Raw genomic sequence first — 72,089 nt, 5'->3', positions numbered from 1 at the left:
TGGTTCTGGACTGTGTTCATCTCCATTTGAAATCCATTGAAATCTGAGGATATCGGGATCCTCTTCTTTTATGAATTGGTCGCTGATTCCAAAGTGAATGTAGCCTTTCAGCCCTCCTCATTTGTGTTTGAGGATCAACACAGGTTTCAAGACCAGTGCCCCATGCTTTACACCCATTTCTACATGGACCAGACCCCAGGGTCTCTCCCATTCTTCTCTGCAGATCCTCTGAAGCTCTGTCAGGGGAAGGGAAACATTGCTGCACAGCCATTTCTATAAGTCTCAAGAGCTGTTGAAGTCCAAAGTGACCTTCGGGGATCTTGGCACCTCTCTGACGAGGGCCTTCTCCCCCACTTGCTCAGTTAGGCTGAGCGGACAGTTCTTGCGACAGTATTGGTGGATCCAAACTTCTTTCATTTAAGAATGATGGAGGCCACTGTGTTCCTCAGGACGTTTATTGATTGCAGCTTATTTTTGTTACTCTTCCCCAGATCTGTGCATCCACAAAATCATGTCTCGGGGCTCTATGGACAATTGATTTGATTTCATGGCTTGGTTTTTTTAGAAATCTATATAAATGTTTAACTTAAGATCTCTTAGATAGTCATTCCTTAACTGTAAGGGAAAATATTCAAAAGCAGTTTTACCCAGATCTGAAATGCTAATGTGACATACATCATTTTAACTAACAAATATATGTTTTAAAAGGCAGATTCTAACCTAAGTAAATACCAAGTTATTCATAAGAAGCACCACGTTCTATGAAATAACAATTTAGGGTTAACATTTTTGGGTTATCCAAAGCTTGGTTCTGTGACCTAGACAACAGCATGTAGTGAGATTTATTTGCATTTAGTACCCACCTACGGTTGACAGCACAAGTGATTTTCTACCAGTTGGAAATCAGTCAGGAGATCTGCAACAGCTTGTTCAAGAGAAGGAGCCATATTGTATAGAACTATGTCATCAGCATGAAAATGACAAGTACAATTTCTTATAGAGTTACATATTTCATTAATAAGTTGAAACATAAAAACTGAGCCAAGCTGAAACATCACATTTGAACAAGGCTGAAATACCCAAAGTGAACCAAGCTCAAGCATCAACTTCGAGAAAAGCTTAAGCGGCACATCTGAACCAAGCTTAAACACCACCTCTTAGCCAGCTGAAACATGAAATAGAAACCATGATTGAATAATACATCTGATCCAAGTTGAAACACCACAACTTATCCAAGGACTCACTGTACCTATGAATTCATCATGTTAGTCATGAAAACCAGAAATGAGTATTTATGATACTGAAACTGATGGAATTACATCCAAATTTCTTGTAGTACAGAAAGGAGTTCCCCAGGTTCAATTTTGACTATGATATTGTTCAATCTGTATGTTAAGAGATACTGTATGTTCTATAAGGTTAAACCAGATGTAATGTTTCAGTTTGTATCAGTTTTCCAATGTGGTGGTTCACCTTTGCTTATAGTAGATTTGTCAACTTGGTTCAGATGTGGTCTTAGCGTGTGTTAAAAATTGAGTTTCAGCTTGTTCCAATTCTGTGTTTTACCTTGAATTCATTGCTTTATGTACGCTTGGTTCAGATGTGATGATTCAGCCTGGATGCGATGTGGAGTGGCAGCTTGGTTCAAATGCAATATTTCAATATGGATCAGGTGTTACCTGGTCTATGATCTTGGTTAACGTGGTGTTTCAGCTTGGTATAGATGTGTTGGTTTAGCCGGGATCAGATGTAGTGTTTTAGATTGGTTCAGATGTGATATTTCAGCTTGGATTATACACCAATCAGCCATAACATTATGACCACCTACCTAATATTGTGTAGGTCCCCCTTTTGCCGCCAAAACAGTCCTGACCCTTCGAGGCATGGACTCCCCTAGGCTCCCTGACTGTTCTGCGGCTACGCAGCCCCGTACGAAACAAACTGCGATAAACTGTGTTCTGTCACCTTTCTACCAGTACCAGCATAAAAATGTAGCTTGTCTGTTAGATTGGACCACACAGGCCAGCCTTTGCTCCCCACGTGCATCAATGAGTCTTGGCCTCCCTTGACCCTGTCACCAGTTCACCGCTTTTCCTTCCTTGGTCCACTTTTGATAGGTACTGACCACTGCAGACCGGGAACACACCACAAGGGCTGTAGTTTTAGACATGCTCTGACCCAATTTTCTAGCCGTCACAATTTGGCCCTTGTCAAAGTCACTCAGATCCTTACGCTTGCCCATTTTTCCTGCTTCTAACACAACAACTTTGAGGACAGAATGTTCACTTGCTGCCTAATATATCCCACCCACTGACAGGTGCCATGATAACAAGATTATCAGTTTTATTCACTTCACCTGTCAGTGGTCATAATGTTATGGCTGATTGGTGTATGTGGTGTTTCAGCTTGGATCAGATATGATGTTTCAACCTGGATCATATGTGGTATTTCAGCTTGGATCAGATGTAATATATCAACTTGGATCGGATATGATGTTTTTGCTTGGATTATATGTGGTGTTTCAGCTTGGATCAGATATGATGTTTCAGCCTGGGTCATATGTGGTGTTTTAGCTTGTTTCAAATTGTGTGTTTCAGCTTGGATCAGACATGATGTTTCAGCTTGGATCAGACATGATGTTTCAGCTTGGTTCAGATATAATGTTTCAGCTTGGGTCAGGTATGATGTTTCAGCCTGGGTCATATGTGGTGTTTAACTTGTTTCAGATGTGGTGTTTCAGCTTGGATCAGATATGATGTTTCAACTTGGATCAGATGTGGTGTTTTATCTTGGCTGCAATATGGTCTTTGAGCTTGGATCAGTTATCATGTTTCAGCTTGGTTCAGATGTGGTGTTTCAGCTTGGATCAGTTATCATGTTTCAGCTTGGTTCAGATGTTGTGTTTCCCCTGTCTCCTATTTCCATCCCCCTCCTCTCTTCCTTTTCTCCCCCTATTTCCTCCCCCTTCTCTCACTGAGCTGCAGACAGAGAAGAAAAGAGGATATGCATAAATTCACTTCTATTAGTATTCCAGTCAGGCTCTGAATTCTAAGTCCTAACGCCCTTGTTGCCCCCCTCTCTCCCTCCTCTCCTCCCCCTCTCCCTCTCCCTCCTCTCCTCCCCCTCTCTCTCTCCCTCCTCTCCTGTTTCTCTCTCTCCCTCCTCTCCTCCCCCTCTCTCTCTCCCTCCTCTCCTGTTTCTCTCTCTCCTTCCTCTCCTGTTTCTCTCTCTCCCTCCTCTCCTCCTATGTCTCTCTCTCCCTCCTCTCCTCCTATGTCTCTCTCTCCCTCCTCTTCATCTCTTTCACTACCTCTCCTCATCATCTACCTCCCCAGATCCATGTACTATTTCCATTTACACTCGTTCAATAAAAGGACATTTTAGCATTGGTTCATTGTTCAAACCATTGATGTAAATGTCTTTAAATCTTACCCAAAAAAAAAATATATAAAAATTGGCATACTTTTTTTCAGAGATGATCATCTGGTTTAAAATTAGTGCATGTGTGTGTGAGTGTGTGTGTTGCTGTCAATTCATTGGGCATGGGAGAGAAATCAGCATTCTGACTGAGGAGAACAGAACACGATGGTCAGTGTTAAACGAGTTAGAAACATGGAATAAAATGTTTGTAAAGTTCTAGTTGTTCTTCTACATTTATATTATTATAACCTCAATCTGATGTTTTTTTTACATGAAAAATAACTAATAACTAATAATAATTGATTAAAGCACAATTTTCTGAACTATGTCAATAATATGGAAATTGTGATGTTTAACTTTTGTTTTTAATCGTGAGCAGCATTATGTCTGGTGTCCATAGCAACATCAGTTCTTAACGACTTATAACAAACTATGAAACTGTGTAACTCGCCGTAACAAGAGTTTTATTACATCATATAGTTTGTTCCCAAAACAATACAATAAAAATAAATAATTGCTGAACCTGACATCAAAATCTGGAATAGAACTGCCAAAAATTACAGTAGCGAAAATATTGTTTTGATTTAACTAAGTTCCTGAATAACTAAACTGTAAGGAAATTAAATGAATTACTTCAAACATGTAATGTACAAAATTTTACAAAACTCAAAAAATAATATTTAAGAAATAAACAAATAATAACAGTAACATTTTAGATTATAAAACTTTAGATAAGAAACGTATACAATAAAATAATTATAGACTAGTGTAGCGATCTGCTCCTAGCTGTTTCTGAGTCACACAGTTGTTGTCTGATGATGACGTTTTAAATCAAATAATGCTTTCATAAAAAAAGTAATCCATAGGCAAACATAATCACACCAATCTGTATGTTTTGTAATTATTCTCTATGGTCTGAGCTATAGATTCAATGTGACCCCAACCATAATCTTATAAAAGGAGTCATTAGAGAGAACCTCCCATTGCTTTTGCGTCCATAGTACCACAGAATTCTGGAAAATAGAACCCTGACAAACACACAGACAGGAAGTTGAACTACGGAACCATGACTGAAAACAGATGACAATGGGCCTAAAGGTGAAGCCATAGTTAAGGCTTTATTGACCCAGGCCTTGTTTGTAAAGCATGAGGTATCTACATAAAATGGCAACAATGCTATCTAAAATTAATTGATATCAAAGCTGATTAATAAATAGTTGTGATTATTGATTACAGTTTATCAATATTGTTATAGTTTTTAGTTTGCTTAAAAACATGTGGGAATGGCTCACCTTCAGGGATGAGTTGAAAACGGAATAAAACAAATCTCCAAAATAAAATATAAGCCAAGTGTTATTATGATGAATTATTACTGTAACATCAACCTGCTTCAGTAGGTAATGTCAGGACCAAGGCGCTGCAGGGTTATTTAGGCACATTTTGATTTTATATCCGTGGTAATCTGATGTCATATCAAACATTTGGTACAGAACTGATCCAGTTGGTTATAATCCCTACTGAACAGATAGAAGATGGAGGCTGCTGGGAGGCACTGACAACTTGTCACTTTTTGTTGTTGTTGAAGGCTTTGATTGTAAGCGCTGTGGTCCTCAGTCTCCATAACGACCACAGCAGGGACCACCGTCCGTCCTTTGGCCACTGCTCCGCTGTCCATGAGAGTCTTTATCTCCCAGGCAGAATTCATGGCCCACAGTCAGAGGTTGAAGGTCAGAGGTCTTGGCATGAGGACGACGTGTCTGCGCTCCCGCTGTGGTGATAGTAGAGGCCGTCATGCGCCCCGGGAGGCTCGCCCGGTGGCGTCATCCTCTTCTCCTTCTGCCGCCGGTTGCAGAACCACACGCGCACCACCTCCTTCTCCAGCTGCAGGGAGTCGGCCAGGCTCAGGATCTGGGGTGCGGCCGGCTTGGGACATTTGAGAAAGTGTGTCTCCAGGACACCCTTAACACTGACCTCTATGCTAGTCCTCTTCTTGCGCTTCCGGCCCTGGGACGCTATCCTATCGATGCTGCTGGGAGAGCCTGTGATGGAGTCAGCCTCTTCCAGCCACTTGTTTAACAGTGGCTTCAGCTTACACATGTTCTTAAAGCTCAGCTGCAGCGCCTCAAATCGGCAGATAGTCGTCTGAGAGAACACGTTACCGTATAATGTCCCCAGGGCCAGCCCCACATCGGCCTGAGTGAAGCCCAGTTTGATACGTCGCTGTTTGAACTGTTTGGAGAAGTGTTCCAGCTGGTCCGATGTGGGAGTCTCGTCCTCAGAGGGGTCGTGGCAGGGGTGGCATGCCCGGTCAGCCTGCTCCCGACTGAGGGGGTCTCGGAGGCCATGGTGCAGTTGGTTCGGGGTGTTGGTTGGAGGCCTGCTGTGCTCCAGAATGCCAGTGACACTGAAGCCTGACTGGGAGTACAAGTTGATGTTCTGTCCGCTGGAGAGGGAGGGGGTGTGGGACGCAGGGCTGCACCAGGCGCTGGGTTGGTTGGTGTGGGGAGAGGGATGTCCAACACGCAGACAGCGCTGGTGGATGAGACCCAGCTGAAGGTCCTCTCTGCCTGGCTTGACGTCTTGCTGCTCCAGGGAGGCTGACCAAGGGCTGCCCTCCCCGAGGCTCCACTCCTGCTCCAGTGGGGAGTCCTGCCCCTGTAGATAGTCCAGCTTGTGGTGGGTCCTGAAGGGGCTGGAGGCCTGCATGGCAGGGCTGTCAGAGTGTGTGTGGTGGGGCAGCATGGGGCCCAACAGAGTGTAGGGACCAGAGGATGCGGTGGTGGCCATGCTGCTGTCTCCCTGCTAGCTAGACTACTGAACAGTGCAGACCAGCAGCTCAGATCCCCTCTCGCTGCTGCCTGACTGACAGACCCAACTACCAACCACAGACCAGCTAGGGCACAACAGCTGCCAATTTCCACCAGTACCGAGCCGTCAGGGGGAGGAGTCCCTCCCTGTTCCACTGGAGCAGGCATGTTGGTGTTAAGGGTTAAACTGTGAGTCCTACTGTGGAACTTGCTGTTTGTGCTCGGAACGCAGTTCCTGTTTATTAACCAACATCTCCAACTTATTTACGCTCTGAGGTTTTTATTACCAGCTCTCTGTCACCACTCAGTGTGGGAGGCAAGGACCAGGAACATTAGAGCACTTCTGAGATGTGACACGTGACGGGACTTAACATCAGCTACAGATATAGGTCACACTTTACCATGTCAGCATTTAAAGCATTCCAATAGTTTTAAATATGATCAACATTTCAACTTATTCAAACACTTTATTAAACCAACGTTAGGTCTAATTCTTAATAATATAAATAATGCACAAAATAATGTAAAACTGTCTGGTGAACTTGCTGTTATCCTTCTTGGCCGTTTTAACATTTCCATTTGGTAAAACGATCCCTTTTCTTACCGTCTCTAATCCTGGTTAAACAATGTTCACTTTATGTCTAAGTACAATGGTGTGATCCTGTTATGTTGTTATGCTGTTTAAACTGACCGTCTTTATGAATCTCCACAGGTCCATCAGTGAAAATCTATGTGATCTGTTACCAGGCTGCTGATCAGATTATCCAAAAGACTGACCGGTTACACTTTGTTATGTGGAAATCCATGATAAATATTGCAGTCGCGGCTGAAGGTTAGGCTTGATTTAAATTTGCATACATTTTCATATATTTAGCAGAAATAAAAGAAGGCTCGCACAACCACCAAGCCATTGAAGAGCACACGGGTAACGCGGTCAGGAGGAGAGAAATCACAAGGATTCAGGTGAGCTACTGGGAGGACTCGAAGCCGTTTGGGGTTGCAGGCTTGACTTGGTTACTATGGGGTCCAACAGACAGACGTGTTGCTGATGATATTATCACAATTAAACTAATGACCAGGGTCCTTTTGAAAATAATTTCCATTGCTTGCTTGTTCGTTTATCTGTTTATTTAAGTGCCACACATGGAAAGATTAATACAGGAGTGGTTTATGTCAGTGTTTGAACTGGTACTATTGAATATCTTATTTTGGAGCATAATTATTTTTAGTCAGAAACTGACATTTTGAAATTGTCTTTAAAATGTCTCTGAGACTTTCTGGAATTGATGTCTCCATACATGTATTAATTACATTTTGAATAATACAAAAAAACACAAACTGTTTCATGTAATTTTTTATATTAAATCTATATTTCCAAGATGTTAATTTAGGGTATTAATGAGTGTTTTAAATATTTGCATTTTGAGTTTTAAGAGGAATTGGTGAGAGAATGTAAAGTTTTATTAAACACTTTAAATGGAGAAATATTGTTTAACAAAGGTGATTTCTAGACCACTTGTCAGGAGAACTGAGGAGGAGAGAGGGTGTGTGGTTGACCCATCATCTGCGTTTCCAAATGTAACAGATGCTGCTCTCGAGCTGATTTCTTTATTCACACAAGCATTCTTCGTCCTCTGGTCCCGTTTCCATAGTGAGAAGAATAAAGCCAAATCCCCGGCTCCGCGCGCTGCTCAAAGAACCCATTCAGACCGGCTGGGTAGCGGACCTTGGGGAAAGCAGGCCTCTGCTACGCTACAGTTACAACAATGTTTTGTTTCAGTGGCAGGTTAGATAGTCAAACTGTTACAGTGCTTCAAAGGACAAGCTATGTTATTAGTTTACTACATGGATTTATTGTGTAGATATGGCGTTTCAGCAATCGGAATGCTGAATGTGTCAAACCGTCAGGAATACAGAGGTATCTCTTCAACACACTCATGCTCAGCCAACCTCTGACAATGGGACCATTTTTTTATCATAATAAAACCAAATTATTTTCAATGCTGATTTAGTTCTAATTAAAAAAAGGTTCATAATTAACGTGTAGGGGGAATTTAAATAATTCTCTAGACATAGTGCAGTTCTAATGTAGTTAAAGGCAATATGGACTGTGCATTCCTAGGCACAAAATATTGCCAAATGTTAAAATAATTACATAGTATATTTAATTATTCCTGGCTACTATATTTCCTTATAGAGGGCTAGAAGCTATTAAATTGTGCTCCACAATTGACAATTTTGCAAACTACTTAATAAAATGCTTGCATAGAATATTTTTGGGATTTCAAATAGATATCAGAATGTTGTTTTGCTGGTTTGTGTGTGTTTGAAACAGGCCTGATTTTTAATACAGTTGCCTACAAAGTTGCCTACTTAGTTTTAAAAATAATTTTGTTTTGAAATTTGAATATTTTCAAATATACAGACCATGATTTGATTTTAGTATTGAAATACACAGCAAAACATACTTTTATTCTAGTATTTAAATACACATCAAGCACTTGCATTGAAAAACTCATCCCAAGTACTTTTATCTAAGGCTTGATGTACAGAGCCCAGATGCTTTTCGACTGCCCATAGATTTTTATTTGTACATTTAAATGCTTATTTGTAAACAAAAATTAGTCTAGCATATTTTTAGATACTTTTTAAAAATGTTTTTAAAATTCTATCCAAACGTACTTCCAAATACTACTTGTCTTTACAAATAAAACATTCCAAATACTTACCTTTAGAGTATGTAATTAATTAAATTTGATCTTCATTTTGATGTGTGCGTTTCTCTCTGGGGGCTGGCTTTGGGGTTGGTGTAGTGTCATGACCTTCATAGAACCTCTTTCAGCCACTCCCACCCACAGAGAAGGGTAGATGTCTCCAGTGACCCAGTCATAGAGAAAGATAGAGTGGCAAAAATACAGTTTTAGCATGGGCAGCGCAATGCAAGGCGTTCAGCATTTTCAGATGAAGGCTGATCCATCCTGATTTTCCTGTATTCATGATCAACTGGGTCATCAAGAGAGATGAGCCAATTGACCTTTCGCAAAAGCACCGCCCACCTTAGTTACTGTTGTTATGCCCGTCAAGCTGCATTTCTTTGTAACCAGCATCTACTGTAAACAGCCAAGCATGGAGGGGAATGTGTGATTCTTTTTGGAGTAATACCTCCGTGATTTCCTCCAGATCAAGGCAAAAGTGAGCGCAACATGCAGTGGAAGGATAAGTTCACAATATTCAGATAAATAAGGAAGGGGACACAATAATTGAAGCTCAATCATATAGATCTCAATCAAAGAATGATAAACCCCATAAACTCATCCTAAAAAAAAATGCAACCAGCCCTGATTTGTGGACTAGTCATGCTCTTGCACTGCCGGGTATGTTGTTTTTGTTGCTATTTTTGAAATATTTTATCAGTCAACATTATTCTATCACCTTCAGCACAAAGTTAAAGTTAAGCCTATGAAAGCCCCAACATGACAAGCTAATATTAGAGATCTCTAGCTAACATTAGTAATAGTTAATTAGTCGTATTAATGGTCACATTAGCACAAATGCAGTGCCCTCCACAATTATTAGCACACCTGGTAAAGATTCACCTTTTAGTGAATTAGTTTAATGTCACACTGAAAAAAATGAAAAACATCCAACCCTTTGAAATATTTGAAGGACATTTATTTAGGAGAAAAAGAAATCATCAAGAAATAATTATTTCCAGCAAAACCACGTGTGCCACAATTAACGTCCAGTTATACCCACAACAAGTATGTTTTTGCTTTCTGTGTACTGTATAGCACCACAGACAGTCAGGCTCTTCTGAATGTATTTCTGGTTTTAGGATAGTGCTAGAAAACAGGCATATATGACCTACTGAGAGAGATGCACTGCAGATGAAACCCCACTTGAGGTAGAAGTTGGAGGCAGGAAATATGCTGGGCGGTGTGGTTTAAGCCAGTGGTTCCCAAACATCTCCTGGGACCCCTCCAGCCATCTCACAGTTTAGTTTTTGCCCTGAACTTGCTCACCTGATTCAACTGGTAAGGGCTTGTTAATTAGTTAATAAGTTGAATCAGGTGTGCTAGCTCTGGGATACATCAAATAGATGGAATGGCTGGGGGGGGGGCAGGGGAGGTTTGGGAACCACTGGTTTAAGCCAACAAGTGAGATAAGATAAATAAGATATAGAATTAGATAAGACACACAATAGTTTTTTTGCTCAGGCCTATTAACATGTCCAAAGAGATGTCATAACTGGACTGACATTATACACACATAAAAACAACCAAGTCATATTGGTTTAAGCATTAATATGTGAATGTACAGCACAAGTACATGGTTTAAAATGTTAATTGAGGTAATTCTTAGTAACAGTCAATGTTGCTACTGGTGTCCTGGAGGGAACCCTTACTTTTTAAGAATGTTTGGCTGGACATTTGACAGCATGCTCACCACATACCAGATGTGATTTATGTTCCCTAACCTAGTATTATGAATTCTGTCTGACACAATCTTCAACTTCTTTATTTAAGCAATTGCCCTCTCTAAATGCACCCGGTGCTTTGCAGTGTGATTTGTTGTGAGAACATTTCCAGCTGGCATTGGCCTCTAAGACCTTGCATAGAGTGGCAGGTTTAACTGCAGTCCAATTGCTTTCAAGTCTCTTTATCAGGACTAAAAATCCCATATCAGCCATTATGTCATCACCTGTTTACAAATAACCATTCTCAATCAGTTTCTGGAGTGGTGGGATGATACCACACTGTCTGACTATTTCCTGGTCAGACACAGAACCCGTTAAAAGTGCTGATGAAGAAATCACAGCACCATTGGGGTCACAAGCAACTAGAGATTTGAGGGTGTGGGTGCTTTCATAGTTTGAAAAGATTTGGCTTTGAAACACTAGTGAGCTTGGCCTTTCCATTTTAAGTTCTGTGAAATCTGATATGGCAAATGTGGAAGGTAGTCTGCTTTGTAGGTTTCCGGCATGATTTCTGCAATTACATCTCTGTGAGGCCAAATTAATTTGATGAATACTTCAAACATAGTGAAACCAGGAACTGAAAACATGACTTGCACTTTGCATAGGGTGTGAGGGGTTTCTTTATAAGTGTGCTAATGTATGCAGTCACCCTTTCTACCTGGGTTTCTTTTAAAGCCAGGATATACTTTTCTTCTTCTAATTTCTTCTCTTTTTCTGTGCCCTGCTACTCTTCGGGTTCCCTTTCAGGCTGATCCTGGTGTTCAGGAAGTGGGGGTTGCTCAATACTCTGGAAAGACAAATGCTTACATGTTAATGTTTTACATTTTTGCTGGACCACGTAAGCCAAGAAGAGCGAATGTCTCTTATTGAGTGAGTGAGTTAATGTAAAACATCAAACTTATCGTTACTCATCATAACATCGAATGTCTGTGGAATTTAACATTCCCAAACACTTGGGCCCTATTGTTAAACATCAAAACCACAATAAATTACAAACTACACACCCCCATACCATATTTCATCCCCCGGACATACATACGTCATACCAGAAGTTACAACCCCTAACATGTCACACAGGAAGGATCACCCGAGCATACGTCACACCAGAAGTCCTACCCCTGCATACATCACACAGGAAGTCCCACCTACCAAACCAGAAGTCCTGCCAAAGCACTGGTTGAAAAATCAAACAGTTAATCGCTGTTTAAGGCTTTTGTTACTTTTGATAATTCCACTTTGATTAAGAAATGTACCTTGTGGGGCTTGACTGTGGACACTTGTATCTTACTGATAGAACCCAGGCTGTTGTAACAAAGTTCACAAAGGAATTCCCCAGGGTTCAGTGTTGGATCCTTCATTGTTGACTTTGTATCTGACAGTGTTGTAGTAATCGAGACCGGTGTTTGAAGGTCTCATCTCAGGAAAAAAACAAATTCTTACTTGGTCTTGTCTTGGTCTCAGACAAAGAGGATTCAGGATTTTATTTCAAGACTGGTCATGACCTCACCTGCGGCAATATCACTAAATTGCCTCTGCATTGTTAAATGTATTTGTTAAAATCATTACTGTGATTGGATGTAAAATTTCATGGTTCAAATGCAACCAATAACATTTTCTATTTGTTATACCCATCCCCCCTCCCCACAGGGAGATAGGTGAGGCAGTTGGTGTCTGGGAGATGTAGGCCAAATCAGCTATAATTAGATTTGGTTACCTGAACCACAAAGAGTTTACAATATTGTCTGAATGAAAACAACCGGAAGTGTGCAAATTCTGCAAAGAATTGAGATGGCTGGGACTACATAAAACCTTTACCAGCATTTAGAAAGAAAATATACTGTATAAAAATATAAGCTATGTAGAAGTGACACCAGCATAACTAGCTACCTAACGTTTGCAATCTTCCTCTGTACCAAAAGTCTTCAGAAATCCCCATTTACCCAAAGGGATTTAACGAGAATTACCTTCCTATGTAACGGCATGTTTCAGGGCGCTAGTTTCAGTTGCTTGCCAGCTTTTGTTTGTGATAAACAATGAAAAGTCAGACCACATAAAGCAACGTATGTAATGATGAATATAGAGTTATGTTACATAAACGTTAAATAATGTAAGCTGCAAGTTAAGTTTAACACTGCTGTTCTGCACTCCTACATATTAAATATGCTGCTTTGCATGGCAATAAAACAGGTGAATGCTTTTTGTGAATGCTTCAGGCTCAGTATCAAAACCTCTAAAGGTGGTTTATACTTTTATACAAATCAGTTGTCTGGAACTCTCTGGCTTCTAGATGGGCAAAACAATGGCTGGTCTTTGTAGATTAGGCATGCATTCAAAAATGTTAATTGGCCATTAACAGGTGAAGCAAATAACACTGATCATCTCCTAACAAGAGCACATCTCAAGGTCTGGCTAGATTAGATGGTGAATGAACAACCCCTTTAACCTTAAAGCTGATATCTCCAACAATCCATTTAACCTTATAGCTGATATCTCTAAAAATCTATTTATCCTTACAACTGATATCTTTACAACAATCCATTTAACCTTATAGCTGATATCTTCAACAACCCATTTAACCTTATAGCTGATATCTCCAACAACCCCTTTTACCTTACAACTGATATCTCCAACAACCCCTTTAACCTTACAGCTGATATCTTCAGCAATCCATTTAACCTTACAGCTGATATCTCCAACAATCCATTTAACCTTATAGCTGATATCTCCAAAAATCCCTTTAACCTTACAACTGATATCTTTACAACAATCCATTTAACCTTATAGCTGATATCTTCAACAACCCCTTTAACCTTACAGCTGATATCTCCAACAACCCCTTTTATCTTACAACTGATATCTCCAACAACCCCTTTAACCTTACAGCTGATATCTCCAACAATCCATTTAACCTTAAAGCTGATATCTCCAAAAATCCTTTTAACCTTACAACTGATATCTTTACAACAATCCATTTAACCTTATAGCTGATATCTTCAACAACCCCTTTAACCTTACAGCTGATATCTCCAACAACCCCTTTTATCTTACAACTGATATCTCCAACAACCCCTTTAACCTTACAGCTGATATCTTCAACAATCCATTTAACAGCACAGCTGATATCTCCAATATGATGGCTACATTTACACTAATTTAGAAATGTCCTGGTTTTCCATGAGAACATTCATGAAATTAATTTGAATTGGAAATATAACAACATTTATAAGAAATATAGTAATTGACAAGGTTAGAAATAAGGTTAGATTTTTGAAAATAATTTCAAAAATGGCTTTAGTCAAATAATCCTCCATTTGCAGCAATTACCGCCTTGCAGACCTTTGGCATTCTAGTTATTAATTTGTTGAGGTAATCTGAAAGATTTCACCCCATGCTTCTTGAAGCACCTCCCACAAATTGGATTAGCTTGATGGGCACTTCTTATGTGCCATACAGACAAGCTGCTCCCACAACAGCTCAGTATGGTTGAGATCCAGTATAGTTTGGAGCTGTACTTTGGGTCATTTTCCCGCTGTAGGAGAAAATGACCCAAAGTACACAGGAAATAGCATGGCTTTGCAAAATGAACTGGTAGCAGCTACTAACAGTCCATATTTTTTATAACAGTCTATAGGTTTAATAAAATTCCATATGTTTAATAACAGTCTAAAGGTCTAATAACAGTCCATATGTTTAATAACAGCCTATAGGTTTAATAATAGTTTGTATGTTTAATAATGGTCTATAGGTCTATTAACAGTCCATATGTTTAATAACAGTCTATAGGTTTAATAATAGTCCATACGTTTATTATCAGTCTATAGGTTTAATAATAGTCCATACGTTTATTATCAGTCTATAGGTTTAATAATAGTCCATATGTTTATTATCAGTCTATAGGTTTAATAATAGTCCATATGTTTATTAACAGTCTATAGGTTTAATAATAGTCCATATGTTTATTAACAGTCTATAGGTTTAATAACAGCCTCATCATTATCATCATCATCTTCTTCCACTGATTCGGGGCCGGGTCGCGGGGGCAGCAGTCTAAGCAGAGATGCCCAGACTTCCCTCTCCCCAGACACTCCCACCAGCTCTTCCGGGGGGACACCGAGGCGTTCCCAGGCCAGCCGGGAGACATAGTCCCTCCAGCGTGTCCTAGGTCTTCCCCGGGGTCTCCTCCCGGTGGGACGGGACCGGAACACCTTCCCAGGAAGGCGTTCCGGAGGCATCCGAAACAAATGCCCAAGCCACCTCAGCTGACCCCTCTCGATGTGGAGGAGCAGCGGCTCTACTCTGAGCTCCTCCCGGGTGACCGAGCTTCTCACCCTATCTCTAAGGGATCGCCCAGCCACCCTGCGGAGAAAGCTCATTTCGGCCGCCTGTATCCGGGATCTTGTCCTTTCGGTCATGACCCAAAGCTCATGACCATAGGTGAGAGTAGGAACGTAGATTGGTTGGTAAATCGAGAGCTTCGCCTAGCGGCTCAGCTCTTTCTTCACCACGACAGACCGATACATCGACCGCATTACTGCAGAAGCTGCACCGATCCGTCTGTCAATCTCCCGTTCCATCCTTCCCTCACTCATGAACAAGACCCCTAGATACTTAAACTCCTCCACTTGAGGCAGGCACTCTCCACCAATCTGAAGTGGGCAAGCCACCCTTTTCCGACTGAGGACCTTGGCCTTGGATTAGGAGGTACTGATTCTCATCCCCACTGCTTCACACTCGGCTGCAAACCTTCCCAGCGCATGCTGAAGGTCCTGGTTTGAAGGGGCCAACACGACAACATCATCCGCAAAGAGCAGCCTATAGGTCTAATAATAGTTTGTATATTTAATAACGGTCTATAGGTTTATTAATAGTCCATATGTTTAATAATGGTGTACAGGTCTAATAACAGTCCATATGTTTAATAACAGTCTATAGGTTTAATAATAGTCTACAAGTTTAAAAATGGTCTATAGGTTTAATAATACAGTAGTCCATATTTATAATAACGGTCTATAGGTTTATTAATAGTCCATATGTTTATTAACAGTCTCCGCTCCACCTCGCCAGCGTACTAACCGCCGCCAGGACATGATAGCATCAAGCGCACCTCACACACACACACCTGGTCCTCATCATTAATTATGTTGTCCGGTGTTTCTGCACCTCCCGTTGTCGACTGTGTGGGGTCTGGCTGCGCCCAGGTAAGAGAGCTTTACCTGATAAATATGATAGTATTCCAGAGGTTGTCATGGTTTCCTTCTCCAGGGTGAATTGTATTTTGGGGATGAGTCATATACAGTTCACGAGAATGTGATCACGATAATGTTCCTTGACTGGGCACTCCCTTGAATGGATAATGGCACTCTGGAATAGCGGGTCTGGGGAATTTAGTTCTTTTCCCAGTTTCATCGCACAGTTCCGAGCCATGTTTGACCGTCTTGCTTAGGGGCAGGATGGAGGTGATCAGCTTGTGCGCCTTGGGCAGGGAACAGGCACGGTCAATCCGGACGGTGGCAATATCCAGTAGCTGGAATAAGCTGGCTCTACAGACGGCCTCTCACAGGAGACTGGGATCTGAGGTTCAGATGGAGGTGGCATACGATGTTGGGGTTGTGATTTTTAAGTTAATAAAATTAGATTTACCGGACCTTTAAAGTATAACAACAGCTGCAGTATTACTGTAAACAATGTAAGAAGCTACTCTAGCTAGCTGGATTTTTTTGTTTTTTTATACCTTTATTTATACAGAGACATAAGTCTATAATGTATTGAAAAAAATACATAAATAATATAAAATCACAAAATTATGTTTAAAAACATAACTTTCAAAAGACATTCACTTTGAACAGTAATGTCACTTATTTACCTTATACACTGATGAGCCAAAATATTATGACTATCTGTCTAATATGCTGTTGGTCCTTTTAGGACAGGGGTCATCATGGGGTCATCATGGTCACTCTGACCAGTCTGCGGCTACACAACCCAATTTCAGCAGGGTGTGATACCCTGTGTGTTGTGACACATATATCCTGTAACCTTCATTAACATTTTCTGTGACTTGTGCCAAAGTAGACATTCTGTAGGTTCGGACCAGTCAGGGATATCCATCGTTGCCATCATGCAATGATGCAATGAGCCTTGGGCGCCCAACACCCTTTTGCCAGTTTGTGGTTTGTCCCTTCTCGGACCACTGTCAGTAGGTACTGACCACTGCTGACCAGGAGCACTCCACTAGCCTTGCCATTTCAGCGATGCTCTGTCCCAGTCGTCTGGCCATAGCAATTTGGCCCTTGTCAAAGTCGCTCAGGTTTTTACTCCTGGCCATTTCTCCTGCATCCAACACTTTGAATACAAGAACTGATTGTAGGAGATGTCAGTTGTAATGTTAAAAGTGTTGTAGGAGATGTCAGTTGTAATGTTCAAAGTGTTGTAGGAGATGTCAGTTGTAATGTTCAAAGTGTTGTAGGAGAAGTCAGTTGTAATGTTCAAAGTGTTGTAGGAGATATCAGATGTAATGTTCAAAGTGTTGTAGGAGATGTCAGTTGTAAGGTGAAAGGGGTTGTACAAAACACTGTTGTCAGTTACTATACATAACGTGGTTGTCAGTTTTTGTAAAGAACACAGTTGTCCGTTACTATACAGAACACGGTTGTCAGTTTTTGTACAGAACCCAGTTGTCTGTTACTGTACAGAACCCAGTATCCTTGTAAGTTCTGGTGGTGTATACGTGTTTACAGGGATATGAAAGTGTGCAAATCTTCCCCCCTTCTTTCTTCTCCTTACTCCTGTACTCTGCCTATCACTCCCTCTTTCTGTTACATCAAAGAGTAGACATATTTCAGGTAATTAGCAGCTGGATCAGTCTCTTTCTCTCTGTCCCACTAAGGGCTAACCTCTCTTTCACACACTGCTGGTCCATCTGGCCTAGAAACTGGTTTCCTGTGTGCGGATGGGAGTCTAGGAGAGCGGCATCACATCTGCATTTCAAACACCCTTTCTCTTTTTCCCTCTGGAGAACTGGGAAGGCTGCTCTCTCTCTCTCTCTCTCACACTCACACACACACATAAACACACACACACAGATACACATTCCCACTCACACATGGATTGTCAAGCATATGATGTTGGCTTTAAGAACTGTGTGTGTGTGTTTTGAGTAGCTGTAGTGTTGTCATTTTGAGTTTAACAAACTGAAGTAGCTAGCTAGCATCAATGAGTAACGCTGTCCTGGGAGAGTGATTTACGGGTGCAAAAGGAACGAGAGCTTATGTGGTAAAATCGATCCAGAACCGTTCTTTGCCAAGGCTTAAACTGGATTGTCATTGGATCTTCAAGCAGGATAATGATCCATAGAATTCCTCCAAATAGACAAATAAAATGGATCATTGACCACAAATTATTAAAGCTTTTGAAATGGCCATTCCAGTCCCCTGACCTAAATCCACTTGTAGGGTGAGCTAAAGAGGAGAGACTACAAGCGAGTATATGCTTGTTATATCAAAATATTTTGATTGTAAAGTTTAAACAAATAATAAATGTTTGAAACTATGTCTGTGAAAACGATGCCCATCATTCTTTAACTGACTAATCAGAAATGTGTGCCTAGTATTTCACCCAGTCTTTCACCTAGTATTTCACCTAGTATTTCACCCAGTAGTTCACCCAGTATTTCACCTAGTATTTCACCCAGTATTTCACCTAGTCTTTCACCTAGTCTTTCACCCAGTATTTCACCCAGTATTTCACCTAGTCTTTCACCTAGTATTTCACCCAGTAGTTCACCCAGTATTTCACCTAGTATTTCACCCAGTATTTCACCTAGTCTTTCACCTAGTATTTCACCCAGTATTTCACCCAGTAGTTCACCCAGTATTTCACCCAGTAGTTCACCCAGTATTTCACCCAGTATTTCACCCAGTATTTCACCTAGTCTTTCACCTAGTATTTCACCCAGTATTTCACCCAGTATTTCACCCAGTAGTTCACCCAGTATTTCACCTAGTCTTTCACTGTAACCTTTAATTTGTCTCTGGGTACAGTTTTAGGACACCTATCAAAGTTAAAACAGTTGAGTATGTATGAAAACATTGGACTGTTTAGTACTTGATATGCCAAGCTTAGTGTGCAGGGGAAGTGGGTAGTGTGTATTGAGCAGTGGACATTGTGCAGGGGAAGTGGGTAGTGTGTATTGAGCAGTGGACATTGTGCAGGGGAAGTGGGTAGTGTGTATTGAGCAGTGGACATTGTGCAGGGGAAGTGGGTAGTGTGTATTGAGCAGTGGACATTGTGCAGGGGAAGTGGGTAGTGTGTATTGAGCAGTGGACATTGTGCAGGGGAAGTGGGTAGTGTGTATTGAGCAGTGGACATTGTGCAGGGGAAGTGGGTAGTGTGTATTGAGCAGTGGACATTGTGCAGGGGAAGTGGGTAGTGTGTATTGAGCAGTGGACATTGTGCAGGGGAAGTGGGTAGTGTGTATTGAGCAGTGGACATTGTGTAGGGGAAGTGGGTAGTGTGTATTGAGCAGTGGACATTGTGTAGGGGAAGTGGGTAGTGTGTATTGAGCAGTGGACATTGTGTAGGGGAAGTGGGTAGTGTGTATTGAGCAGTGGACATTGTGTAGGGGAAGTGGGTAGTGTGTATTGAGCAGTGGGCCATGTGCTTCATTTGAGTGGGAAATTAACAGTAGGCAGTGGGCCGTGTGCAGTGTTGTTCTGTCTGTCTGTCTGTGTGTTAAGAGTTCTCTCTCCCCAACAGGTAACCAATCATGCGGCTCGTTAGTTAGGGGCTCATCAGAAGGGTCAAACACATATTACAAAACACCAGGGATCCCCTTACTGCATTAGCATACACACTGCTAGGCAATCTGTCTCTGTCAGGGTGGCGTCAGACGGGCTCAACCCCTCCCCCTACAGGGTGTGTGTGTGCGTGTGTGTGTGTGTGCGTGTGTGTGTGTGTGCGTGTGTGTGTGTGTGCGTGTGTGTGTGTGTGCACAATGCATATCATTACATTTTTATAAAGCACTAAAAAGAATGAAAAATGTTTAGTTAAAAGGTTGCATCTTCCTGAGGAATTGGTGGAAGAGAATAATAATCTTTCATCTTTTCTTTCCGGGAGGAGTGTTCAGTGGATTATTGTCATTGGCAGATCCACTAACGACTGGTCCTCTGTGGAGCTTCTAACACATGGGAGGAAGGGAGAGAGGAGGTCAAGGAAAAAAGAGGAACGAGGAGAAGAGGGAGGGAGAAGAAGAGGGAGAGAGGAGGTTGAGGAAGAGAGGAGAGGAGCAAGCAGAAGAGGGAGGGAGGAGAAGAGGGAGAGAGGAGTTTTAGGGAGAGAGAAGGATAGGGATGGAGACAATGTCAAGGTTAGGAAATGTGAGAATCTATGCAGACCACCACTGACTGCCAGATATCTATGCAGACCACCACCGACTGCCAGATATCTATGCAGACCACCACCGACTGCCAGATATCTATGCGGACCACCACCAACTGCTTCTTCAAATGTTACAAAGCAGCATCCCTTCTACCTTTCCTTTCTAAAACACCTGAGCATGCTGTCCAACTTCCTGTAATTTCTCTCAGAATGATCTCCTCAACCCTAACCAGTCAGGCTCCAAGACAAGCCACTCAACAGAGGCCACTACCCTCTGTGTCATAGAGGCTCTTTTCTCTGCCCAAACTGACTGACTCACTTCTTTCTTCTCATCCTCCTTGTAATATTCCCATCTATTTGCAAATGCAGACATTGATGTCAAAGCCACAAAAGTTATTGCACCGCCTTGTACAGATCAGGTAATATTTTGAGTACCCACACTTTCTTCTTTCTATCACTTTGATACATGTTAATCTCTCATCCATCCACAGCACAGTGTTTCTGAGCTCAGAGTGATTTCCTTATTTGGTTTCTTCAGTCATCCACAGAAGAGATCTTCCTTGAAATAACAGGCTGTTTGTGATTACTGAGCTCACCAGTGCTTTCCTTCTTTTTAATTATGTTCCAAACTGTTTTTTTTGCAATACAGTGCCTTTGGAAAGTATTCAGATTCTTTACTTTCTCCACATTAGTTTGCGTTATAGACATAGTTTACAATTTATGAACTATATATTTTGTAATTAATCTGCAGAGAATACCCATAATTTAAAAGCTAAAGAAATGTTTGAAATGTGTGACAATTTACTGATCTCATGATCTCATGTACATGAGTATTCAGAACCTTGACACAACACTAAAAAATTAAGTTCTCTAGAACTTCATTGAGTCCACCTGTGGTAAATTCAATTGATAGGACAATTTGATTGGTTTTAGAAAGGCACCTGACTGTCTATACAAGGTTCCAAAACTTACAGTGCAAGTCAGAGAAAAAAATAAGCCACAAAGTCCATGCATCATGAAGTCAAACAACTATTGCTTAAGTAATGAGAATTCACAAGAGCACAGTGGGCTCCATTATTGCAAAATGGAAGAAGTTTGGAACCACCAAGACTCATAGAGCTGGTTGAATAAGAGACTGGACATGAAGGATCTTGGTCAGGAAGGAGAACCTGCCAGATGGACAAACATCTCTTCAGGCTGCAGGAGGCCTTTTTGGTAGAGTGGCTGGATGGAATCAATCAATCAATCAATTACATTTATTTTATAAAGCCCTTTTCACATCAGCAGTTGTCAAAAAGTGCTTTTACAAAACACCCAGCCTCAAGCCCCAAGGAGCAAGCATCAAAATTGTTGATGCACAGAGGCTAGGAAAAACTCCCTAAAAAGGGAAGAAACCTAGAGAGGAACTAGGCACTGATGGTGTCTACTTCTGTCTGTGCCAAGTGAACAAAATGTAGTAATTATTAAATTAATGTGGGCTCAGTCTGTAAAACATAATCCAGGTCAGATGCATGACCAGCTGGACATGGACTGGGACAATCGGGGGAGGTCAGTGAAGTGGTAGCTACGTCAGTTACTTGACCTGCAACACAACCAGGAGGACTTTGGACAGGGACAGTTACGAGTCTTTTGGGCTGGGTAGTCCTGAGTTGTGGTCCAATACCTCATATCCTTCTAAGTTTAAAAGGTGTAGGAGACAAGGACATCTTAGCGCGGGCATTCCTTAGATTTATAAAGGACTTACAATGAAGGGGAACTGACCCTACTCCCCCAGGCACAATAATATAGCAGCATAAGACCTTGGGGCTGAGACAGGGGGGTCCAGTGACACTGTGGTGACCCCGGACAGGGTTAGGTTTATTATTTTTATTTCAACACCATGTTGATATTATTATTATATCTTTATTTCAAAATCATGTTATTATTTATTGTTATTATACCTTTATATCAAAACCATATTATTATTATTCCTTTACTGCAACACCATTTTATTATTATTACTATTATACCGTAATTCAACACAATGTTGATATAATTGTTATTATTATTATTATTATACCTTTATTTCAACACCATTTTGTTATTGTCATTATGATTGCCTTAATTTCAATACCATGTTGATAGTATTATTACTATTATACCTTTATTTCAACACAATGTTTTTATTATTATTATACCTTTATTTCAACACCATGTTGTTATTGTTATTATGATTATGCCTTTATTTCAACACCATGTTGTTATTGTTATTATGATAATGCCTTTATTTCAACACCATGTTGTTATTATTATTAGTATTATACTAGCTTTGTTTCAACACCAAGTTGTTGTCCTTCAAGGTATTGAGTCTCTTGTGTAGGTTCATGTTTTACTGCATTCATAATGTACAACCTTTCCTTCATATAGGAAGCTGCACAGTTATTAATCCAGGCAATTGTTGTCATGTCTGATTGCAATACTCCAAACACATCTGAATCAAACAGTCAAATAATTCTTAAGCAGACTAATTATTTAGGGGCAGCATCTAGTCATGCAGTTAGAATTATTAAAGATGCCTTCATCCTAACTCCAAGAGGATTCAGGACTCGATGTTGAGAAGTAGTCGTTAGCGTGGCGAGGCAAGGAAACAATATTAGATTACTGATCCCTTAAACCCTAACCATGCCAGCCAATTGCACCACCCTCCTAGGGCTCCCTGGGGTGAACTCAGAGCAGGATTCAAACCCTGTTCTTGGAGTGACTGCAGTGACTTTACTGCTGCTTTGTTACAAGGCCAAGTAGATTTTTTTTTGTAAGAATCAAAATATGCAATATTAGTGCTTGTTGTATATAACTGGTCAAAATATGATCAAATTCCAAATTCTATGTCTGTCAACCGCACTACAGCTTCACATTTCCTTCACTAGCAGAAAGGAGATGGAGCAGCGATGAAGCGCCATCTGGTGTCCAGTCCAAGTACAAGTCCCTAATCAAAAGATTTGAACGTTGGGAGAGACTTATGATCATCTCATATTACATACATTTTTAACTTGTCCCTGTCTTCAAATGACATACCAGATGTTTGGAAATCAGCCCACGTGCTGCCCCTGCTGAAAGGGGGGGACCCCTCCATTCTCGATAATTAACGGCCAATCTCTAAATTGTCTGTACTTGCAAAGGTCCTAGAGTCTTTAGTAAATACCCAACTTAAAGGCTTCCTACAAAATCATAACATACTTTGCCCAGAACAGTCAGGCTTTAGGGCTAAGCATAGTACCATTACAGCAGCTACTAAGGTGCTTGATGACATCATCTGTGACCTCGATCATAAGATGAGCTGTGCTGCCCTGTTTATTGACTTGTCAAAAGCCTTTGACACAGTTGATCACTGTATCCTGCTCAAGAGGCTCCGGGACATTGGCTTGGGGACTAAGGCAGTTGATTGGTTCAGAAACTATCTCGCCAACAGAACACAAACTGTAGTTGTGGATGGGCATAGTTCTGCCCCACTGGGGGTCCAGCAAGGTGTCCCTCAAGGGTCTATTCTTGGTCCGGTCTTGTTTACCATTTACATAAACACTATCGCCTCTGTAGCAGATAATGGCAAAATACACCTCTATGCAGACGACACCGTACTATATTGTTCTGCACCCACCCTAGCTCTAGCTTATCAATCACTACAGCAGTCTTTTAATTTATTGCAGGCTGCCTTCATTGAACTTAGACTGGTATTAAATACTGGTAAAACAAAGGTGATGCAGTTCACAAAGTCTCGCATAGTACCCGTATCAACCGCCCTAGCCATTTCCACACTGGATGGGAAGTGTGTTGAAAATGTTTCATCTTATAAATATCTTGGTCTGTGGATTGATGAAAAGCTAACCTTCAAAGTTCATATTGATAAATTAGTGAGAAAGCTGAGAGTAAAGCTTGGCTTTTATTTTAGAAATAAATCCTGTTTTACACTTCAAGCTAGGAAGAAATTGATCAGTGCCACTTTCTTACCAGTCTTGGACTATGGGGATGTTATTTATATGCATGCTGCCTCTACCATGCTGCATGCACTTGACACAGTCTACCATGGTGCATTACGATTTATTACTAATGCCAAGACACGCACTCATCATTGTCATCTTTATGAGGCGACTGGTTTTAGCTCTTTAGGTCTGCGTAGATGGTTCCATTGGCACATTTTTATTTATAAAGCTATCAATGGTATTTTACCCAGCTATCTTATTAGCTTGTTAACCAGGAAACATTCCATTTACAATCTCCGCTCCAATAACATTCTGACTCTGAATATCCCACGTGTAACAACTGAATTTGGTAAGATTGCTTTTAGTTATGTTGCTCCTTGGTGTTGGAATTTGCTCCAAAAAGTTTTGCAGCTTTCTGTTTTTATCCCACTTGAACATTTTAAACAATTACTTAGGCAATCCAAATCTGAACAATGCGCATGTTTTAAATAACCCCTTTATGTTATTTTTAATAATTTCATATGTTTTGTAAATTAATTTTGTTGTTGTGACTGTTTCTGTGATTCTGTGTAATTTGTGTAACTGTTGCCCCAGGGCTCCCTTGTAAAAGAGATTTGATTATCTCAATGGGACATCCCCTGGTAAAATAAAGGATTAAAAAAAATAAAATAAATAAATAAATAAATTCTCTAAGTGTGATTCACGAAACTGTCGCACCTGGTCGAAATGAGTGTAGATGTCACTGCAGATTGATTAATCAGATAAAGTAGTGGACGCCGGAACACCAATTTGCATGTTATTCAATGCATTTCCTTATTTTCTGTGAAGTTTAAACATGACTAATGATAATTAGACCTCCATTCTCTGTCCGTGATGCTGAAATGTATATTATATATATATTTTTATCATACTCTTCAACTGTGTGGAATCTAAAACTAAAATCCAGAAAATCACATTGTATGATTTTTAAGTAATTAAAATGTGATTTTCTGGATTTATGTTTAAGATTCCATCTCTCACAGTTGAAGTGTACCTATGATACAAATTACAGACCTCTACATGCTTTGTAAGTAGGAAAACCTGCAAAATCGGCAGTGTATCAAATACTTGTTCTCCCCACGGTATGTTGATAGGCCTGAGTGACTCAGGAAAAGCGAGGCAAAGCAAGGTAATTTGTCTAGCGCATTACATACAGAAAGGCATTTCAAACCTTACAAAAGCATGAACAACAGCAATAAGAGAAAATACAGAATAAAGTGAAATAAAGGAATAATTCTATAATAGCCTAGGGTAGTAATACAATATTTAATATTGTGGAATGTTGTTATGTGTTATATTCCTTGTCATCTTATTTTATATTACCTATTACTATTGTAATTGTGGTTGTTGTTACTGAGGTTGATTATGATTGTTGTTGATAATGATGGTCTTATTGTGAATCAAGCATGATCTTATATTTTTGACATTGGTTTACACGGTCTCCGACCAGACGTGAGTTTGATCGTAAGGATACGACAAAGATAATATTGACGAATACCATCTCTGTCTGTGAAATGATCGTACGATCACCTTAAGATCAAATGTGAAGGTACGCATGTTTCATGAATCAGGGTCAATGTCATGACATGTTAGAAAGTCTTTATCACCTCTAACAGTGGTGTCAAACTGAGCATGCAGTTCATCAAATACATCAAACCCACTCTTATGGTATAAAGCCATTTCTTCTCATTTTCACATGGTTTTAGTAAGGACAGTTAACCCCACAACAAACATTTAAAGTAGTATGGTGACGAAACGTGTAATCCATGAATAAGGAACAGGGATTTCTGGGTTAAGTTTTAGAAAACTAAAACGTGTGTGTTTTTTTAGGACTAGTATTGTATCTTCTCAGTGTAAATAAGCAAGAGAGTAGAGGACAGACTAAACTCTTCTCCTCTCTACCCTGTTTTTTTTACTATTCTCATCCTCATGTTTTTTCTCTATTCTCTTGTCATAGAAGGTTGTTTGACTTACATTAATAACAAAAAGGCAGACCCCAAAACTCATATTTCATAGTTTTTATTTGAACTCTCTGCACTTCACTACAACCCACACATTAAGAGAAGAGCAACTATTTAATTCCATCTACTTAAGCTGAGCTCACTGTCTGTTTGTCTGTCCTTTTGTCTAGTGGTATCTGTCTGTCTCTCAGTATCTGTATACATTGGTCTTCAGGTCTTATTGTCCAGGGCATAGCTGAGTTTTTGGGGGTCTGGACAGCTGGGCTCCAGGGGGTCGAGACTGTTATTCCTCCCCAACATAAAAGTTCTTGGCTGGGGTGTCTGTCCCTGCAGCCCCCTGCTCCTCCTGGTGGTCTTGATGGGTCTCCTTCTGTTGCGGGGGGTCGGATAGGTTTCGGAGTAGTGGCTTAGGTCTGGCACCTCCTGTCAGGGACAGGTCAGAGGTCAGGCATTTCTCATTGGGAATTGTGCTCTGGAGGAATGTTCTGTCAATTGAAAATGTATATGATCAAAAGCTAATACATAATTAGGAATATGACAACCTGTCAACATGCTCATTTGGAATTATGTGGAATCATTTAAGGTAATTTAATTAATGTAATGTTTTGGTAAAAGGATTCCAGGCACAGAGTGAAAGGACAACAAAAGGGTTTACTAACAAAACTGTTAAAAAGGCAGGAAGCAGACAGGCAAAAACACAAAACACACAATGGCAGGCAAGAGACACACACAATAACTTGGGAAAGGGCTGACAGAACTGGTTAAACTAAATAGGGTGCTAACGAGGGCTAACAACAAACAGGTGAAGACAATCAGAACAAAACAGACAGCCTACATTCAAAAAGAAAGGAAATCAAAACAGAACACCATTAGGTAATTGCAATTATTGTTCATAATTTCACAAGTGCAAATCTCATAAGATTAAAATGTATACTATTGAAAAAAGAATCAGATCTCTTTTTCATGTTATAAATTGTGTTATTCCAGTCTGGAAATGATCCTATGTCAGGATCTTAAAGTATTTTCCATGTTTACTCTTGAAAGTAAATTCAACAATGTTTGATAGTGTGTCAGATTTACAGTTGTGCTCAGAAGTTTGCATACCATGGAAGAAATTGTGAAATGTTGGCACTGATTTTTTAAATATGACTGATCATACAAAAAACTGTCTTTTATTTAAGGATAGTGATCATATGAAGCAATTTATGATCACATAGTTGTTTGGCTCCTTTTTAAATCATAATGATAACAGAAATCATCCAAATGGCCCTGATCAAATGTTTACATACCCCTGAATGTTTGGCCTTGTTACAGACACACAAGGTGACACACACAGGTGAAAATGGCAATTAAAGGTGAATTTCCCACACCTGTGGCTTTTAAAATTGCAATTAGTGTCTGTGTATAAATAGTCAATGAGTTTGTTAGCTCTCATGTGGATGTACTGAGCAGGCTATATACTGAGCCATGGGGAGCAGAAAATAATTATCAAAAGACCTGCGTAACAAAATAATGGAACTTTATGAAGATGGAAAAGGATATAAAAAGATATCCAAAGCCTTGTAAACGCCAATCAGTACTGTTCAATCACTTATTAAGAAGTGGGGGGATCTCTTGAAACCAAGCCAAGGCCAGGTAGACAAAGAAAAACCCACAGGTAACCTCTGGAGAAAAACAGGCTGATCTGGAAAAAGACAGTGTGGTTGTTTCAAGGAGCACAATACGATGATACTTGAATAAAAATGAGATGCATGGTCGAGTTGCCAGAAAGAAGCCTTTACTGCGCTAATGCCACAAAAAAGCTTTACTGCGCCAATGCCACAATATTCTCAACAACACCTTGACACGCCTCACAGCTTCTGGCACACTGTAATTTGGAGTGACGCGACCAAAATAGAGCTTTATGGTCACAACCATGTTTGGAGAGGGGTCAACAAGGCCTATAGTGAACAGAATACCATCCCCACTGTGAAGCATGGTGGTGGCTCACTGATGTTTTGGGGTGTGTGAGCTCTAAAGGTATGGGGAATCTTGTGTAAATGTATGGCAAAATGTTATACTGACAGACAATTTGCATTCTTCTGCACGAAAGCTGCGCATGGGATGCTCTTGGACTTTTCAGTACAACAATGACCCTAAACACAAGGCCAAGTTGACCCTCCAGTGGTTACAACAGAAAAAGGTGAAGGTTCTGGAGTGGCCCTCACAGTCTCCTGACCTTAATATCATCGAGCCACTCTGGGGAGATCTCAAACATGCAGTTCATGCAAGACAACCAAAGACTTTGCTTGACCTAGAGGCATTTTGCCAAGACGAATAGGCAGCTATACCACGTCTGCAAGAATTTGGGGCCTCATAGACAACTATTACAAAAGACTCCATGCTGTCATTGATGCTAAAGGGGGCAATACAAAGTATTAAGAACTAAGGGTATGCAGACTTTTGAACAGGGGTCAGTTCATTTTTTTCTCTGTTGCCATGTTTTGTTTTATGATTGTCCCATTCTGTTATGACCTACAGTTGACTGTGAATCCCATAAGAAATAAAAGATGTGTGTTTTGCCTGCTCACTCATGATTTCTTTACAAATGGTACATACAACTCTGGAAAAGATTAGGAGACCACTGCACTTTTTGTCTTTCCTTTCCATAAAAGTTGAAAAGGAAAGTTTTGAGTGAGGAACAGATGGGTTAAAATTAAGAGACCACTGCAAATTGAATGCTTCTGTTCCTAACTCAAAACCTTCCTTTTTGACGTTTTTGGAAAGGAAAGAAAGAGGTGCAGTGGTCTCCTAATTTTTTCTGTAGCTGTATTACCAATTCTGCAAACTTTTGAGCACATCTTGCATCTTTATTTAAGAACAGCACTCAAATTGTATTGCTTTTTCTAATCATTTCTAATCATTTTCAGTGTGATTTTGCCAGGGGAGTTCACAGATTTATAATTGTAAGCTAAACTTGGGCTAGCTTCCCGCATAGTGACTAATCAGATGTGACTAACCTTGTTCGATGTGGTAACATCTGATTGGGAAATACCATTACTACAAACCCGATTCCAAAAAAGTTGGGACACTGTAAAATTGTGAATAAAAACAGAATGCAATGATGTGTAAGTTTCAAATTTCAATATTTTATTCAGAATACAACATAGATGACATATCAAATGTTTAAACTGAGGAAATGTATCACTTAAAGGGAAAAATAAGTTGATTTTAAATTTCATGGCATCAACACATCTCAAAAAAGTTGGGACAAGGCCATGTTTACCACTGTGTGGCATCCCCTCTTTTTTTTATAACAGACTGCAAACGTCTGGGGACTGAGGAGACAAGTTGCTCAAGTTTATGAATAGGAATGCTGTCCCATTCTTGACTAATACAGGCTTCTAGTTGCTCAACTGTCTTAGGTCTTCTTTGTCGCACCTTCCTCTTTATGATGTGCCAAATGTTTTCTATGGGTGAAAGATCTGGACTGCAGGCTGGCCATTTCAGTACCCGGATCCTTCTTCTATGCAGCCATGACATTGTAATTGATGCAGTATGTGGTCTGGCATTGTCATGTTGGAAAATGCAAGGTCTTCCCTGAAAGAGACGACGTCTGGATGGGAGCATATGTTGTTCTAGAACTTGGATATAACTGTCAGCATTGATGGTGCCTTTCCAGATGTGTAGGCTGCCCATGCCACACTCATTCATGCAACACGATACCATCAGAGATGCAGGCTTCTGAACTGAGCGCTGATAATAACTTGGGTTGTCCTTGTCCTCTTTAGTCCGGATTACTTGGCGTCCCAGTTTTCCAAAATGAACTTCAAATTTTGATTCGTCTGACCACAGAACACTTTTCCACTTTGCCACAGTCCATTTGAAATGATCTTTGGCCCAGAGAAAACGCCTGCGCTTTTTTGACCTATAGAGTTTTAGCCAGCAACGGCAAATGGCACGGTGGATTGTGTTCCCCAACAATGTTTTCTGGAAGTATTCCTGAGCCCATGTTGTGATTTCCATTACAGTATCATTCATGTATGTGATGCAGTGCCGTCTGAGGGCCCGAAGATCACGGGCATCCAGTATGGTTTTCCGGCCTTGACCCTTACGCACAGAGATTGTTCCAGATTCTCTGAATCTTTGGATGATATTATGCACTGTAGATGATAACTTCAAACTCTGCAATTTTTCTCTGAGAAACTATTTTTTGCCGCAGCATTGGGGGAATTGGTGATCCTCTGCCCATCTTGACTTCTGAGAGACACTGCCACTCTGAGAGGCTCTTTTTATACCCAATCATGTTGCCAGTTGACATAATAAGTTGCAAATTGGTCCTCCAGCTGTTCCTTATCTGTACATTTAACTTTTCCGACCTCTTATTGCTACCTGTCCCAACTTTTTTGGAATGTGTAGCGCTCATGAAATCCAAAATGAGCCAATATTTGGCATGACATTACAAAATGTCTCATTTTCAACATTCGATATGTTATCAATATTCTATTGTGAATTAAATATAAGTTTATGAGATTTGTAAATTATTCCATTCCTTTTTTACTCACAATATGTACAGTGTCCCAACTTTTTTGGAATCGGGTTTGTAAATTATCTTCTTGTGGTTGCTAGCTAGATAGACAGGGTTTGGTTTACAAAAGTTAGCTAGCTACAGGCAGCATCAGTGGCTGAATATCCTCCAGATATAAAATATACAAGAACATGTTTAACTTTTGATCCATTATTTATTGAAGCCAAAATAAGTGTTATTATGAATACCTGTCTCCTTTAAACAACAAGTCTGTGTTTTAAGACAACAGGAAGTGGATGGCAGGAATTGTTTTTACATTCTAGGTCCTATGAAACAAAAATGTATTGCCAGATCGGACAATAAATCTTGAAGGTCATCATAAACAAAACTGTAAGGATTTGTTAAGGATTAGTGGTAATACCTTAAACATCACCAATCAGGCTTAAGAGGATATGTCTGTACTGTACCTGTGTTGGACCTGCCAAGTACGACACCTCCCCTCTCTGTCCCACCTGGCTGCTCATCCTCAACCTGAAGGAGACATAGACACACTGTGACCAAGTCAACAGCTGCAGGATCTGGACTCCCCGTCTGTCTCATTAAAATATGTATTCTCCCCTCGGAGATGTAACCCAACCCAACACAACACAACCCAACCCAACCAATGCTGAGTGACCAAAAAACTCTCAACACAATCCAACACAACCCAACCCATGCTGAGTGACCAGAAAACTCTCAACACAACCCAACACAACCCATGCTGAATGACCATAATATTTTTAACACAACCAAACCCAAGCCAAGCACACCCAACACAACCCATGCTGAATGACCAGAAAACTTTCAACACAACCAAACCCAAGCAAACCCAACTCAACCCAACCCAAACCATGCTGAATACCAGAATAATTTCAAAACAACCCAACCCAACCCATGCTGAATGACCAGAATACTCCCAAAACAACACAACTAACTAAAAGTCAACCCAACCTAACACATGCGGAGTGACCAGAAATACATCGTAACCCAATCCAAAACTACAGCACTCGACACATTTAAATTGAAACACTCAGCACAACACAACTCTACTTTACACAATACAATTCAACCTAAATCAACAACACAATACAATGAAACACAACACAACTCTACCTTACACAATACAATACAATACAACTCAACTTAAATCAACAACACAATACAATGAAACACAACACAACTCTACCTTACACAATACAATACAATTCAACCTAAATCAACAACACAATACAATGAAACACAACACAACGCGCTTCGTCAGGTTCCTAGGAGGGTTATACAGTTAGGTCAGGAAATAATTGGACACAAGTTTTGTTAAACACCCGGCCTTAAAACCCAAGGAGCAAACAACAGTAGTGTAGAATTTCAGTGGCTAGGAAAAACTCCCTAAGAAGTCCAATTGGAATAATTAATAAATGCATGTGGGCTAAATCCAGAGTCTATTTAAATTTAGACTAGGTCAGAAGTATGACCAGGTGGACAAGGACATGGACAGCAACGGGCCCTATACATTTATTTTTCTTTCTTTCTCTAAGATAACAATTAACTGTGATTAAAAATGATAATACAGGTATGTATTGTATATGAATATAAATATTATAATTTAATTGTAGAAATCACTATTTTAGTAAGATTACGCTAAATGGAGCAAGCTAACTCACTGAATTTGGTATGCTAACAGTAGCATAGTACTACAGAGGCTACAATTTGTGGACAAAAGCTACCCAACATTGCCATCTGCTGATTATATACAGTAATTACGCTTTTTGACGAAAACGCGTTATTTCACACGTTGTGCGCAACATTAATTCATACTTTACTGTAGCAAGCTAGCTGAGACTGTTAATTTAAGAAACAAACAGATTTTGGATACTATAAAGTTACGTAGCTCCACAGCAACAGTTAGGCTAGATTAGCTTTCTTGTTCATTGATTAAAAACATTGTATGGAAAGTTAAGTATCTTATTATACATTTTTACAGTATTACTGATGGGTGAACAATGTTTCCCACCTCCTTTGTATCATTTAGCATTTTTCTGGACCAAATTATTGTTGCACAAAATACCACCATGAACAGTGTTAAGTGGCTTGACTTTTCCAAACTGGTCCCAGGTAAGATTTCTTCATCAATTAAGCAGGTAAAAGCTCTGGAGTTGATTCCAGGTGTGGAATTCACATTTTGAAGCTGTGGTCAAAGAATCTCTCAATACAAGTGAAACAGGCCATCCTTACAGTGGGGAGAACAAGTATTTGATACACTGCTGATTTTGGAAGTTTTCCCACTTACAAAGCATGTAGAAGTCAGTAATTTTTATCATAGGTACTATTCAACTGTGAGTGACGGTACAGAAACCTTTGTTTGCAATTACAGAGATCATATGTTTCCTGTAGTTCTTGACCAGGTTTGCACACACTGCAGCAGGGATTTTGGCCCACTCCTCCATACAGACCTTATCCAGATCCTTCAGGTTTCGGGGCTGTCGCTGGGCAATACGGACTTTCAGCTCCCTCCAAAGATTTTCTATTGGGTTCAGGCCTGGAGACTGGCTAGGCCACTCCAGGACCTTGAGATGCTTCTTACGGAGCCACTCATTAGTTGCCCTGGCTGTGTGTTTCGGGTCGTTGTCATGCTGGAAGACCCAGCCACGACTCATCTTCAATGCTCTTACTGAGGGAAGGAGGTTGTTGACCAAGATCTCGCGATACATGGCCCCATCCATCCTCCACTCACTATGGTGCAGTCGTCCTGTCCCCTTTGCAGAAAAGCATCCCCAAAGAATGATGTTTCCACCTCCATGCTTCATGGTTGGGATGGTGTTCTTGGGGTTGTACTCATCCTTCTTCTTCCTCCAAACACGGCGAGTGGAGTTTAGACCAAAAAGTTCTATTTTTGTCTCATCAGACCACATGACATTCTCCCATTCCTCCTCTGGATCATCCAGATGGTAATTGGTAAACCTCAGACGGGCCTGGACATGCGCTGGCTTGAGCAGGGGGACCTTGCGTGCACTGCAGGATTTTAATCCATGACGGCGTAGTGTGTTACTAATGGTTTCCTTTGAGACTGTGGTCCCAGCTCTCTTCAGATCATTGACCAGGTCCTGCCATGTAGTTCTGGGCTGATCCCTCACCTTCCTCATGATCATTGATGCCCCACGAGGTGAGATCTTGCATGAAGCCCCAGACCGAGGGAGATTGACCGTCATCTTGAACTTCTTCCATTTTCTAATAATTGCGCCAACAGTTGTTGCCTTCTCACCAAGCTGCTTGACTATTGTCCTGTAGCCCATCCCAGCCTTGTGTAGGTATACAATTTTATCCCTGATGTCCTTACACAGCTCTCTGGTCTTGGCCATTGTGGAGCGGTTGGAGTCTGTTTGTTTGAGTGTGTGGACAGGTGTCTTTTATACAGGTAACGAGTTCAATCAGGTGCAGTTAATACAGGTAATGAGTGGAGAACAGGAGGGCTTGTTAAAGAAAAACTAATAGGTCTGTGAGAGCCGGAATTCTTACTGGTTGGTAGGTGATCAAATACTTATGTCATGCAATAAAATGCAAATTAATTATTTAAATATAATACAATGTGATTTTTTTGATTTTTGTTTTAGATTCTGTCTCTCACAGCTGAAGTGTACCTATGATAAAAATTACAGACCTCTACATGCTTTGTAAGAAGGACCTGCAAACCTGCAAAATCGGCAGTGTATCAAATACTTGTTCTCCCCACTGTAGGCTGCAAAAAAACATCAATCAGAGAGATAGCAGGAACATTAGGAGGGGCCAAATCAGCAGTTTGGTACATTTTGAGAAAAAGAACACACTGATGAGCTCTGCAACAAAAAGGCCTGGACGTCCATAGAAGACACCAGTGGTGGATGATCGTAGGATCCTTTCCATGGTAAAGAAAAACCCCTTCCCAACATCCAGTCAAGTGAAGAACACACTCCAGGAGGTAGGCATATCATTATCCAAGTCTACCATAAAGAGAAGACTTCAGGAGAGCAAATACAGAGGGTTCACCACCAGGTGCAAACCATTCATAAGCCTCAAGAATAGAAAGGCCAGATTAGACTTTGACAAAGAACATCTAAAAAAGCCAGCCCCGTTCTGGAACAGCATTCTTTGGAAAGATGAAAGTAAGATCAACCTGTACCAGAATGATGGGAAGAAAAAAATATGGAGAAGGCTTGGAACAGCTCATGAAGCATACCACATCATCTGTAAAACACGGTGGAGGCAGTGTGATGGCATGGGCATGAATGGCTTCCAGTGGCACTGGGTCACAAGTGTTTATTGATGAAGTGAGAGAAGACAGAATCAGTCAGATTAATTCTGAGGTTTATAGGGATGTATTGTATGCTCAGATTCAGACAAATTCACAAAGTTGGCACTTCACTTTACAGATGGACAATGACCCAAAATGTACTGCGAAAGCAACCCAGGTGTTTATTAGGGCAAACCCGATCGAGCATGCATTTCACTTGCTGAAGACAAAAGGCAGAAAGACTCACAAACAAACAACAACTGAAGACAGCTGCAGTAAAGGCCTGGCATTTGGTGAAGTCCATGCATTCTCAAGGATTCTCAAAGTATTAGAAATGAACATTTTATTTATGATTGTGTTAATTTATCCAATTACATTTGAGCCCCTGATATAAGGGGACTGTGTATGAAAATGGTTGCAATTCCTAAACAATTCATATGATATTTTTGTTCAACCCTTAATTGCACTTCAACTGCATCTCAGTTGTTTCATTTCAAATCCATTGTGGTGGCGTACAGAGCCCAAATTATGAAAATTGTGTCACTGTCCAAATATTTCCAGACCTAACTGTAAGGTTGAATTGAGGAATGTGTTATGCTATGCACAGTTGGTGTTACCTGTGACCAGGGTGAGTGTTTCCCTCCCAAACTCTGATGTCTTCTGAGGGGTTTCCTGCCTTCTGCAGCAGGGGTTCCATGTAGTGTGTGTCTACTGTAGGCTGGGATTTGCTGTAGGTGAGCACACACATGCAAACTCAGAGAGTGGCGTCAACATATACACACACAACAAATTAGATAAACAATGCAAAGATATCAAATGTTTTTGTTTTTGTCCTTTACTTGGAATGTCTTTGTCATGAATGGGGTTTGGAAAGTATCTTTAAGAGTTTATTTTAATATATGTACAAAACTAAATGACCACCCTGTGGGGGTGGTCATTTGAAGAGCTATTTAAACGGTGCAGTTTTTTTCCGTATAACCTTTTGTAAGATATTCACATCGGCAAACATATGGTGAATGTTTGATAAGGCCACCTTGGTCACAACCTCCAACTAGAAGGGCACAAACAGTGGAATTGTAAATCATATCAAGCCTGATTGAATACTAATATCTAAGTTCCTCAACTTGTTCTCCCACTGACAAAAAATAGAATCAAGATGTTCTGCATGTTTTGTGTACAGTCTGGCAGGTTTATTGATTGTTACACTGATTGGTTTATTGATTTATACACTTGTATTGATTTATTAATTAGTGTAAATGTTGGAAAACAGACTCTGGTTACCTTGTTGTTGAAGCTGTGGAGGTTTCTGGTGAGGATTCGCCTGATACTGTCCATCTCCTCTAAGAGATGTGGTCTGGTCTGACACCTAACATCTACACTGGGGAAGACAGAAGAGGAATAAAAAAAGGAGAGAGGGATCAGAAAAGGAAATGAGAGAAAAGGCAAGGTGAGTTGAAGAGCATAGAGGAAAGGAGAGAGGAGAGGAGATTTGAGTCTAACTGTGTTATATGTTCCTCATCTGCTCTCTCATCTCTCCTCTCCAGTTCCTGATAGACCCTGACAATGCTGCTCCTAGCCTGACGCTCCTCACGGATCAGGAACCGGCACAGGTACCGCTGGTTAAACTGTTCAAACCTACAGAGAGAGAGAGAGACAGGTAACGGTTGTGAGACAGATTTTTACTGTCCATTAACCTGTTGAAACCTACAGAAAGACAGAGCTGCAGAGACACAGTCAGATAATCAAAGAGTGAAGGCTTGAGATGACTGTCACTAATAGGTATCTGCTGCCCTCTATTGGTCAAATGAAGAACTGAGTGGTTAGGGCCTCAGGTCTCTGAGGTGTCTGAGGTATTTGGGGTCTCTGAGATATCAGGTCTCTGAGGTATCTGAGGTGTTTGGGGTCTCTGGTATCTCAGGTCTCTGAGGTATCTGAGGTGTCTGAGGTGTTTGGGGTCTCTGGTATCTCAGGTCTCTGAGGTATCTGAGGTGTCTGAGGTGTTTGGGGTCTCTGAGATCTCAGGTCTCTGAGGTATCTTAGGTGTCTGGAGTTTTTGGGGTCTCTGAGATCTCAGGTCTTTGAGGTATCTGAGGTGTCTGGGGTCACTGAGATCTCAGGTCTCTGAGGTGTCTGGGGTCTGAAGTGTTTGGGTTCTGGGGTGTCTGAGGTGTTTGGGTCTTTGAGGTCTCAGGGCTCCAATGTGTCTGGGGTGTCTGGCATGTCTGTGGTGTCAGGGGTCTTTGAGGTCTCAGGTCTCTGAGGTATCTATGGTGTCTTGGGTCTCTGGTCTTACTTGTCTTTCCAGTAGTGTTGTCCCCAGTAGCCAACGACATCCTCAATACCTGCAAGCAAATGGTCCAAGAGCTAGGTGGAGGGAGAAGGTGGAGGAGGTGGAGAGAAAAGGTGGAGGAGGTGGAGGGAGAAGGTGTAGAAGGTGGATGGAGAAGGTGGAGGGAGAAGGTGGAGAAGGTGGAGGGAGAAGGTGGAGAAGGGGGAGAAGGTGGAGGGAGAAGGTGTAGAAGGTGGATGGAGAAAGTGTAGGGAGAAGGTGTAGGAGGTAAAGGGAGAAGGTGGAGGGAGGAGGTGTAGGAGGTAAAAGGAGAAGGTGGAGGGAGGAGGTGTAGGGAGGAGGTGTAGGGAGGAGATGGAGGAGGTGGAGGGAGAGGGCAATTACAATTTGTCTTGCATTGACTTTGAAAATGATTAGATTTTACTATTTGTACATAAAAGGTTAATAGGTTGAATGTGACAAAACTGGAGAAAAATATTGGAAACAAACTATATTTGTAAAATATAGTGTTTGTCACCCTGCTGTGTATCTCCTCGCTGACAGTTGGCAGATTTCTCTTTCTCCTCTTGACCTCCAAAAGCTCTACCAATGGCTTGATGGTCATCCCCTACACACACACACACACACACACCAACACACAAATGTGAGTAATCTGGTCTCTTATGGCTAACTAACTCCTAGGAGACTGGGAGTAATCTGGTCTCTTAAACTCTGTGGGCTACTGACTGGGGTTTGAATCCTGTCTGACACACAAACAGACACACACACACACACACACAGTGCACCTGAACAAAGACTGTGAAGAGGATGACTACTATGGTGGTGGTGATGAAGAGTCTCTTCTTGGGAAAGTCATCAATTAGGAAGACGAGCGAGAAGCAGATTGCCCCTCGCAGACCACCATAGGCAATGATAAACTGGTCTCTGAATGTTACCACATTACGCCTGACCTTGTTCACCACTGCTGTTAACAGGATTACACCTGTAGAAGAGAAGAGGAGAGGAGGGGAAAGGAGGGGAGGGGGAGTAGGGGAGAGGAGGGGGAGTAGGGGAGAGGGAGCAGGGGAGAGAAAGGGAGGGGAGAGGAAAGGAGAAAAGTTAACTCCAACATTCCCTCCACTGTCCTTGTCGCCATTTAGTTTTCTCTATGTCTGTAGATTTGAGCCACAGTAGTGTTCCATCAGTAGTGGTGAGTCTCGGGTTGGTGTCTGAAACTGTGAGGTATCAGAGAGTATTTAGATATTCTTATACACACTGGCACCACATGTTAGGATAAAGATTAACTTTAGTAAACAGACGCGTCGACGGGAACTATCTGACGCGTCGACGGGAACTATCTGACGCGTCGACGGGAACTATCTGACGCGTCGACGGGAACTATCTGACGCGTCGACGGGAACTATCTGACGCGTCGACGGGAACTATCTGACGCGTCGACGGGTACTATCTGACGCGTCGACGGGTACTATCTGACGTGTCAACGGGAACTATCTGACGCGTCAACGGGTACTAACTGACGCGTCAACGGGTACTATCTGACGTGTCAACAGGAACTATCTGACGTGTCAACAGGTACTAAATTACGTGTCAACAGGTACTAAATTACGTGTCAACAGGTACTATCTGACGTGTCAACGGGAACTATCTGACGTGTCAACGGGAACTATCTGACGTGTCAACGGGAACTATCTGACGTGTCAACAGGAACTATCTGACGTGTCAACGGGTACTAACTGACGTGTCAACAGGAACTATCTGACGTGTCAACAGGAACTAAATTACGTGTCAACAGGTACTAAATTACGTGTCAACAGGTACTAAATTACGTGTCAGCAGGAACTATCTGACGTGTCAACAGGAACTAAATTACGTGTCAACAGGTACTAAATTACGTGTCAGCAGGAACTATCTGACGCGTCGACGGGTACTATCTGACGCGTCGACGGGTACTATCTGACGCGTCGACGGGTACTATCTGACGCGTCGACGGGAACTATCTGACGCGTCGACGGGAACTATCTGACGCGTCGACGGGAACTATCTGACGCGTCGACGGGAACTATCTGACGCGTCGACGGGAACTATCTGACGCGTCGACGGGAACTATCTGACGCGTCGACGGGAACTATCTGACGCGTCGACGGGAACTATCTGACGCGTCGACGGGTACTATCTGACGCGTCAACGGGAACTATCTGACGCGTCAACGGGTACTATCTGACGCGTCAACGGGAACTATCTGACGTGTCAACGGGTACTATCTGACGTGTCAACAGGAACTATCTGACGTGTCAACAGGTACTAAATTACGTGTCAACAGGTACTAAATTACGTGTCAACAGGTACTAAATTACGTGTCAGCAGGAACTATCTGACGTGTCAACAGGAACTATCTGATGTGTCAGCAAGAACTATCTGACGTGTCAACAGGAACTATCTGACGTGTCAACAAGTACTAAATTGTGTTTCAACAGGAACTAACTGACGTGTCAACAGGAACTAACTGACGTGTCAACAGGAACTAACTGACGTGTCAACAGGAACTAACTGACGTGTCAACAGGAACTGACGTGTCAACAGGTACTAACTGAAGTTTCAATAGGAACTAACTGACCTGTCAACAGGAACTAACTGACCTGTCAACAGGAACTAACTGACACGTCAACAGGAACTAACTGACACGTCAACATGAACTAACTGACATGTCAACATGAACTAACTGACGTGTCAACAGGTACTAACTGATGTTTCAATAGGAACCAACTGACGTGTCAATAGGAACTAACTGACGTGTCAACAGCAACTAACTGACACGTCAACAGGAACTAACTGACACGTCAACATGAACTAACTGACACGTCAACATGAACTAACTGACGTGTCAACAGGTACTAACTGATGTTTCAATAGGAACCAACTGACGTGTCAATAGGAACTAACTGACGTGTCAACAGGAACTAACTGACGTGTCAACAGGAACTAACTGACCTGTCAACAGGAACTAACTGACCTGTCAACAGGAACTAACTGACCTGTCAACTGGAACTAACTGACCTGTCAACAGGAACTAACTGACCTATCAACAGGAACTAACTGACGTGTCAACAGGATGAAATCAGTATCCAGATCAGAATCAATGCCAAATCAGGATTTCAAACCTGTCCCAATTAGGAGTAGTGATGAGATCTACAGTAGCCTTACAGCACACACCTTGAACGTTAATTTGTAGCGAGCCTGTATGTACACACATTTAAGTCATCTCTATACATGTCAGGTATTAAAGTGAAGCTCCTTACAGAGTTCCTGTAAGTTCTAGAATGTTAAAATAGCAATAATCTGATTATAAATATCTCCCCAAAAAGAATTGTATTTGAGGCAAATCTCTCGCTCGACCCTAAGCGTCATCAATGAATCACATTTATTTTATGAATACTTTTTTACCACAGCAGTTGTCATAGTAGTTATACAGTTACCCGGTCTATGTTCTCATAATCTCCATGTCTACCGGCACAGCCAGAATAGGACAGGCCACCCCTCAGAGCATATGTCTGTGTACCTGTAGCTCTCCAGGGGAGACAGAGCAGCAGTGTGTCTGTGTACCTGTAGCTCTCCAGGGGAGACAGAGCAGCAGTGTGTCTGTGTACCTGTAGCTCTCCAGGGGAGACAGAGCAGCAGTGTGTCTGTGTACCTGTAGCTCTCCAGGGGAGACAGAGCAGCAGTGTGTCTGTGTACCTGTAGCTCTCCAGGGGAGACAGAGCAGCAGTGTGTCTGTGTACCTGTAGCTCTCCAGGGGAGACAGAGCAGCAGTGTGTCTGTGTACCTGTAGCTCTCCAGGGGAGACAGAGCAGCAGTGTGTCTGTGTACCTGTAGCTCTCCAGGGGAGACAGAGCAGCAGTGTGTCTGTGTACCTGTAGCTCTCCAGGGGAGACAGAGCAGCAGTGTGTCTGTGTACCTGTAGCTCTCCAGGGGAGACAGAGCAGCAGTGTGTCTGTGTACCTGTAGCTCTCCAGGGGAGACAGAGCAGCAGTGTGTCTGTGTACCTGTAGCTCTCCAGGGGAGACAGAGCAGCAGTGTGTCTGTGTACCTGTAGCTCTCCAGGGGAGACAGAGCAGCAGTGTGTCTGTGTACCTGTAGCTCTCCAGGGGAGACAGAGCAGCAGTGTGTCTATCTGTGTACCTGTAGCTCTCCAGGTGAGACAGAGCAGCAGTGTGTCTGTGTACCTGTAGCTCTCCAGAGGAGACAGAGCAGCAGTGTTGAACAGACGAAGGCCCAGCTCCACATGTGAACATCCTGGAGGATCAATACAATGGTAGATTTTTGATTGTTTATTACATCCAGTGAACTCCAAAAGTGTCATGACAGTGACACGCATTTGTTTGACTTTGGATTTGAAATGAGTGCAGAATGTCAGCATCCATTTGAAGGTATTCACATCCATATCAGATAACACATTTAGAGATATCTGTTTTGATATCTGTCTTGTGGACACTATGATATGAATATGGTGAGCATCTCATAGATGAAGAGATTGATCAATAAGAGAGGGAGGGGGGTATATAAGTTTAGTCACCTGTATTGTGGAAACTCCCAGGAATATAAAGATGAGCGTCTCAGAGACAGAACTCCACATCTTCAAGAAGTACTGGATACTGGTGTTACTGCGTTCAGACAGGTTGGCCTCGACGTACTGCTTCATGGTGACTGCACATGTCACAATACTGAACATACACACACAATGTCACAATACTGAACATACACACACAATGTCACATTACTGAACATACACATGAAATACCATGACACTAAACACACACACGTCACAATACTGAACATAGGCACACAATGTCACAACACTAAACATACACACAATGTCACAATACTGAACACACACACACAATGTCAAGATACTGGATACACACATGTCACGATACGGAACACACACACACAATGTCACATTACTGAACACACATACACGCTGTCACAATAATGGACACACACAATGTCATGATACTGAACACACATACAATGTCAGAAAAGTGGACACAGACATACACAATGTCACAATACTTAACACACACATGCAATGTCACGATACTAGATACACACACAATGTCACGATACTGAAGAAACACAAACACAATGTCACGATACTGGACACACACACACAATGCCACAATACTGAACACACCCAAACAATGTCACGATACAAAAGAGACACACACACACACACACACAATGACACCATACAGATTACACCCCCACCCGTGACTCTGTTACGTACGCCATAATGCCAGACAGGTGTAACATCTCAGAGGTGAGGTAGGACAGGTAGGAGTAGAGGAACACAAACAGGGGGGCGATGACCTGAGCTCGGGAGGTGAAGCGTGATGTCAGAGCAGCCACCAGGCCGAAGAACAGGCCCACCCCTAAACCCCCAAGCCCCACCCCCAACACCCTACAGCCACCCAGCAACACATCCACCCCTGTCACCACCGGCAACCGCAGGAATGACTCAAACAACTTGTACAGCACCTGGTGACGAACAGGTGGAGGATGGAGAAGGGGTAGGATGGATTGAGGAAGAGGGAGGAAGACAAAGGTAGATTAAGGAATTATAGGATACCATCAGCCTTTACCACAGTGACATCACTGTGGACGTGATTCTCTGCATTCAGTTTTCTGTTCCAGAACGTTACAGTATTCAAGCCCTTGGACTCCACATTGAGTTTTTGCCACTGATCAGCCAACACAGTATCACAGGATTTCGTGACATCTACACAAATTCCGTATTACAAAATCGCGACATGCACATGTAAAAGGCATTTTTTTCATGTACAGGTCACGATTTTCTTAATAATTTGTGTCATATATGGATCTAGTTTTAATGTATATTACATGACTCTCATCATAATTTCAACAACAGCTTCAGTTTTTCGTGTGTATTACACAATCGTCTTTATGATGCATTTAATGCAAAACATCGGCAGTTGATCCCACATTTACCATAGCCAGTTGGCACAAAAAATGCAAGATATTTATTTGGAACATATTTGATCTGGGAAGGGATGGGAACACATTTCAGGCTGCGTAACGATGGTCTCAGTACTGACTACTTGTGAGGTAACAGAAGAATTAGCAATTAATTATTTCACTACGACTCCTGCAGAAAAATTGTGTCATGTACATGAAAAGTAGTAACATTTGGTATGAGGTTCACCATAGGAAGAAAACTGTGTCTTACACACGAAAAAACGCCCTTTTACATGTGCATGTCACAATATTTTAATAAGAAATGTGTGTAGATGTCACAAAACCTGTGATACTGTGTTGGATCAGCAAAAAAAGAAAGGGACATTTTTTATTTACAAATTGTTCTAAATTAATTACAAACACAAACAGAGACCAATGTATTGCATAAGTATTCATCCCCTTTAGTCATATTTTGGTAGAAGCACCTTTGGCAGCAATTACATAAATTAGTATTTTTGGATAAGTATCTATCAGCTTTACACATCTGGACACAGACATTTTTGCCCCTTCATATTTGCAAAATTGCTCAAGCTCTGCAATTTCACTCTTTTCACATATTTTAACTGGATTGAGGTCCGGGTTTTGACTTGGCCACTGACACTGACCTTTTTCTTTTTAAGCTATAGAGTGTGTCTTTGGCCGTATGTTTGGGTTCATTGTGCTGCTGGAAGATGAGTGTCAGGTTTTCTCTGTATTTTGTTGCATCCATTTTGCTCTGTATCTTCACAAGTGTTCCAGGCCCTGATGCAGCGAAACATCCCCATAGCAAGATGCTGCCACCACCATGCTTCATGGTACGTATGGTGTTCTCAGGATGTGGTGCAGTGTTAAGTGGGTGCCAAACATAGAGCTTAACGCTGAGTCCAAAAGGTTCTACTTTGGCCTCATCACACCACACATTCTTGGCCACAGTCTCCCACATGCCTTCCGGTAATTTAGCCAAGATTTAATATCAGTTGTTTTCTTCTTGCCATGCTCTCACAAAGGCCACTTTTGTGAAGCACCCAGGTTCAACCGTGGAAGACTGTAACTCCTTCAGGATTGCCATAGGCCTCTTAGTGGCCTCCCTGACTAGTGACCTCTCTGACTAGTGACCTCTCTGACTAGTGGCCTCCCTGACTAGTGGCCTCCCTGACTAGTGGCCTCCCTGACTAGTGGCCTCCCTGACTAGTGCTCTTCTCACCCTCCTCCCTAATTACATGACTTCTAAAGACAAATGGTTACACCACAACTCATTAAGCTAATTACATGACTTCTAAAGACAAATGGTTACACCACAACTCATTCAGCTAATTACATGACTTCTAAAGACAAATGGTTACACCACAACTCATTCAGCTAATTACATGACTTCTAAAGACAAATGGTTACACCACAACTCATTCAGCTAATTACATGACTTCTAAAGACAACTGGTTACACCACAACTCATTCAGCTAATTACATGACTTCTAAAGACAAATGGTTACACCACAACTCATTCAGCTAATTACATGACTTCTAAAGACAACTGGTTACACCACAACTCATTCAGCTAATTACATGACTTCTAAAGACAACTGGTTACACCACAACTAATTTGGGTGTGTCTACTATAAAGTGTGAATTCTTGCATACTTGAATCCTTGTAATTAATTTAAACCAATTTCCAGGTTTTATTTTTCTGTTTTACGCCGTGTTGATTAGTGGCAAATAATTCTAATTATATAAATGTATTTCAGTTTGTAATTCAGTGAATTATGGAAATGTCCAAGTGGGGTGAATACTTTCGAGAGCGACTAACTGAACAATGACTGGCTTGGGTGGGTTAAGAGTCATTCCATCTCAGAAAGCACAAAAAAGAGGACACACGATATCTTGCATTGTTCTGAAATCATCTAGTTAGAGGTTGCCAGTATATAAAATCCAACATTATGGTTTAGAAGAGAGAGGTAAGGTAGCCTCTCATCACAATTTACCAATCAAGAGGTTAATTGGCCAAAGGTTAGGCTTGGGAGTAGTGATGGACTGGATGATTGGAATTGCAGATGCTGTGGGTGGTGGAAACATGGACGTAACGATACACCTCTTGCATCCAAGTTATCCAGAAAGGTAGTTCCATGAGCATAAAGAGACGACGTATCAACATGCTCTGTATTATTTCCACTGAATGGAGCCACATGACTGCAATGGAGTAGTGGTTATCAGACCTCTCCGGGGACTGGTGGTCCTCTTGCCATATGATGTTTTAGAAAAGTCATATATTTTTCTATAGAAAGAATTTCCAAACGATCTTAAATGGTGTCTGTCAAGGCTAATTGAAATGACCCTTAGGAAACATATTTCAGAGGCTTCCATCCACAGCCTGTCTGATACATCAAGCAGTCTTCCATCCGCAGCCTGTCTGATACATCAAGCAGTCTTCCATCCGCAGCCTGTCTGATACATCAAGCAGTCTTCCATCCGCAGCCTGTCTGATACATCAAGCAGTCTTCCATCCGCAGCCTGTCTGATACATCAAGCAGTCTTCCATCCGCAGCCTGTCTGATACATCAAACAGTCTTCCATCCACAGCCTGTCTGATACATCAAACAGTCTTCCATCCACAGCCTGTCTGATACATCAAACAGTCTTCCATCCACAGCCTGTCTGATACATCAAACAGTCTTCCATCCACAGCCTGTCTGATACGTTGTTCAATACAAAATATTTCTGGAGCATATCATGGAACATGTCAACATTTCTAGTTTATTGAAGTACCCCTTTAAGTGTAACATGCCCCCTACCCCCCGCCACCCCTTTTGTCTTTACCACGGTAACAGCATCGTTGAGTAGTGATTCTCCAAACACCAATATATGGAGCTGTTCATTAACGTGGATCTCCTGGAAGACAGACAGAACAGCTACCGGATCCACGGCCGCTATTAGAGAGCTGAACAGCAGGCAGTGGAGTAGAGACACGTCCCCTAGAGAACCAGATGCCAACAAACACACACCGTACAGACAGACACCGATACCCAACACATTCCACAGCGTCCCCAGCACCGCATACCTACACACACACACACACACATCAGAAACAAATGAATATGTACAGATATATCCATATTGTTTTATCATTAAAGTTCTACTTTTCAAGGCGACGTGTTGTACTGTTAGGGTTTTTATAGTGTTAAGGTTATATAAAAGAAAATCACCAAAAGTTCAAGATGGAGGAAGTAACATTCTGTGCATAGCTTTCTGCTTGTATGTATTTTTGAATTCATCACCTCAAGTTGGTCTTAGTGGAAGAGATCATATTATTTTATGAATTACCTTAGAAAACACTATGGGAGTTAGAATCAAATGGAACTGTAATTTTGACTGTAATATTCGGAGTGAGCCCCTTAATATTACAAAAGAGAAGCTAACCAGCTAGTAGCCTACAACACTAGATGCAATGTTTCTTAAATAAGCTAGCTATCTAACTACTTAGTAACATTATTTCATGTTTTAATGAAGTAGGTACTGCCTTATTCTGCTACAAGTCAGTGCGCATTACAAAGACAGCTCAGCGGCACTGACTGTTCCTCTGATTTGTGTTTGGGTGGACAAGACACCTGATTGGTGGTTGAGTGGACTGGACACCTGATCGGTGATTGGGTGGACCAGACATTCGGGGGTTAGGTGTTGTGGCTGATAAAATGTTACCAAGACAATGCCAGTCACTCCAGGAATTTTCACACTTTACCTAAAATCACAATTATAAACGCAACATCTTTACATTCCTTATAGTACCATTCCATTGGGTAGGAAAAGAAAAATAGAGAGAGGCATGTACACTGAACAAAATTATAAACACAACACTTTTGTTTTTGCCCCCATTTATCATGAGCTGAACTCAAAGATCTAAGACTTTCTCTATTTTTCACAAAAGGCCTATTTCTCTCAAATATTGTCCAGGTCTGGTGGACATTCCTGCAGACAGCATGCCAATTGCACACTCCCTCAAAACTTACGACATCTGTGGCATTGTGCTGTGTGATGGAACTGCACATTTTAGAGTGGCCTTTTATTGTGGCCAATCTAAAGCACACCTGTGCAATAACCATGCTGTCTAATCAGCATCTTGATATGCCACAACTGTGAGGTGAATGGATTATCTCGGCAAAGGAGTAGTGCTCACTAACACAGATGTTGACAGATTTGTGAACAATATTTGAGAGAAATAGGCCTTTTGTGTAAATAGAGAGTCTTAGATCTTTGAGTTCAACTCATGATAAATGGGGCAAAAACAAAAGTGTTTCATTTATAATTTTGTTCAGTATATTTTCATTGTTTGTACCAGAGGATGGTTCCAAGGTTCTCGAAGAACAATTTTCCTGGTAGGAAGTAACCAGCGTCAAGGACGATGGGTGGGAGCAAAAACAGGAAGAAGGCGTCTGCACTCAGGGTGGGAGGAGCAGAGTGACGTACACCATAGATAACTCCGCCCACCAGGAGGCCCACCATGATGAGGAGACAAGACTCTGGAACTACTGCTGGGAGACGCCCTGACCAATGAAACCCTGGGAGACAGCGGAGATCTCGTGTACATGGTGATTATATCACTAATGACAGTAAATACATTTGACATGGTATTAATATTACTAATGACACTAAAAACATTTGACATGTTAATAATCTCACTAATGACACTAAAACCATTCTATATGTTAATAATCACACTAAATATATTCTACATGGTATAAATATTACTAATGACAGTAAATAAGTGGATGACATTCTCCTCTCATTTTGTGGATGACATTCAACTCTATGTAACTAAGCACCAAACCAGTATCCTAGTTATTCTAGACTTGACCATTTTATTTGGGATTACATCTCTACAGTCCCAAAGTTACATGACTACTACAACTCTAATCTCCAAATTGAAATATTACAAAATATGTATAATTCTACATGTTCACCTCTCTTAACTGTTTGTGTTCCTGGTTTACAATACATGTGGGAACAAGAAGGTCTCACAAAGATAGTTAAACCAGGTTTTATCCAATGGACAAAGAGAAAAGCTTTTTTGGGCTTAGGTTTCAGGTAACGCTTACAAATGGGATTAAATTGGATTCGTTTTAGGCACTAGCGGTGTGTTAGGTTTAGGTGTTAGGGTTAGGTTTAGGCATAGGATAAAGATTAGGAGTTAGGATTAAGTTTAGGCATAACGGTTAGGTTATTGAGGTTAAGGTTAGGGAATAATTTTGCTGGTGCCCACAAGGATAAAAACCAATGTGTGTGAGAAACCAGAGCAGATGTATACCCAGTTTGGCGAGGGAAGCCAGCATGATCCAGAGGACGATCTCAAATGGAGCCTGAACATGATAATAGTCCACACTGAACACCCTGAGAGCCATTGGGACATCCAGGGACAGGCCACCCTTGCTGCTGTTCGACCCCAGCCCAGAGGCTTTCTCCTGGCGGACAAACGGCTGGGCAGGAGGGGTCAAGGACAGACAAGAACCCAGGCAGAGTAAAAGCAGCACAGCATGAGTACACCGTCCATCCATGTTGCCACCATACTAGGAGAGAAAGGGAATGGAAACGGTGAGAGCGAGGGGACAGGACTGTCCAAACTGCCTAGAGTTGCTAGCCTAAGGCTGCTAATGTGAACAGGAATTCCTGAGCTGGCATTGCTACTCAACCAGCAGTAATAGTTCTATACACACACACACACACAGTGGGGACTGATAAGAGTTTACTACTTCTGTGGGCACTTTGGGTCCCCTCATGGGTCTGAACAAACCCCATTTTGGTTTTCTATCCTTGTGAGGACCTGGAATCCACAACCCTAACCTCAAAAAGCTAACCTTAACCCAAAGTCCTAATACTAACCTTATCCCTAGCTCTAAACCCTAATACTAACCTTAACTCTAAACCATAACCCAAACTTTACACGATATTCAGGCCCATTCACTTTTACCACATTTTGTTAGAAGACAGCCTCATTCTAAAATTGATTACATTTATTTTTTCCTCTTCAATCTACACACAATACCTCCTTATGACCAATCAAAAACAGAGTTCAGAAATGTTTGCAATTGCATTAAAAAAAAAGGATTTTCCTATTTATAAAAGTATTCAAACCCTTTGTTATTACACTGGAAAATTGATTTCAGGTGCAATGTTCCCCATCCAATGTGACAGAGCTTGAGAGAAACTGCAGAATGGAGGAAATCCCCAAAATACAGGCGACCCAAGGTTGTAGTGTCACATCCCAGACCAAAGGCTCTAACCTCTGGCAAAGGTGCTTCAACAAAGTACTGAGGGAAAGGGTCTGAATACTTAAGTAAATGTGAACATACATGAATAGAAAACAAATCTCAGGTTCTGTAAATCAAGTGTTTATTGTACATAAAAAAGCCTATTGTTTATGGGGAAGTAGAGGAGGAGTGCAGTGATTTATGACAGAATGGGTATCTTTGACAGTATGGATCAAGTTCATAATACAGATCGTTTTGATAATATGGAACATTCTGATAACATGAATAATTTTGATAATATGAATAATTTTGATAATATGAATAATTTTGATAATATGGATAATTTTGATAATATGGAACATTCTGATAATTTGCTGCTATCGATGTTTACAACAACAACAGACTCCCTCTAATTGTTACATATGAATGTACATTTTGGCATATTGTATTTTGTTACATCATGCTTTATCTTTCTTACATTTAATCTGATAGAAAAGAGTCGGATGTCGAAACACAACAGAAATAAATACAACAGGTAACTCATACAAGATCCAGATTAGAATGAGAAGGAAGGCAACATTCTTTTGGTAAACATTCGGTGCTGCTCTGATAATACATACACATTAGGATTCAATCAAAAGCACAAAACTGTCCCTCCATGATTCTGGGATGTTGCCTGCAGAACCAGGCTACTGATCACTGCACTATTTCTACATACAATTGTGGAATTATCAAACTGAGCCATTGTGCAGCAAAAATATGTCAACCAATCGCCCCACATTCAGCGCTTAATATAGTAAAATCAAACCACGTGGCAACAAAAGTTTTTCTGCCCCGTGTATTTTAGAGGAACTGTCCACATACCTTGGCTATTGCCATGCAAAACTGTCATGATTGCCACAGTAAGAACAAGTATTTTAGATATCTGCAGAAACCTTGAGGGGTTAAGGCCGTTTTCCAGACGTGTGTGGAGATCATGTCAGCTCAAGTGCACTTTGCTGCGCCACAACGTGACATTGACTGTTATTCATCCTCTCCTAAAGAACAGGACATTTTCATAATTTTGCTCTAGCCTTGAAATATGTACCATAATTCACTTATGAAGTGCTTGATTGTAAGCTGAATTAGGTGTGAAACCTCTATGATAGATCAAATACCTGGAAAGCCTTGGAAGAGGTTCAAAACCACTGTCCAAGAGGAATCATATTCAGAAAAATAAGACAGAGAGCAGAGAGGCCAGCATGCTCTGCTTCAGTACCTCCTCACACTCAGCTGCTAAGGCATAGCTAAATCATGACACTTATTAAACATCAAACAAACATATAATCAACTTTAAACTACACATCTGGAACAAACAATCAACCTTAACAAAACCCTAACAGTCATGACAGTGTTGATGAATAAGGAATTTGGGGGGGCTCTGGGGTAAGGTCCCTGGGTGGGGTCCCTGGGGTGGGGGGTCCAGTTTGTGCTCTGGCAAGAGGTGGCGTGGTTCAGGCGAGACTGACTACTGCTGCTGCTGCTCCCTCTTGGCTAGAGCTTCTGCCTCCTGGGGGGGTCCAGGGGGGAGAGAGAGGTGTAGAGAGAGAGAGGGGTCGAGAGAGAGAGAGGGGTCAAGAGAGAGAGAGGGGTCAAGAGAGAGAGAGGGGTCGAGAGAGAGAGAGGGGTCGAGAGAGAGAGGGGTCGAGAGAGAGAGAGGTGTCGAGAGAGAGAGGTGTCGAGAGAGAGGGGTCGAGAGAGAGAGAGGGGTCGAGAGAGAGAGGGGTCGAGAGAGAGAGGTGTCGAGAGAGGGGTCGAGAGAGAGAGGTGTCGAGAGAGAGAGAGGGGTCGAGAGAGAGAGGTGTCGAGAGAGAGAGGTGTCGAGAGAGGGGTCGAGAGAGAGAGAGGGGTCGAGAGAGAGAGGGGTCGAGAGAGAGAGAGGGGTCGAGAGAGAGAGAGGGGTCGAGAGAGGTACAGTTTAGAAATTGTATTTATTAGTATAATTAATATTAGGATAATAAATACTTGTCCTGGGGTCTAAACAGAAATAAAATAGATGTTTATAAAGCGTCATTCCTTTAATGTGTGCTGATTCCATCACAGCTTACAGTTTATAGATGTTTATAAAGCGTCATTCCTTTAATGTGTGCTGATTCCATCACAGCTTACAGTTTATAGATGTTTATAAAGCGTCATTCCTTTAATGTGTGCTGATTCCATCACAGTTTACAGTTTATAGATGTTTATAAAGCGTCATTCCTTTAATGTGTGCTGATTCCATCACAGTTTACAGTTTATAGATGTAAAGATCCTTGAATTAAAGCTGACTGTCTGATCATTTACCTCTTAGTTATTGTTTAATTTGTGTGCTTTATTTGATAGACATAGTAGGGAAAGATAAAGTGTTTTTGCTGAAAGAGCAGCAGGTGGGATTAGAACCCCTGCTCCAGCTGGACATGCAGATCTGACAATGAGGTGCACCAAGGCCACAGCCGTTCAGTTTCAAGAAGTCATTCAATTCATGTGATTCAAACAGTTTAACCAAGTGTGTTGCTCTATAGCTTACAATAAAACATTTTGAAGAGACATTGCATGTAGGGTGCAAACCCTCCTGATAAATGACTGGAGAGAAAGAGAATGTTAAAACAGACCTCACAGCATTAACCTAATAAACCAAACCTCCCTGCAGTTCCATTTGTGGCCCAGGGTTGGCATTGCAGAGACACAGGGCGCGGGCACGCCGGGCGCGGGCACGCCGGGCGCGGGCATGCCGGGCGCGGGTCATACCTTAGATCCAGGAGGAGCAGTTAGACCCAGGAAAGCATAGACAGCGTTGTCTTCCCTGGCATCAAAGAACGCCTCATAATTCTACAGGAGACACAAAGTGACAGAGAGCACAGAGACATATATTTCCCTCAGATGAATACAGAAAGATATGAAATCTAATTCAATGTTGAGAAACTCCTTAATGGCCAAATGCAGCAGCAAGATAAGCAACCTGTAGCCTTGAGAAAAGGGCAACCAGCGGAGCCCAAACAATATGTGTAATGGATGAACAGTTCCGTTCTGTACACTACCTTTGAAATACCGGGAAATGGAATGGGACAAAGTACAGCTAAGTCCCTCCACTGATTTCATTGTTCAGAATGGAAGTGTTTATTCCGTTTATACTACAGAATACAAACAAATGTTTTAGTATTTAAATGTTTTATTAATTATTTTGATTAGATGCAAGATGGTTGTTTGTTCCATTTGTTTAAAAAGTTCTATATAAATGTGTTCTATATGTGTTTATTTTTAATTACATTTTATGAATTACATTTATGCTTAGTCATTATTTTTGTTGCTACAGATGTGACCCAGTTGTTTAGTTGCTTAGTCTGCCAAACAACAACAACAAAAACACATCCATAAATGTTAGCATTTATCGCTTTCTAAATGTAGAGGTTTTGCAGCCTTGAAGTCATCATTTGGTGTCCCATTTACAGTGGGGAGAACAAGTATTTGATAAACTGCCGATTTTGCAGGTTTTCCTACTTCCTACTTTCCTACTTACAAAGCATGTAGACGGAATCAAAAAAAAAAATCCAGATAATCACATGGTATGATTTTTAAATAATTAATTTGCATTTTATTGCATGACATAAGTATTTGATCACCTACCAACCAGTAAGAATTCCGGCTCTCACAGACCTATTAGTTTTTCTTTAAGAACCCTCCTGTTCTCCACTCATTACCTGTATTAACTGCACCTGTTTGAACTCGTTACCTGTATAAAAGACACCTGTCCACACACAATCAAACAGACTCCAACCTCTCCACAATGGCCAAGACCAGAGAGCTGTGTAAGGACATCAGGGATATAATTGTAGACCTGCACAAGGCTGGGATGGGCTACAGGACAATAGGCAAGCAGCTTGGTGAGAAGGCAACAACTGTTGGCGCAATTATTAGAAAATGGAAGAAGTTCAAGATGACGGTCAATCTCCCTCGGTCTGGGGCTCCATGCAAGATCTCACCTAGTGGGGCATCAACAAAGGTTTCTGTACCAAATATTAAGTTCTGCATTTCTGATGTATCAAATACTTATGTCATGCAATAAAATACTAATTAATTACTTAAAAATCATACAATGTGATTTTCTGGATTTTAGTTTTAGATTCCGTCACTCACAGTTGAAGAGTAACTATGATGAAAATGACAGACTTCTACATGCTTTGTAAGTGGGAAAACCTGCAAAATCGGCAGTGTATCAAATACTTGTTCTCCCCACTGTATGTGAGAACAATATTCATAGACTTCAGCCCAGCATTCAGCACAGTCATCCCCTCCATAGGCTGGTCAACAAACTCCATGACCTGGGAATCAGCCCCTCTCTCTGCAACTGGACTTTGGACTTAGACTGGGGTCTGTTGGTTATCAGGTTAGACAACTGTTCCTGAACATCCTGAGAACTGGTGTTCCACAAGGCTGTGTGCTGAGCCCCCTCTACCCTGATCCTGATGGGTGGAGGGGGCTCAGCACACCACCTTGTGGATACCACTGTGCAGTAGGTTTCAAAGCCTCGAGAAATCATGGTTTGTTTTCTCCACAGAGAGTAGCTGCTGGCGTTGCATTGGACTGCCGCTTCTCTTCGGAACTGTTTTTTGTACTTGTCTAGTTTATTGTCTTGTTTTACGTCTTCTACCTCTTTTCTGTATGAAGTGAGCTGGGACTTAGCTAGCTATCAGTGTTTCAGCTCTTGTTTAGCTCCTGACCGCGACACTAGCTGAACCTCTGCAATGCTAGAACTAAAATCTGTGCAGAAAACATTTTCCACACCAAGACTGGACTACCACCTCCCAACTGGATTAAGTTACTTGTGGATTTATTTATCAACTCCCTGTGGACTTCCATCATTGGACCTCTCTCCTGCTGTACCAAGCTTGAGGCCCCACCTCCCCAACCCACTGCCTACTCACAGGCTAGCTCCACGGCTTCTCTCCTGAAGGTATTCTCTCTTTGGCTCTTGTTCTGGCATCCTGGTCACCTCCTGGGTGCCACTATTGTGCCCCAGTTATCACTTACATTGATTAAGTTTACACTTTCTCCTTGTATTTGTTGTTCTGGCGAGGTTGTGCTTTTTCTGGGTTTATGTTTGTCGGCCTTGCCACTGGTTGGTGTGAGTTGGCCTGGCCCGGTTGTCTCATCTATGCTATTGCTAACTCATCTACTGCTAACTCATCTTGTCGTCATGTACCTGCCAACTCTGCTCCCCATGCTCCTCCTGACAACACCTACCCCTGGATTACTATGATTCTCTCCTGCAGTTTTAACTTGTAACAATCAATACTCTCCCTTCACCCTGGAAACTATTAACAAACTATAAACTGTCTCCCCCGGGTTATAGCTATCTGTGCAAACACCGCCTCCTTGAATCTAGCTCCTCCCCCTGGTTATAGCTATGTGTGCCAACCCCGCCTCCCTGAATCTAGCTCCTCCCACTGGTTATAGCTATCTGTGCCAACCCCGCCTCGGCCACGGTGGTGGCCTTGCTGTTTTGCACAAATCCATTTATAAAGTAACTCAGCTGTCTCTTCCCCCATTTCTCTCATTTGAATACATCGCTTACAAATCAGCCTGTTCCCTCACCACTATTCTACTTTATCGACCTCTAAAAAACAATGATTAATTTCTTTCGGACCTAGCAGAACTACTCACCATAGCAGTATCACTTTCCTCCCGCCTTCTGCTGGTTGGCGACATGAACATTCTCATTGACTCCTAAAGCTCCAATCCCAGCTCTGATTTCACTGCTGTCCTGGACTGCTTTAATATCACCCAACATGTCAATTTCCCAACCCACATCAAGGGCCACATTCTTGACCTAATTTGCATCATTGCCCTCAACATCACTCACATCTTCCCTTCACTGTTCCTCTTATCTGACCATAAGATCCTGAATTTCTGTTTTTCCTCAAACATACCACACAATACTGAGAAACGACTCATCTCCTTCCACAATATAAAAGCTGTCGACCCCAGACACTCGTGCAGTCTGTTCTGCCCTTCCCCTGGACCTTGCACACCCGAAGACCTCACCAACCAGTTCAATACTACTCTATCTGCTGCCCTCAACTCTATTGCCCCACTTCAAACAAAAAATGTCACCTTCACATCCTCTTCACCCTGGTTTACATCGGAGCTCCATGCCATGAAGCAGGAGGGCTGCCGGCTTGAACATCAAACCAGAACTGGCCTAACTGTTCATGCTGAAGCCTATAAGCTTCCCCTCTCCTTGTACCGAGATGCTCTTCATGCTGCCAGAACCCCTTTCATCTCTGACACCATGAAAACCTCCAACACAAACTCCCGGACTTTGTTCTCCACTATCAACAAACCCATCCTACAACGCAGTGAGCCCTCCAAACCATCCACTGTGCAAACCCCTCCTACAACGCAGTGAGCCCTCCACACCATCCACTATGCAAACCCCTCCTACAACGCAGTGAGCCCTCCAAACCCTCCACTGTGCAAACTCTTCCTACAACGCAGTGAGCCCTCCACACCATCCACTATGCAAACCCCTCCTACAACGCAGTGAGCCCTCCACACCATCCACTATGCAAACCCCTCCTACAACGCAGTGAGCCCTCCAAACCATCCACTGTGCAAACTCTTCCTACAACGCAGTGAGCCCTCCACACCATCCACTGTGCTCGCAAACTCTTTTCTTCAGTTCTTTAAGGACAAGATTACTCACATTAATGCTTCATTGGTAAACCATTTCCCCCAGTTCCTTCTTCCACTGTCAACTACCTACCCTCTCCTGTTTTACAAACCCTCCTGAGCACCTTCACCCTAGTCAACTCACCATTTATCACTAAACTTGTTTTATCTTCAAAAAGAAAAACCTGCTCCCTGGATCCCCTTCCTGCCACTCTCATTAAGGCCTGCCTTCCTGCTCTCTGTCCATACATCCGACCACTTCACAGTACTGAAACTGCCCTCCTCAAAGTTGTTAATGACTTTCTTGTCTCTGCTGATGCTGGCGGCCTCAACATCCTTATCCTGCTTGACCTGAGTGCTGCCTTTGACACAGTCAATCACCAGATCCTCCTCACAGGCTCAAAGACTTGGGTGTTGAGGGAGCCGCACTTTCCTGGCTACACTCATACCTCACCAACCGTACTCACAACATTTCGGTCCATGGTTATAAGTCTGACTCAGCTGTCGTCACACAGGATGTCCCCCAGGGTTCCGTTCTTGGGCCCCTGCTCTACATCCACCCCCTTGGTCAGATCCTCCGTCACCTTAAACTGGACTTCCACTGCTACGCCGATGAACCTTAGATCTATTTCAGCACTAAATCTCTCACCAACCCTCCTCTGTCTCATATTGAAACTTGCCAGGCAACAATAAAAACCTGGCTGCAGCAGAACTTCCTCAAGCTTAACGGTGACAAAACTGAACTTCTACTACTTGGTATAAAATCCACACTAACACTAACCAAAGCCAGCACCTTCACCCTCACTATTGATGACTCTGTTGTATCTCCATCCCCTCATGCACGCAACCTCTGTGTCATACTGGACTCCTCACTCAGCTTCCAACAACACATAAAACAGACAAAAATCTTCATTCTTCCAACTCTGCAATATTACCAAGTTACAGTCTTCCCTGTCCCGCACTGCTACTGAAACCCTAATATATGCATTCATAACCTCCCGCACTGCTACTGAAACCCTAATACATGCATTCATAACCTCCCGCACTGCCGCTGAAACCCTAATACATGCATTCATTTCTGCCCGTCTTGACTATTACAATTCTCTAATTTAACACTTCATCTCTCCATAAACTCCAATGTATTGTAAAGCGTCTTTGGGTCTTTGAAAAGCGCTATATACATTTTTGGTTTTATTATTATTACCATCGTCAAGTTCGCCGACAACACCACGGTGGTAGGCCTGATCAGTGATGAGTAAGCCTACAGGGAGGTCAGGTTCCTGGCGTCATGGTGTGCTGACAACAACCTGGCCCTCAACGCAAAGAAAAACAAGGAGCTCATTGTGGATTACATGATGTCTGAAGGCTGCAATCAAGCCCCAGTTCTCATGGATGGCACTGAGGTGGAGTGTGTCCAGCTTCAAATTACTGCGTGTCCACATCTGAGGACCTCTCCTGGACCCTCAACATCTCAGCTCTGGTCAAAAAGGCGCAGCAGCTCCTGTACTTTTTGAGGAGGCTTAAGCCTGCCAGTCCTCCAAGATCCTTATGAACATTTACCGCTGCACAATCAAGAGCATTGTGACTAACAGTGTCACAATTGGGTTTAGCAGTTGCTCAGTGTCCAACCGGAAGGCCCTGCAATGAGTTGTGAAAACCGCCCAGCACATCACTGGTGCCCAGCTTCCTGCCATCTTAAACCTCCAGCACATCACTGGTGCCCAGCTTCCTGCCATCTTAGACCTCCAGTGTAAACAGTGTCTGCACAGGGCGCGCAGGATCATCAAGGATCCTTCACATCCAGGCCACAAATTGTTTGCCCTCCTACCATCAGGCAGGTGGTACAGTTTTCTTCGTTCACACAACAGCAGGCTCAGAAACAGCTTCTTCTCAGCTACTGTAACCCTGCTGAACTCTGACTCTGAAAACTCTGTGACCCATCACTAACCATAACCCCCCCGCCTACCAGGGACCTTGTTGCACTAATCCCTTACGTTTTTGACAATCTAAATTATGTATTGCACTTTTCTAACTAATCTCATTAATTCTCAATGGTGTTTCAGTAAAAAGTTGGATGCATTTTCTACCAGACCTCTCAGTCTTTTCAGAAGTGGTTGGGAACAAGGTTCTTCATAAAACAATGCTACTATTAGTTAATTCAACATACAAGTGGATTACAATTCAACATCCATGCAATGACACCTGTGTGTGTCTCTGTCTCACCCCGCGGTATCTGTCCTGTGTGTCTCTCTGTCTCACCCCGCGGTATCTGTCCTGTGTGTCTCTCTGTCTCACCCCGCGGTATCTGTCCTGTGTGTCTCTCTGTCTCACCCCGCGGTATCTGTCCTGTGTGTCTCTCTGTCTCACCCCGCGGTATCTGTCCTGTGTGTCTCTCTGTCTCACCCCGCAGTATCTGTCCTGTGTGTCTCTCTGTCTCACCCCGCAGTATCTGTCCTGTGTGTATCTGTCTCACCCCGCAGTATTTGTCCTGTGTGTATCTGTCTCACCCCGCAGTATTTGTCCTGGTTGAAGATTTGAGGTGGTAGAGGGTTGCCAGCGGCGGGACGAGCCTCCTCCGGAACATTCTCTCTCATCCACTTCCTGTTTTCCTCATTGGCTGCAATATCACACTCCTCAAACTCAATCTTATTGGCTGACAGGAAGCCCATCACATCTTGTTGCTGCTTCTTTATCTGGGGTGAGGGAGTGGGAGAGGAAGGAGAGGTTTATTTCAGTGTAATATATTAATGTAGAGTCTGACACAAACATTGTTTTTCTGATACTGTTCATTGAGGAAGTAACTTAGTTCTGTGAGGAACTAGCACTATATCATAAATAGACAGACCCTAAACCAGACACCCTAAACCCCAGACACCCTCAGCCCCTAAACCCCAGACACCCTCAGGCCCTAAATCAGCAAGTTATCGTGGAAGTTGATACACCTAGGAGATCTGCTGAACTCCTAACAACAGAAAACACAGATAGAACCGAAGCTGCATTGTCTGGCCAGGTGGACGAGGTGACTGGTCTATAGCCGTCTGACCAAGCGGACGAGGTGACTGGTCTATAGCCATCTGACCAAGTGGATGGGGTGACTGGTCTATAGCCGTCTGACCAAGTGGATGAGGTGACTGGTCTATAGCCGTCTGACCAAGTGGATGAGGTGACTGGTCTATAGCCGCCTGACCAAGTGGACGAGGTGACTGGTCTATAGCCGCCTGACCAAGTGGACGAGGTGACTGGTCTATAGCCGCCTGACCAAGTGGATGAGGTGACTGGTCTATAGCCGTCTGACCAAGTGGATGAGGTGACTGGTCTATAGCCGTCTGACCAAGTGGATGAGGTGACTGGTCTATAGCCGTCTGACCAAGTGGACGAGGTGACTGGTCTATAGCCGCCTGACCAAGTGGACGAGGTGACTGGTCTATAGCCGCCTGACCAAGTGGACGAGGTGACTGGTCTATAGCCGCCTGACCAAGTGGACGAGGTGACTGGTCTTTAGCCGTCTGACCAAGGGGACGAGGTGACTGGTCTATAGCCGTCTGACCAAGTGGACGAGGTGACTGGTCTATAGCCGTCTGACCAAGTGGACGAGGTGACTAGACTATAGTCGTCTAACCAGGTATCTGAGGCAGGATGGGCTATCAAAGCAACCCAGGTGCAGTACAATTTAGAGGGGACCAGGAAGCAAGGATGGTCCAATAAGGAATCAGGAAATACTGGGTGGTAGGGAACCATTCAGTTGGTCACATAAACAACCTGAGGCCGCTCCTACACACACTGATATACACCCTCAGTTATACAGCGTCCACATGTAATAAAGTTTTATTGACAATGAAACAATGACATCATACCAGTCGTTCTGTCTGTTAACTGACTAAGCTACATTAAAGGTGAAGTTTACATTGTTTTTAAGTATCTGCAAATATGATGGATGCCACCCACCTCCACAAGCACCCACACGTGCACGCACGCACACACTTTAGAACATGCTTAGGGAAGTGATTTTCTTGCATTCTAGAAAATGTCTTGTAAACACTCAGCAAAGTGTTACAACTCAATGTCTCACTAATGAAAAAATGTTATAAATACATGTACATAAATAAATTGGGTGAATTTCCCTTTTAACAGCTTTGCTGTTTAAATCATGACATGCCAGGTCAACTTAAAGAACTGAGACAGAACTATGTCAGAGAGAGTGCAGGTGGACCTGTGGAACTACAACTACCATCTACAACCACAGAGCATGCTGGAACAAATCTGTAAAGAAGTGACACCAAACTCTCCTCCCCACTAATCATAAACAGAGGTCTATTGTCCAGGAGCCAAACTAAATTAGTTTAGAGGAAAACCTGGCCAAACTCCATCTGTCCTCGACACTAATTGCAGAAGTAGACCCTCCCGTCCTTCTTCACACTCCTTTCCTAGTTTCTCTCCATCCAGTTCCCTCAGACCAACAGTAATGACATAGTATTGTGTGTTTGTCTGTGTGGTGATACAAAATTCCATAATCTGGCTGTTTGTGTGGAATGCTGACAGCACAGATTTAGTACATTAGCCCCTACACTAGATGCTACACCCTAGCCCCTACACACTAGATGCTACACCCTAGCCCCTACACACTAGATGCTACACCCTAGCCCCTACACTGTAGATGCTACACCCTAGCCCCTACACTGTAGATGCTACACCCTAGCCCCTACACTGTAGAGACAACACCCTAGCCCCTACACTGTAGAGACAACACCCTAGCCCCTACACTGTAGAGACAACACCCTAGCCCCTACACTGTAGAGACAACACCCTAGCCCCTACACTGTAGAGACAACACCCTAGCCCCTACACTGTAGAGACAACACCCTAGCCCCTACACTGTAGAGACAACACCCTAGCCCCTACACTGTAGAGACAACACCCTAGCCCCTACACTGTAGAGACAACACCCTAGCCCCTACACTGTAGAGACAACACCCTAGCCCCTACACTGTAGAGACAACACCCTAGCCCCTACACTGTAGAGACAACACCCTAGCCCCTACACTGTAGAGACAAGTGAGCAAAACACAGACAGCAAAGATGTGGATGCCCTGTTTCCTTATTCATTCAGCCACTTACACATGTAGTGTAACTCAGCTGTTTTAGGACCCTTATAGTATTAATAATAATAACAACAATAATAATAATGTGTAGATGAGAAATTCACATTCTGGGTTCGAGTCAAAGGTTTCCTCTGTAGCAGCATTCCACTGGCCGACTGTAAACAAACTCTGACCATCTGGATTATTTCTAAACTCTCCCTCTCACCCCTTCCCTCGCTCCCACCCTTTTCTTCTCTCCCCCCTTCTCTGCCTCTCCCTTTCTCTCTCTACCTCTTTTTCAATCTCTCCCCTTCTCATTCTCTCCCCCTCTTCAAAACATTAAGATCTGTGATCACTTCCGGCCCAAACCCCTGGGAGGGGGACTGAACATTCCACTCTCTTTCTGCTCTCCTCTTCACTCAATGTGTCCAACCACTCCTCTCCCTCCCGGCACACTGAGTGTCCTATTGTCTGGTAAATGACATTACAGTGCTGTCAGGTTTAGGGCAGCTTGGGCAGTTTAAAGTCTGTTATCAGTCTGTTGGCTGGGAATCCAACTGGGTGTGATTCAAATATCTCCTGATAAGAAATATTAACTAACCAATACTGACCAGACAAGACAGACACACTGCTGACATGTCAACAGACACACTACTAACTTGTTATTCAGTCAGACAGTCAGCTATTCAGTTAACCAGTCAGCCTGTTAATCAGTTAGTGAACCAACAAGTCAGTTAAGGTAGAAACAAACCAGTCCATAATGAAATCTGAGATTTTAACATGGACAGAATCAAGGGATTGAGACATTGAAACAGAATTCACAATATTTCAAAACATATTGGAATTAGTAGGGAATCAACAAAACATACTGTAAATTAAATGATATACCCATAAAACAGTAACATATTGCATAAGTGGTCTGTATTTTTGCAACTTTCTGAAGAGGCAACAGGGCCTAAATCTGTGCTGTGTGTAGCCGTTAGCAATTAGGTTAATCCAAACATTCTTGTTGGTAGATACAAACCTTCTGAATTAAAATGTCAACTACTTAGTAGCTAATACATACCTGGCAGAATGACCTGCTAATAATAGTTTTCAATCTAGAGATTATTTGATACTGCTAAACAAAACCAGCTTGCTATGTATGAACTTGAATTAAAGAGTAACGATAAACAAACATTAAAAATTACTCAGATTTCTCTGGCCTTATAAATTGTCTCATGATCTGTTTTAAGCTGTCCAGAGGGAAACCACCACCCAATTGGAGATAGCCAAAATGCACCTGAAGGACTCTGACACCATAAGAAACAAGATGAACTGGTCTTAGGAAACCAGGCACCTTAAATCACCTGGACAGTACCATTCCTAAAATGGCAGCAACATGCTGTGGGGCTGTTTTTCAATGGCAGGGAGTAGGAGACTAGTTACGATATAAAGATAGAAATAAAAGTCCTAAGCACACTGGAGAATGTAAAGGCCAGGGAGAAGGTTCACCTTCCAACAGTACAATGGCCCTCATTTATCAAAAGTACGTACACCAAATTTCCAGCGTACACCTGGCGTACACCCAAAACCACGGTGACTTTGAGATTTATCAATATGGACGTTGGCGTACAGCACTCTCAAATCCTACGCCAGCTCAGGAGGTGGTGTACGCACGTTTTGAGTTAGTGCGGAAATGCGCATGTTGAGTTATATGTTCTCATCATTTATGTTATATTATGTTGTTTAATTATGATACTGACTGTTGTATACCCAAAATTGTGCAAGAGTTAATTGTGCGCATGTGTGAAGAGACGGGACTTTTATTTTGACCTGTCTCAAGTAAAAAATGTGTAGTATACTCAGCCCCTGCTGCTGTTCCCTCGTGCACTGGTGTTATTCTAATGACGATCGTTTTCAGCCGCGGCATTTATCAAGGGAAGGTATTGCGTACACCTGGATTTTAAAGGTACGCACAGTTTCATAAATCAGGCGATGAGAGGAGTGTAAGCAAAATCTTACGCCAACATATACGCCCGTTTCTACGCAATAATGATAAATGAGGGCCAATGACCCTAAACACACAGCCAGGACAACACAGGAGTGGCTTCAGGACAAGTATGTGAATGTCTTTGAGTGGCCCAGCCAGAGCCCAGACTTGAAACCAATTGAACAACTCTGGACAGACCTGAAAAAGCGATGTTCCCCATCCAACCTGACAGTGCTTGAGAGGATATCCAGAGAGAAATGGGAGAAACCAACACAAATATAATTTTTGTAAATACCTTGTGTTTTGGCATGCTAGATTTCAACAAGCCCATTAAGGGCTTGAGTGCCCAATGACCCACTGCCCACCAACAATGAACTGATAACTCCAGTTATGATTCAACCAACAGGCCTCATGTTCAGAAGAGGAGGCTATTGCTGCAATGTTTTCCACTTCTAAATGTGTGGTGTGAATTTGTTATACAGTTATAACCACTAGACACACAAAACAGTATAATTACATTGACTTGCATAATCACTGCGTGTGATCAGCATATAGTTTGGGAACTGCAGAGCATTTCTAAAAAATAAATTATTCACAAATTGCACAGCACTAACAAGGCCATTGACAGGTTTTCCCTAGCATATGATCTGTGTGTATCACTGAAGACAAGAGTTCAGTTCAGTACAGTAGAGCTCAGTACAGTACCGTAGAAACAGGTAAGGTACAGTAGAACGGGGTACAGTATGCTACATTAGGCTAGACTTGAGCACAGTACAGAGTTCAGTACAGTACATTAGACAAGAGATCAGTTCAGCACTAAACAGTAGGAGGGGGTTCAGTACAACAGACTAGGGTTCAGTACAACAGACTAGGGTTCAGTACAACAGACTAGGGTTCAGTACAGTAGTCTACAGTTCAGTACAGTGTCTACAGTTCAGTTCCATGTTTCTCCAAGGTCCTCTGATGCTGTGCTTCCTGTAATTAGATTATTTATTCACTCAAATGAAAGACCAACAAAGCAGATAATAAACAGTAAAGAAAAAACAGAGCAGCTAAAATACATGGTACAGGTGCAATGGGTTTGTAAATCCAAACAGGCTAATATAGAAAAACACCTACTAGCCAGCTGTACTGCATACAGTAAAAAAAAAATTCAGATGACTGAGATGAGTTATACATGATTTTTGTTTCTGTGATTCAGTTACTTCTGCATGAGGATACTGGTTACAGTCAAATAGCCAGAACCAGTCATCCAGACCCAGTCCTACATTCAGAACCACTCAGTGCCAGACAGGAAGTCTAAGAGGAGCTGTGGGGCAACCAGGGTATTTGGTCCGCTAGCTGTATATCTGCTGTCTGTCTCTACAGTGTCTCCCTCTCTCTCTGCTGTCTGTCTGTGTGTAATCTCTCTCTGCTGTCTATCTACTCTATGCTGGCTGTCTCTCTGTGGTCAGTGTTGGTTTCCTGCAGTCTGTGTCAGGAAGTGAAAAGTTTAACTGTCAGAGTCATGTCAGACAGCATTTTGGGGACGTTGATAACCCTAATGAGGACTACATTCCCTAATGTCCTGTTGTCACTGCATGCTATCGGCTGTAACACATGGATCATTTTGAGACGATACAAAGGGAGCCACTTCAGTTCAAACTGTGTTCGCAAACAGGGAATAACTCTGGCGGTATTGCTTTCCTGTAGCCTGCCACGCTCCAAAAGTAGTACACCTTAATTCTTCCAATCATAATCATAACCATCAGCATAACACACAACCCCTGCAGAATCGTTCTAAAACAGTACGATAGTAGTTTGTTGTGTTCTTACCGAGGTGGAGCCAGAGGAAGATGCTATGTACACTTTAATCACCATGTTTGAGTGTGTTGTCGCGGAAGCTCCAGTCAAATCGAGTAAAGAACCGATTAATCACAAAATAACTTCCTCTCTTCTGAGTCCGGTCCTTGCGGTGCAGATTGTCTCCTACCCTCAACGATGCACCAATAATGCTTCCTCCGCCCCTCATATCCTTACCCGCCCCTTTTCTCTCCGTCTGTATTTCTTCGTCTTTTCCTTTATTTTCACTCCCTCCCTCACTTGCTCGCTGAATCACCGTCATTTGAACATTAGCACAAAGTTGAACACGGATTGGCCTTACCTCCGTAACTAGTAAAGGCGTAGTCGAGAACATAAAAAGTATACCAATGTAACTTTCAAGATACGTTCTAGAACAGTCATTGTGATGTTGGTCGTCTGATCATTTTGTCATTTTGAAATATCGACAATGTATCTCAGTAATCAGCACGTCAGATTCCATTAGAATGTCGCCATCATCAGTTACCAGTGGTTATGCTGTCATACCAGGTCAGGGTCAAAAGGGGTCTCAGCACACCCTCCGGTGGCCGACTTGTAACATTGCACCAGAACTAATGTACATCACCCCATTTCTGGATTTTACTTTAGTTAAATTATAACTAAATTAACAAACAGATTCTCAGAAATGAACGCCAGTCAAGTATATTGAAACAAATTATTGTGTCCTATCTCTCTAGTGTTGTCAGGCTAGATATAGGAAGTCTGATGATTTTTCAATTGAGGTTTGTTATTTGTCCTGAGCCGCTAGGGGCGCAGTGAGACCAGCCCATTCATTCACTTTGGGGTTTGTAGCCACCTACAGGCGTTCGCTGAAGCGACGCATGCCTTCCCTCCTCAGATGAATTTAGAAAAGCCGACAAACAAAAATGTGTCGAGCAAGAAGGGCGCCATGTTGGCCAAAACCTCGAAGTCAAATGTTGAAGATTTTTCACCTAATTTTGTGCGGAATTTAAAATGGTGGTATAAAGACTGTCGTTCCTAGATGACAGGAATGGAGAGGGAGATTATTTCCTCTGAGTTCCAACGAAATAAGACACTATAAAAATAAACGGGACTCCTGGTCCCTTTTAAATAATTGTTTCTGTTCGTAGGGGCACGTAGTCAAGCCCATTCTTTCATGGTGGTTTTTTCCCTTTCACCAAGGCTCCTTCCCTCCCTTTGCTAGAAGCACTTCGCGCGTAAAGAACATGACCGGTTCCCAAATTTGCAGTGTTCTGCAGCTGCGAATGGCGATCCTTGATTGGCGGAAGGCACATCAATCATTCGTTTAGCCGCACCCCTCCCCCCATTCAGCCAGTCGGGTGGCTGTTCCTGTGTGTTTACTACACTGGCCAGGCAGCAGTACAGACACTCGGCTTCTCATGCACCCAACTCACAACAGCTAAACACTTTTTAGTTCAATTTGAAAGAGAACCTTCAAGAATTCAACATGCCCAAGAGAAAGGTACGTAATTTAGTGATTATTTAAAAATGATTGTGATATAAGAAAAACGCACAGCAATTGATACCTTGCAAATGAATGTGGAGAGCCATCCCCTCTCCAATGATTACTTAATTATAAACCTATTTCTCCGGAGAATTTACGGTATTTATTTTTAGGGTATTTTGTAAAAATAATTAGTATTTTTTGTGTGTTTAAATTAATATTTTTCTTGTGGCTTTCGGGGTTTAAAAGCTGTTTTCCCCGGCAGCCGCTGTCCTTTGGGAAGCCAGAAGTCTCTATGTCTCCATGTAGCTAGTTAAAGCACAACCAGCAGCCATGCTTTGCAGGCTGAGTCTTCCTCTCTTCTCCGACCTACCGAACAGAAACGCTTCAGTTAACGCCATTTTTCCAGTAATCTGCCCAATATGCCATCGAAAATTCACCTTAGTGTCTCTAGTTTTATTTCTGATCGCTAAAATACGAAATCATTGTCTTATTTCGATAAAAATGTATATTTTTTCTCTTTGTTCGTGGTCCCAGATGGCTGCAATGTCGTGTCTGTACCGTGGGGTGGCGCTGCAGAGACTCCTCCCCCTCGCTTATCCCCTCCCGCGCGAGTTTTCAAATCCTGCTCGAGCTCAGAGAAAGAAGAGAGAGATGGAGAGAGTAGAGAAAGAGAGAGAGAGCTTCCTAGGGACCCCAAATACCAGTGTTAATGCTCCAAAAACCTAACAACCGATAATAAAACCCAGATAATACATCAAAATTAAATCCAGTGGGTCTTAAACACATTTATTTTAACATTATCTGACACATTTTTACTTTTTTCTTGCAATTGAAAAGTTATCTGGGGTCTTTCTCAACTGTTCAGAAATATGTAATTTGAGCTGCTGTAGATTGTTTTCTGCGCTTATAGAGACAAATAAAGGGTTGTTGTTATGACAAAAGTTGTTTATCTATTTTTGTTTGTGTTTTTCATCCACAGGGAGCAGCTGGTGAAGCCAAGGAGGAGGTGAGACCGAGGCAGACTCAACCTTGTCTCTACAACAACAACTAAATGCTAAAAAATTATATTTAATTGGTTAAAACTAGTTTAATTAACTTAATTTCAACACAGTCTGTGGCACTGTTTGAGAGTTTGTATCACTGTGTGTGTATGTAGTTGTCATTTTGTTTGCTGACTTCTTTTTTCCTTCTCTTCCTGTTACAGCCTCAGAGAAGATCTGCCCGGTTATCAGCGGTGAGACCAGCACCCACATGATTACGAAACACTACTCATAATATACGTTATGACACACATATTACTTGTTTACCAGTTTATAACATGCTACAACCTGTATACAAGTTTAACAAATCACATAACCTCTGTACCCATATATAGCACATAATGCAACCTCTATACCAGTTCAACACCTCATACAACTTCTGTTTCTGTTATAACACGTCATACAACATTTTTATCACTTTATAACATTTAACTCAACCTCTATACCAGTTCAACACGTCAAACAACTTCTGTTTCTGTTATAACATGTCATACAACATTTGTATCACTTTATAACATTTAATACAACCTCTATACCAGTTAAACACATCCTACAATATTTATGTCACTTATTATCATTTAATTCAACCTCTATACCATTTTAACACATCGTACAACCTCTGTTTCTGTTATAATACATTATACAACCTCTGTATGAGTTAAACACATAAAACAACCCCCAGAACACTTTCATGTAGCTTATATATCTGTTTAAAAAATAATAAAACAACCCGTATACCCTCTTATATCACTTCATACAACCTTTATACTAGCTTATCCCATCATACAACTTCTGTTTCTGTTATAACACATCATAAAACATCTATACCAGTTTATAACACTAGCCAACCTGTATAGAAGCTTAAAACACACCCTCACCATCTGTATACAAGCTTATAACTCATCATACAACCTGTATGGTGTAGATGAATGCCTCATAAAACTGAACTTGCTGTAAACACTTCACTTAGACAGTTACATGTCTTAGTGAAGTGTTTACATACCAGCTATGAACATGTTCATCACCCATGCAACCACATAGTAAAGTCACAATGAAGCGATAGCTCGTATTGCTCAGTAGATCAAGGAATGATCAGTGGATCAAGAACATAAAGTATGAGACTGATAATCACTGTCCTGCATCAACAGAAACCAGCCCCAGCAAAGGCTGAGCCTAAGGCCAAGAAGGAGAAACCAGCAAAGGTAATAGAACAGAACTGCCAGGGTTACAGGTAACCTAACAGAACTGCCAGGGTTTCAGGTAACCTAACAGAACTGCCAGGGTTACAGGTAACCTAACAGAACTGCCAGGGTTACACGTAACCTAACAGAACTGCCAGGGTTACACGTAACCTAACAGAACTGCCAGGGTTACACGTAACCTAACAGAACTGCCAGGGTTACACGTAACCTAACAGAACTGCCAGGGTTACACGTAACCTAACAGAACTGCCAGGGTTACACGTAACCTAACAGAACTGCCAGGGTTACACGTAACCTAACAGAACTGCCAGGGTTACACGTAACCTAACAGAACTGCCAGGGTTACACGTAACCTAACAGAACTACTAATTACAGTAATGCATAGCTTAACAAAAACGTAATACAACTGGACTCCAAACCCCAGAAGCATCACACAACAGGACTACCGCTGTCCTAGTTCAATCACCCTCACCTCTTTAGAAATAGAACACATTTCCAATCTGGCCTTTAATCCTCTCTGCTTCCCTTGAAACTATTTCCAAAGTTCAAAACTATTACCTTGACTGAAGGTTCTCAGTCAAGGTACCTGGTAAAATAAGGGCAAACTAAACATCTAATGAAATAAAGTAGTCCAGGTACCATCCAGAAAGAGAAAGTTGTCTGTCATCCTTTCCAGAAAGAGGTGGTTGTCTAATATCTGTCATCCTCTTCAGAAAGAGAAGGTTGTCAACGATAAGAAAGAGGACAAGAAGACCAAGAAGGCGAAGGAGAACGCAGAAGCCGAGGCTGCAGAGGAAAACCACTCTGAGAACGGAGACGCCAAGACCAACGAGGTACGAGCGGACGTAAGATGTCATGAACATCTATAGAGATGTTTTGAGGGACATAGAACCTGAGACCACCCAGGTGGAGACAGACAGAAGACTGTAGAGGACATGAGTATGTTAGAGACAGAAGACAGTAAGATGGAGCTTCATAACGTAGGACATAAGGGAGAGATAAAGTTATCTAAGCTGTTTGTTGGCTTGATGAGCTGCTGTTAAAGATAAGACACAACCAGGAAGGACTGTCTATGTTCTACTGACCTGACCTCTGACCTGACCTCTGCCCCTACAGGTGGAGGAGGCTCCCGAAGCTGAGAAGGAGGAAGCCAAGTCTGAGTAGCAACACTGCCGACCCCTCACCTCTGACCCCTAGCCCCCAACCCAGCCCCAGTGTCCATGGTTTCCCTCCGAGGCATATTGTTAACAGAGGAATATTTTTATCAGTGATTTTATAAGTACCCTATCTACTGTCCTATCTACTGTCCGTACAGATTTTTAGCACAAAGCAAAGCTGATTAATATGATGCAGAGCTGCAGTAGTCGTATCAACAAAGTGATGATGAACACACTAAAGTCTTTTTTAAACGGCATTTCATGATTGTTGATGGCTTGATTTGTGTAGGGAGTAAAGCGTCTTGGCCAGAAGGCAGCGTTGGGAGTGCTTCTGTTCCTGTGTGTTCCCTCCTCCCCCATGGTTGGTTCTTCTACTGTTCTTATACCGTAGTCCTGGTTTATTAGCGGTTCTCCCTGATGTTCTGTTTGGATCCTGTCTGTTATGTGCAGTGAATTCCCTGGCTTTGTCTTCTTGTTCCTGTTTTTACATTAAACATGTTGTAAGCGTGTTGTCCAATAAGAGGAAGATGATCATGAGAGACATTCCAGGCACAGTGACAAGCGTGTCTCGTCGATGCAACAGTGGTGTTTGACCACCCTCCATCTTGCTGGTTTTCTAAACACACATTGTGTTTTTTTTAGAGGAATTGCAGTAGTCCGTTCGTCTGTGTTTGTCCTCTGGTGTCCTGGAAGTCTCCAATAAAACGACCTGGGATTTTTCCTCCAAACGTATTGGTTGCCTCTTTTTTATTTGGTAGTGTGGTGTTTTCTGTGTGAAGGCTGTTGTTGGTCACCCTGTGAAAATATCCCCTAGTTATCTGAAAAACAACGCATAAAGTTTTCTACTTCGGTCCTGGGTGACCAAAATGTTTTACCCTGCTAATAAAGGACGGATTTGGTCCTGGAACACAATTAACAACCTGGTAGAAACAGTAACAAGAAGCTTTTTCCAGTTCTGCAGGGTGGTCTAATGACCCTTTATCCCCTGGAAGTCTCATCCACTGGCCTTGTAATAAGGTGGAAGCCCTAACTGGTTATTCATGCCTTTACTCCTCTGGGAGAAGTCTCACTGATGGAGAACAACCTCAAGGTCGCTATGGCCCTTGTGCAGATCTTAGTGGGTTTCACAGTTGTAAACAATCTTGGCCATTGAATAGTGTAGGGTTAAGTCACCCAATTCCCTTTACCAATCAAACTCAGGTTTCCACACGTGCATGGGGTGGTGTGCAGCTGAATTCTAATGTTTAGTTGTTTGTGTGTGGGTGACAAGGCTGGTCCCTGACCTACTCCATACATTCATGTTGTGCTACTTTGTATTTTATCAATATTAACCTATGTCTTAACTAATGTCCCATGTTATGTCTTTACCCATGTCTCATGTTACACCTTTACCCATGTCCCATGTTACATCTTTACCCATGTCCCATGTTACATCTTTACCCATGTCCCATGTTACATCTTTACCCATGTCTCATGTTACGTCTTTACCCATGTTATGTCTTTACCCATGTCTCCTATTCAGTGTTAATGTTAACTCCTGTCTCCTCTATTCAGTGTTAGTGTTAACTCCTGTCTCCTCTATTCAGTGTTAGTGTTAACTCCTGTCTCCTCTATTCAGTGTTAATGTTAACTCCTGTCTCCTCTATTCAGTGTTAATGTTAACTCCTGTCTCCTCTATTCAGTGTTAATGTTAACTCCTGTCTCCTCTATTCAGTGTTAATGTTAACTCCTGTCTCCTCTATTCAGTGTTAATGTTAACTCCTGTCTCCTCTATTCAGTGTTAATGTTAATTCCTGTCTCCTCTTCTATTCAGTGTTAATGTTAATTCCTGTCTCCTCTTCTATTCAGTGTTAATGTTAATTCCTGTCTCCTCTTCTATTCAGTGTTAATGTTAACTCCTGTCTCCTCTTCTATTCAGTGTTAATGTTAACTCCTGTCTCCTCTTCTATTCAGTGTTAATGTTAATTCCTGTCTCCTCTTCTATTCAGTGTTAATGTTAACTCCTGTCTCCTCCTCTATTCAGTGTTAATGTTAACTCCTGTCTCCTCCTCTATTCAATGTTAATGTTAACTCCTGTCTCCTCCTCTATTCAGTGTTAATGTTAACTCCTGTCTCCTCCTCTATTCAGTGTTAATGTTAATTCCTGTCTCCTCCTCTATTCAGTGTTAATGTTAACTCCTGTCTCCTCCTCTATTCAGTGTTAATGTTAACTCCTGTCTCCTCCTCTATTCAGTGTTAATGTTAACTCCTGTCTCTTCTATTCAGTGTTAATGTTAATTCCTGTCTC

At 42.1% G+C, this 72,089-nt stretch overlaps 4 protein-coding genes across 8 annotated transcripts; 1 reads left to right on the top strand and 3 right to left on the bottom strand.

The window, feature by feature from the left end:
- Positions 1-3,882: 3,882 nt before the first annotated feature.
- Positions 3,883-6,417, bottom strand: LOC105007783 (POU domain, class 3, transcription factor 4). The gene has a single exon (XM_010866835.3). It carries the CDS (start codon positions 6,205-6,207, stop codon positions 5,149-5,151), a length of 1,059 nt encoding a protein of 352 aa, XP_010865137.1. The 5' UTR covers positions 6,208-6,417; the 3' UTR covers positions 3,883-5,148.
- A 19,692-nt stretch (positions 6,418-26,109) lies between these two features.
- Positions 26,110-48,927, bottom strand: LOC105007785 (sodium/hydrogen exchanger 2). Of its 5 annotated transcripts, XM_013131282.3 has the most exons (15): positions 48,438-48,927; positions 47,469-47,691; positions 45,956-46,196; positions 42,417-42,667; positions 41,706-41,853; positions 41,356-41,425; positions 37,921-38,117; positions 37,653-37,742; positions 37,139-37,209; positions 36,346-36,480; positions 36,127-36,223; positions 35,825-35,896; positions 35,463-35,573; positions 31,010-31,073; positions 26,244-26,458 (listed from the first exon to the last, which is right to left on the bottom strand). In XM_013131282.3, exons 1-15 carry the CDS (start codon positions 48,682-48,684, stop codon positions 26,319-26,321), a joined length of 2,157 nt encoding a protein of 718 aa, XP_012986736.1. In that variant the 5' UTR covers positions 48,685-48,927; the 3' UTR covers positions 26,244-26,318. The 5 variants fall into 5 exon arrangements, with proteins under 5 accessions (XP_012986735.1, XP_019901296.1, XP_034147554.1 ...); XM_013131281.3 differs by lacking the exon at positions 31,010-31,073 and having other exon boundaries at positions 26,110-26,458; XM_020045737.2 differs by lacking the exon at positions 31,010-31,073 and having other exon boundaries at positions 26,110-26,458; positions 47,469-47,664.
- A 575-nt stretch (positions 48,928-49,502) lies between these two features.
- On the bottom strand, positions 49,503-65,395 carry sh3bgrl (SH3 domain binding glutamate-rich protein like). Its single transcript, XM_013131271.4, has 4 exons — positions 64,930-65,395; positions 58,572-58,757; positions 52,144-52,224; positions 49,503-50,926 (listed from the first exon to the last, which is right to left on the bottom strand). The coding sequence occupies exons 1-4, from the start codon at positions 64,972-64,974 to the stop codon at positions 50,885-50,887; spliced, it is 354 nt and encodes a 117-aa protein (XP_012986725.2). The 5' UTR covers positions 64,975-65,395; the 3' UTR covers positions 49,503-50,884.
- Positions 65,396-66,283: 888 nt separating this feature from the next.
- Positions 66,284-70,534, top strand: hmgn6 (high mobility group nucleosome binding domain 6). Its single transcript, XM_010866833.4, has 6 exons — positions 66,284-66,418; positions 67,383-67,409; positions 67,608-67,637; positions 68,592-68,645; positions 69,359-69,478; positions 69,762-70,534. Exons 1-6 carry the CDS (start codon positions 66,404-66,406, stop codon positions 69,807-69,809), a joined length of 294 nt encoding a protein of 97 aa, XP_010865135.1. The 5' UTR covers positions 66,284-66,403; the 3' UTR covers positions 69,810-70,534.
- The last annotated feature ends 1,555 nt before the right edge of the window (positions 70,535-72,089 follow it).

The sequence above is a fragment of the Esox lucius genome, chromosome 4, assembly GCF_011004845.1.
Source record: "Esox lucius isolate fEsoLuc1 chromosome 4, fEsoLuc1.pri, whole genome shotgun sequence".
In the NCBI taxonomy this organism is placed as follows: Eukaryota; Metazoa; Chordata; class Actinopteri; order Esociformes; family Esocidae; genus Esox; species Esox lucius.
This window is presented reverse-complemented; position numbering and strand designations above follow the sequence as displayed.

Bases quoted from the DNA above. Each gene is read 5' to 3' on its own strand.
- hmgn6 (XM_010866833.4), top strand. The intron at 67,410-67,607 runs GTGAGACCGAGG...TTCCTGTTACAG, and splicing joins CTGGTGAAGCCAAGGAGGAG to CCTCAGAGAAGATCTGCCCG. The intron at 68,646-69,358 runs GTAATAGAACAG...CATCCTCTTCAG, and splicing joins AGAAGGAGAAACCAGCAAAG to AAAGAGAAGGTTGTCAACGA.
- sh3bgrl (XM_013131271.4), bottom strand. From the start codon at position 64,974: ATGGTGATTAAAGTGTACATAGCATCTTCCTCTGGCTCCACCTCG. The intron at 52,225-58,571 runs GTGAGACAGATA...TGTCTCCTGTAG, and splicing joins ACCAGGACAAATACTGCGGG to AATTATGAGGCGTTCTTTGA. The intron at 50,927-52,143 runs GTATGACCCGCG...GGACCCCCCCAG, and splicing joins CTGCTCCTCCTGGATCTAAG to GAGGCAGAAGCTCTAGCCAA.
- LOC105007785 (XM_013131281.3), bottom strand. From the start codon at position 48,684: ATGGATGGACGGTGTACTCATGCTGTGCTGCTTTTACTCTGCCTGGGT. The intron at 42,668-45,955 runs GTAAAGACAAAA...GTTCGTCACCAG, and splicing joins TCAACGATGCTGTTACCGTG to GTGCTGTACAAGTTGTTTGA. The intron at 35,897-36,126 runs GTAACCAGAGTC...GTGCCCTTCTAG, and splicing joins TCCACAGCTTCAACAACAAG to TTGGAGGTTGTGACCAAGGT.
- LOC105007783 (XM_010866835.3), bottom strand. From the start codon at position 6,207: ATGGCCACCACCGCATCCTCTGGTCCCTACACTCTGTTGGGCCCCATG.